This window comes from Apodemus sylvaticus, chromosome 19 (genome assembly GCF_947179515.1).
Source record: "Apodemus sylvaticus chromosome 19, mApoSyl1.1, whole genome shotgun sequence".
Classification (NCBI taxonomy): domain Eukaryota; kingdom Metazoa; phylum Chordata; class Mammalia; order Rodentia; family Muridae; genus Apodemus; species Apodemus sylvaticus.
Window position 1 is genome coordinate 58,384,769 of NC_067490.1, and position 72,089 is coordinate 58,456,857.

The 72,089-nt window shown below is 36.9% G+C and overlaps 4 protein-coding genes and 1 pseudogene across 4 annotated transcripts; 2 read left to right on the top strand and 3 right to left on the bottom strand.

Annotated features, from left to right (window-relative positions):
* Nucleotides 1–7,370: 7,370 nt before the first annotated feature.
* LOC127669120 (olfactory receptor 14J1-like) lies at nt 7,371–8,333 on the bottom strand. Its single transcript, XM_052162971.1, has one exon. It carries the CDS (start codon nt 8,331–8,333, stop codon nt 7,371–7,373), a length of 963 nt encoding a protein of 320 aa, XP_052018931.1.
* A 14,129-nt stretch (nt 8,334–22,462) lies between these two features.
* LOC127669727 (olfactory receptor 2B6-like) lies at nt 22,463–23,410 on the bottom strand. Its single transcript, XM_052163918.1, has one exon. It carries the CDS (start codon nt 23,408–23,410, stop codon nt 22,463–22,465), a length of 948 nt encoding a protein of 315 aa, XP_052019878.1.
* A 7,877-nt stretch (nt 23,411–31,287) lies between these two features.
* LOC127669282 (high mobility group protein B1-like) lies at nt 31,288–31,928 on the top strand (annotated as a pseudogene).
* Nucleotides 31,929–35,407: 3,479 nt separating this feature from the next.
* Nucleotides 35,408–36,376, bottom strand: LOC127669283 (olfactory receptor 2G3-like). Its single transcript, XM_052163121.1, has one exon. The coding sequence runs from the start codon at nt 36,374–36,376 to the stop codon at nt 35,408–35,410; it is 969 nt and encodes a 322-aa protein (XP_052019081.1).
* Nucleotides 36,377–69,874: 33,498 nt separating this feature from the next.
* Nucleotides 69,875–70,828, top strand: LOC127669802 (olfactory receptor 2G3-like). Its single transcript, XM_052164024.1, has one exon. The coding sequence runs from the start codon at nt 69,875–69,877 to the stop codon at nt 70,826–70,828; it is 954 nt and encodes a 317-aa protein (XP_052019984.1).
* The last annotated feature ends 1,261 nt before the right edge of the window (nt 70,829–72,089 follow it).

Consider the following 72,089-nt stretch of genomic DNA (forward strand, 5'->3'; position numbering starts at 1 on the left):
AAGTCGGAAAAACTAAACACTGTAAAGTTGCCTCAAACATTTTCTATATTTCTCATTTCTGCTCTGTTGTAACTGGTAAAATATTAACAGAATTATTGTTCATTATTTTTGTTTTCATTTTGTCAAACTGTACAAGGAGTTGACAAGAGACTGAGAATCTAAACAGTTAATTACATTCAGCACTGAGTTTTATAAGACAGAAATTCTGGTAATTTTCAGTAAAATTAAAATTTTTATTTGCTCTACACATTTAGTTTCATTTTTGTTAAGCTAAATATTTTAAGATCCACTTTACAGGAAGAACTTAAATCTCAGATGATTTTTATAACAGTAATGAGATGCAAAATTTAAACAGTGGCCTTTTAGATTGACATCAATTTTTTTTCACCCAAAAATATAACTATCAAGAAGAGTCATGAATGACTTTGGGGAAAACACAGTTTTTATAGAACATGTAACACTGAAAGGTTGATCTCTACTGCTTCCCTCAGATAGCATTTTAAAAATAGTTTTCCTGATTCCTGAGTTATATAAGCACATTACATATCAACCTTTCTTATTTATGGTTCTCTTGCATAATATTTTAAAACTTTTACACGGATCACATATGTGTTTTTTATTAATTTACTCATTTTCAGTAAGGTGTGCTTCCTTTCTTCCTTGATTGAATTATAACTTTGCTATTTCAACCTTCATTTAAATTCTGCAGTTTAATGTACTGCAAGGATTTATAGAATAACTTCCCTGCATTCATCCTTTTATATTGGAAAACTCGTCTTAGGATTTCTTGGTGTGTAGGCATCTATCTAAACTGATTACCACCTGTGATTAAATTACTTTTCTACAACCATAGAGTTTTAAAATGCATTGTTGAAGACAGGTTTGTTTTTTTACTGTTTTTTCTTTGAGGGGTGGAGCTAACATAAAAACCAACTGAATGACAGTGTGCGTCATTGTCTCTATCACTTTGTCACTTGGCATTTGGATCCATTGAAATGGTGCAGGGGATTTGGTGAGACTAGAATTTTATTGCCAGCTCAGTGGTTCCTAAAGTAGCAGATCTGAGAATCTACTGGGAAGAAAGATTCAACCTAGAGAGCAGAGCCTCAACACTTAGCAATTTTGGTTTATAAGGTCACGTGACACCCAAAAGGCTGTATACTTACCACCCTCCTTAGTGTTGCTGCTGGTAAGAGCATCACATAGAAATCCTCTTTTGGTTAAAGTGTCATCTTATTTCCGGGCACTGGGAACTGCTTTTGAACATTTGCTTCTTACCTAATAAATAAACCATGGAAATTCATATATTTTGGTGTAAAACAGTTTGAATTTAAACATATATTACAGCCAGGTGGTGGTGGCGCATGCCTGTAATCCTAGCACTCTGGGAGGCAGAGGCAGGAGGATTTCTGAGTTCGAGGCCAGCCTAGTCTACAGAATGAGTTCCAGGACAGCCAGGGCTATACAGAGAAACCCTGTCTCGACAAAACCAAATCCAAAAAACAAAACAACAACAACAGACACACCATGAAGACAAATGGATGGAGCTGGAGAACATCATACTAAGTGAGGTAACCCAGTCTCAAAAGATCAATTATAGTATGCACTCACTGATAAGTGGATATTAGCCTAGAAACTTGGATTACCCAAGTCATAATCCACATATCAAATGATGTCCAAGAAGAACGGAGGAGCCTGAATCTTTATTCAGGCTTGTAACTTTATGTACGCAGTATTATGTTCCTTTTATCTTTCTTTTGACAACTTTGTGGGTTTCTTTCTGTTTTGTTTTGCTTTGCTTTTTATTTGTTTGTTTAATCTCTCTCCTGTCAATACTTTCTCTGGCTCAGCTCAGACTCCCCTGGTTCAGTTGTCACCATCTGTCTTCTCTTCTCAGTCTGCTAGCCCAACTCATGTACAACTGCTTCTATTTTCACTCTGCTCAATCACTTTTCTTCTCTACCCTACTCAGTCTTCTTTCTTCCTGCATCAACTGTTTTCTCTGACACTATTCTTCTGACTCCTGAACCATCCTCCTGCTTACTCCTCAGTTCTACTACTCTCTCTCTTTCTCACAGTCTCTGTTGTCTTTTTATATCCTCCCGTCCCAGAAGTCCAATAGCCAAAGATTTGGTTGGAAGCAGTGGAGAAATTATTTTAAGGTAATGTTTTCTGAACTAATGTTACTTTCTCTTACATGCCTATATTACTATCCGGCATTGCTCTGCGGTGTATGTGTTGCAGTAGGACACTGCAATGTTGCACACTTTATATTTTTGGGGTTAAGAGTACAGTCTGGACTGGAAAAAAAAAGATTAAAGGAAAAAATTTTAAAAATGGAAAATAGACACTGTAAAGCATAGGATCATTTAAAGGGGTAGGTGCATAAAATATTTCATACTACAGAGGCTATCAATATAAACTTGTTAATAGTTAATTATAGTAAAAAACAAGTTTTATGAAAGTGAGTAAATGACTTTCAGTATAAAAACAAATACTGCTGTATACTCATTAACCCTTATCTCTCTTCTTTGTATTAACAGAGTACATGTTCCAATCCACCTTTCAACATGGTTGGGCATTCACCTTATTTACATCTAGTCGAATGTAGGTAGATGTGAAACATCTATTTCCAGGCAGGACTCATAGAGACCTTACGTAATTTTTGTTTAAAAACCAAACACAAACATGCAACTGTTGTTTAATCAAAAGATTGTATCCATATATATTTGGGCCTTGAAAATGAAAGTCAGTAGTGCACAAATATTCAGTTCTGCTTGTTTTTAACATCCTCAATCTGAAAACAATCTAAATATTATTTAATGGGTGAAATGTTAAGTATATTTAGTGCATCTGTATTACAGCATACCACTCAAGAACAGAAAGGGAAGTTTTATGTATATGGATGAGAACAGTGATAAGTGTCAAAAAGTCAACATCAGAAGTTCACATGATGTATGATTCTATGTATTTTTGTACAACTCCTGAAATAACAATGTTTTGAAGATAGGGAAAATACCTTTGATTGTTAAGGACTGGAATGTGTTAGGGAAGGAAGGTGAATGTAACTATGTAAAGGGTAAGACCATAGACATCCGTGTGGTGATAAAATAGTTATGTCTCAACTGAAGTAGCAGCTATATTGCTTCATATGTGTAAGAAAAGACTATAAATCTATGATTTGATATTACATTGGAGTAATGTAAGATAGATAAAGGAGGCATGGTACAGATCTGTTCTAATTTGCAACTTCTGAGACTCTAGAATAATTATAAAAATTAAATAAAACAAGATTCTACTGAGCATTCTCATTTTCATTCCATGTTGTTCCATGATCAGAGAGGACTCTGTAAGCACAATAATGGAAAGAATCTACCATTCACTTGTGGTATACTGTATAATTTTAGACATCACTGTAGATGAACTCTGAAAAAAGATAATAGATATTCCTTTCTCCTGAGAGCTGTGCTGGTTAAATTTTGTCAGTTTAAGACAAGCTATGATCATCTGTAAAGAGGAAAACGCAATTGAGAAAATGCTTCAATTTTGTTGGCCTGTAAGCAAATCTGTGGATGCATGTTCTTGATTAATGGTTGATGTGGAATTGCACATTCCTCTGTGGGTGGAGCCACTCCTGGACAAGTGTTTTTGGGTTGTATAAGAAAGCAAGCTGAAAGGGGGCGGGGATATTGGGAAAGATTTTACCATTGGCAATGTAAATTAAGATGATATTCAATGAAAGAAAGAAAGAGAGAGAGTGTGTGTGAGAGAGAGAGAGACAGACAGAAAGAAAGAAAGAAAGAAAGAAAGAAAGAAAGAAAGAAAGAAAGAAAGAAAGAAAGAAAGAAAGAAAGAAAGAAAGCTGAAAAACTCCTGGAAAACAAGCCAGTAAGCATCGCTTCTTCATGACTCAGTTTCTGCTTCCAGGTTCCTGCCTTAAGCTCCTTCACTAATTTCCCTCAATTATGGATTGTGGACTTTAAGATGAAATAAAGCATTTCCTCCCCAGGCTGCTTTGTGTTTCTGGGATTTATAGTGACAACAGAAAGCATATGTGTCAAGTTGAGATATTAAACTATGAAGTCAGGCCTTATGTGGGATGTTTCTATATGCAGTAGATAGTAGTTAACATATAAACTCACAATTTGTCAAAGTACAAAGACTGAGCCATCCATATTGTTATATCATTGAACTCTGTGACTCAGGGACCATCACTGAAGACGGTATGGAAAGACTGTAAGAGCCTTGGAGAAACAGAAAAATAGTGTCTTCAGAACCATTGTCCTAATAAATTCAAAGGGGCTATAATTGACTCCACAATACCTACATAAGCTTAAGCTAGTCACTACGGAGGTAGAAACGATTCATGAGCTTCCACATCTCTTACAGTCTACTGCAAATAGAAAACTTAATTGGGCTTAAGTAAAACTGAGCCTGCCAACATACAATCATGTACTGGGTAGAGGCTCACAGGTCCCCTATTCCTCCTTGTTCAACTATTTCAGACTGATGAATTCTAGGGAATGTATGGCCATTGCCTTCAGTTGTGAACCAAATGGTGAACTCACCACTATTCTATGGGTAGTTCCAAATCTCTGGCCACACATTCTGGTCAAAACCAGAAAGCTACAAAGGAAAAAGTAACATTATGTGGAAATGTAGGAAAGGGATCTGTAGAGAAGAGGGGAGAAAGAAGAATAGCAAGTGTAAGAGTCAGATGAGAGAGCATGGGCGGGGGGAACAATACACCAAATACATGTAAAATATTTCATCGTACACATTTAATCAAAACAAAAACATGACCTTAGAATGCTGTATTAACATTCATAAAAACTTTATTTAGAATGATCCCATATTGTGGTCAATGTAGTTGTTTACCAGCCAACAACATAATGAACAAGATATTCCCCTAGTAAAAGACATAACAAATCATACTACTGCAAAGTAAGTGTCCTATGTCTATGTAATGGAACACAATTCAGATAGAAAGAAGTGAACTATGTAGTTCAGCCTCAGAATAGCACACTCAGCAACATTTCCTGCTGAAGAGTGAATGGTATAAATCCAGAAAGGGAAACAACTGTGTAATGATAAAAGTCGTTTGGTGGTCCCTGGGGTTAGAAGGCTGGGACAGAAAAGATTGCCAGATACATGTGAATACCAGTTTGGTTCTGTGAGTGTCTTGATTGAAGCTGCTTATTTAAATGGTTGACTTTAATGCTCAGTATGTGTACACTTGACATGAATGCCATTTATTTATTTTTTAATATTTTTAATTTTTTTGTTTTTTTGCTATTTATTTTAATGTATACAAATCTCATTACAATTAAGATGGCAAAATGTAAATTAAAGAAATCTATACTGCATTCAATACAGAAAGTTGCTAGGGATTGTTTATCCAGTGTACCAATCTGAGAAAATGTTTATCTAAAGCCAGAATGCCAGTGAAGATACAATCAGAACTAATTACTGACTGGTTGGTTGGGGGTTGGGAGAAGATAGCATTCAAGTACATAAACAATTAAGTGGCCAGAGGAATCATTAACTGTGGTGAGAAAAAAAAACTGATACAAAAATAAATGTGAGTTGAAAATGAGAAAAGATTGAAATGTGGAAGTTATTAATGCCCGATTATGGCTGATTCTCTGGAAGTTAGTCAGTCAATTAGTATTACATATTTTCCTTCCATGAAATGACAAATAGTTTCTTATTAGAGTTCAGTGGGCTTACCCTTCAACAACAGTACAATCTAATGATATGCAAAGATGACAAGAATCAAAGAGGCACACACAGATAAACCTACAATGTTATTGATCGTTATTTTGTGTCATTGTTTTCTTTCTTGTTGGAACTTTTAAAATTATTTCCGTGAGAAAATAAAACACTTAAATTTTAAAAATTTATCAATGGTAATATAATTCATAGATGATATCCTGTATTCAAGGATTATAGTGGGTAAAACAGTACTCAGGAAGATGCAGCCAAGAATTGAATTCATGTAGGAGAGAGGATGAGGCATAAAAGCCAAGGAATTACTTACATACATGGATAAATGCATTTGTAGGTCCAGATGATAATTAAATCATGTTTAAAATGATGTTAAATATTCAAAATAAAAAGTAAAGTAAATATTGCATATAGTCAATAGAACAATCTAAAAATCTATTGTTCCACCACTACTCATTCCCCGTATCATTAAATTGTGTACTTTGATTCTTTTGAACACTCAAGATAAAGGGTCCTTTATATTTTAACTTTGTAAATAATGAATCTTTGGGAAAAAAGCAGGTCATTAACCCAAGTGAGCAACACAATTAGCTTATCAACACTTCAGCTAATGCACTCACAGATTTGTGCTCCACACACAGCACTCATCACAGATGTGCTTTTGACAGTAGGGATCTTGCTGGAGTCTCTTTTTGTATCAGATAGGGTAAGATATAACTTGAGCATTTTCAGTAATGGAAAAGAGGATCCTTGGGATCTACTTCATTAGTGAGGTATAATCACGTGTCCCTATTTTTATAATCATATGCACACATACAAATTATTCTTGGGAACAAAGCATTTATGTTGTGAGACATATAGATAAATGTACACTATAAGAACATTAACATGAGTTATAATTTTACCTATTTTTGTTTGAAAAAATATTCTTGTTGCATTATTAGTAAAAATGGAAAATATAGTAAAACTATAAATTGGTTCACTTGGATTAGGAAAGGAATATATAGGAAACGTGAATTTTGGTAGGGACTGAATAAGTTATGGACATAATTACTGTACTTTTTATGAGCAAGAAAAGCTTGTAGCTATGTAAGAATAGCAGGTAACTTGGTAGCCTAGAGGGAATTATGTACAGCAATAAGGGATCTAGTATCACACAGACAAAATCAGTTTACCTAATGGCAGTTTAAAATGTATTTATTAAAATTAACTTTAAATTGGTATTGGGTCTTGTCAAAACTAACTCCTTTTTCACTCTTAATTCCTGTACATCCTTAAGAAATGATCTGAAATAATATTGGAATTAGAGGAACAAGGGAGCCCATGCATATCCTTACTGGTCAATTATATTTCATTTGATAAAACACTTTGAGAGCCAGGCAGTGGTGGCACACGCCTGTAATCCCAGCACTCTGGGAGGCAGAGGCAGGCGGATTTCTGAGTTCGAGGCCAGCCTGGTCTACAGAGTGAGTTCCAGGACAGCCAGGGCTACACAGAGAAACCCTGTCTCGAAAAACCAAAAGAAAACTCTCTTGAGAAGGACATAGCTAATAGAAACACTGAAACATAGTCTTAGAAGAAATCTAATTCATTACTCCTCTAATCTAGGACATAGTAGCAATATCTCTTAGTTTGTTGTCTCTTTAGAGATTGAATAGAGCTTTTGCATATACCATTCTCCGAGAAAATTCTTCTCTTGACAACACTTTCTTCAGAGCTGCTTTCATGGACTCATTTCTCAAGCTGTAGATGAGTGGATTGAGTGTTGGAGGTATCACAGTGTAGAATATGGAGAATATGAGGTCCATTGCTGACAGGGAATCTGAAGGAAGTCTTAGAAATTCAAAGCCTGCAGCTGAGAGGAAGAACATGACTACAAACAAATGTGGAAGACAGGTGGAGAACACCTTAGTCCGACTATCAGCTGATGGAATTCTCATCACAGTTGAGAAGATTTGAATGTAGGAGAATACTATGGCAATCAAACAGACAAAGGCTGTGGATGTTGTAAATGCAGCCACTGCAATCTCATTAATGAATTCATAAGAACAGGCTAGTTTTAGCATTTGGGGAATGTCACAGAAGAACTGGTGAATAATTCTCTTCCCACAAAGAGGAATTGAGAAATTAACACCTGTGTGTATGAGCCCAGATATTCCTCCAGCCATCCATACAGCTATCACTGCACACTTGCAAGCATGGGGATCCATAATTGTCTCATACTGCAGTGGCTGACAGATGGCAACATACCGGTCATAAGACATCACCGTGAGAATACCGACTTCTGATGAAGCCAGAGCTATGAAGAAGAAAACCTGAAACACACACTGACCAAAAGAAATGAAACCATTGTCCATGAGTGAGTTTGCAATGGACTGAGGAACAGTAACAGAGATGAAGCAGAGGTCCAAAAGAGAGAGGTGCTTCAAGAAGTAGTACATGGGAGAATGAAGACGTTGGTCCAAGGTGATGATGGTGATAATGAGGAGATTGCCCATGATGGCCAACAGGTATGTGATCAAAAAGAGCACTGCATGTAAAATCTGAAGGTTACGCTCATCAGAGAACCCCATGAGGAGGAATCCAGTCTTGAAGCTCACATTCATTATGGTCACTCTTGAGACTCAAAGTTTAATTCTATTTAAGAAAAGCTAAAAGAAAACTAGTGATAGCAAGAAGAACTTGTTATCCCTGGGATTAGTTAACATTCAGTTCTAACAAATATTTAGCAATTTTCTGGAACTAGAAACCTTAAGTGTAATCAACAAGTCATAAGAATTTTCTGGGATAGAGCCTGACTTGTCACTATTAGAATAACTGAATGACTAAAATTGTTTACTTCAATAAAGCCAGTGGGAATGAGGTCATATAGTAACATCATCCTTTATACATGGTACCTTAACATCAAGCTAATATATTGCAGCCTCCTCTGATGACTATAGAAAATTCAGTTACTGGTACACTCTATAAATGATTAGGAACAACAATGACAAGAAACCTATTAGTCACTTCAGTGAGAACATGAAGGCAACTTTGTACTAAGTTCTTCATTTTCCTATCTGCACAAGAATAAAGTTCTTTCTGCCTTTTCCAAGCCTGTGTGTGCTCTTTGGCCATTTGTATTCAATCTCAGTGACTGCTTTGTTACAGTGTGATTTCCTCCCTCTCTCTCTCTCTCTCTCTCTCTCTCTCTCTCTCTCTCTCTCTCTCTCTCTCTCTCTCTTTCTCTCTTCCTATTCCTCCCTCTCTCTTTCTCTCTCTCTGTACATCTCTGTATTATATATATATATATCACATCTCATCCATTTTAGACAAAAGCCCATGTTCCATTCTCAGCATTCTCTTATAGTCTATTTTCTCTTGCTTCTTTGCTCCTGTTTCAGATCCTCATATTCATGGTTAGCTATCTCCCACTGGGTCAACTCCACCTCTGTCTGTCACATCTCTTTCATCTTCACATTCAAGCACCTGTTTCTTTAGTTATTACCTCTTGTTATGTTGTTGTAAATGACTCTTTCATCTTTGGCAGTTTCATTCTTTAACTTTATGCAGTTCCAATCATGCTTCCATTTTGTGCTGGGCAGAGCTGTGAAGGAAATCGCCATGACTTTCTTAATTTCATACTTTATTTTCTGACAATTTCATTATTACAAGTGATACCCAAAATTCTTGGCATGCCAAACATTATCTTCCTCAAGATGTCTCCTGACTGACCTACTCTTTACTCATTATTACTTATCAAATCCTTTCCCCGTGTCTAATAATGATGATTTCTTAGATTATTCACAAAGAATCAGTCATATTGCAAGTCTATGCTGTTTTGTTTTTCCTGGATCATGCTTTGATACTTGAAATTTCAATTTCAAAATTAATTTTGATGTTTGGAATTTGAAATTCTTCCTCTAAGACCCCATCTACTTTGTCTGAAAAAATATTTGATAATTTTAAGACAGTCATGTTATTTCCCTGGTTTTAAATTCTTCTGAGCACAATAGGCAGGCCAAGCAGTGTTTACTCAAGGTAGCCCAGATCATGCACACTAAGGTGGCTATAATTCATGTGATTTTCATAAATTCACTTTCTGCATGTATTTTCCAGGCTATTCAAACTATTCTTTGAGGAAGGAGATTTTAGTAAGTTTTATTAGAAGTCATACCCCTGATACCTGACATGGATGCTTGCTCATGCTGCTTAAATCTCAGGTGCATCTTATAGAATTTGAAGAAGTTTCACTCACCGATGTTGATCTTAGTTGGTAGGAACAAATATCATTGAATCCCTGAGACAGAACATCTTTGTTCAAGAATCAAGCTGTGGGATTTTCTTCCAAGGAGAAAACTAAGGAGCTTTCACACAAAAGTGATGTGAAGCAAAAGATGCTTTAACCTCTCATTAGGTTCAAGGTACCTGAAGCTGCCCAGGCACCAAGGGACATGCTGTTCCTCTAAGCTGGCTCTCAGATAAACACTGTGAGTTCAGAGTGTGGAATTTTGAGGAATTCTTCCTCAGGGACTCACCCAGTGGAGACTATTTAATTATTGTCTTGATATAACTGAATGTTATAATCCAAGTACTACAGGTAAGGGAAATAAATAGGTTTTTAAATCTGATTTCTAAAGTTTGTTTATAGATTTATATGTGAAAAGAACCTTTTTCCCTTTATTTTTTATTTCAATTTAATTTGTCATTGATAAACTCATGCACATTTGCATAAGCTTCATATAAATAGGTAAATATTTAGTAGATGTTTATATATGTGAATTCTCAATTACAAGAATTCTTAGCATTAAACTATGTTAGCATTACATGAGCTCTAAGCTTCCTCCAAACACTGTGTCTTTTCTAAAATCATTGTAAAGGTGATTCATTTCAAGTCTCCATTTTAACAATTAATGGGTTTTTCATGTGACATATCTCTCACAGGTTCATGTGTCAGAATGCTTGGGGCCTTATAGGTGGCATTGTTCAGAAAGTTGTTGGAATTTTAGGGAGATTGTGTTTCTTTGAGTTATGTTGCACATTTGGAATAGGCATTGAGGTTTTCTAACCTGGGTTCCACTTCTTCTGTGCTCTCTGCTTCTTCCCTATTGATGCAACATGACCTCATGCTCATGCTACCATGTCTTCCCCAGTGATGGAAGTACCTTCTCAAACTTTAAGCCAACATAAATTCTTGATTCCAAAAGTTTCTTCTTACCAGTCATTTGATCCCATCTTTGAAATAGCTAATAGAGAAAGTGGTAAGCTCTTCAAATGTATGTGGTCCTATATGCAAAGTAGGAACTATGAGGGTTAGATAATCAAAAACCTTACAGTTACAGTTCAACTCACTGGGCATTCATTTGGGTTCAATACATCTTCAGTGGTTGTTTTTGCAAGACTGTCTTTTACTTATTTGTGTATTATTTAGTTATACTTACCAACCCATCATGAAGTTCTTTCTCTTTTAAAATTTGCTTTTCATTTTCCAATCCTATATTTTATTTTTCTATTTTTTCTTTATTCTTAAGAATTCACATGATGGGCAGTGGTGGTGCATGCCTTTAATCCCAGCACTTGGGAAGCAGAGACAGGCAGATTTCTAAGGCCAGCCTGGTCTACAGAGTGAGTTCCAGGAAAGCCAAGGCTACACAGAGAAACCCTGTCTCAAAAAACAAAACAAAACAAAACAAACAAACAAACAAACAAACAAACAAAAACTCCCCCCCCTCCAAAAAAGAATTTACACATGTGGTCATTGAATGCTAAGTCTAGTATGTTGGTAAGATGATAATAAATACTTATATTCAAAATGTAAAACTATTATTTGCTCATAGCATCATTGGAAATTGTCCATTTATGTCTAATAAACATGGCAACAATGTTCTGATATGAAAAATAGAAAGAAAAAGGAAAGGTCATAACTGCTTCTAGGTATGGTGAAGAAGAAAATTTATTATAGACATGTGGGAGAGTATAGCCAGGGTCAAGGATATCTGAGAGAGTTCAGAGTAGACATGACCCTGAGCCATGTGAGGAGAAGGGAGAGGAAGAGAGAGGGGAAAGAGATGCCTCAAAGAGAATAGATGAAAAGATCCAGTAACCAAAATGGTTAGGAGGGCACTGTAACAGGGCCCTGAGGGATAGAGGGTGAACTGGCAGCCAGTATCTGATCTGATATGTTAACTAGGCATTTCAGCTGTTTGTGCTGGGTTTGAAACCTAACAATATAAATATTTTTAGCTTATGAAATATGGGTCTATACTTTTCTTTCTATTTGATGGCCACTGTCTATTTGCAAAAATTGCCAATATGTTTAGTCAATTTACTAATAACTTAAATTAATTTCAAAGATAAAGATTTTTTTATTGTTTTTACTGTTAAACTAATTTGATTTGCTTGCCTGATGTTACATATTCTTTAGTGGACTTAGCCTTGTGTTTAGATGCATTAAATTCTTTCTAGTGTGGGGATGTCATAGTCAGTCCTAACCTGATGTCACTATGCCATTGCCTGCTCTATCCAGTCAATCAGTGACACTTCCCCCACAGTGCTTACCCTGTGTAATACTTACACATAAATTCCATGGGGTCCCTAAGGAAATTTAAAATGCTATTAGGCATGCTTTAAGAGCCATTGACCTTTGCTCTGGAATGCCTAAGAGATTTTAGTGTCTTGCTTGTGAGATAATAAGATAATGCTGTTCCTGCTTTCTCTTTTGTAATCTTTGCTTATTGCTGTAAATAAAAAATAGTCTTTTTATTACTCTATAGTGAGAAAGAGAATGATCTGAGGGGTGTAAAACAATTTCTTGCCCAGCTATGAATTCCATTGATAATTGTAATGTAGTGCTGGAGAGATGGTTCAAAGGTTAAAAGCACTGACTGCTCTTCCGAAGGTCCTGAGTTCAAATCCCAGCAACGACATGGTGGCTCACAACCATCTGTAAAGAGATCTGATGCCCTCTTCTGGTATCTGAAGACAGCTACAGTATACTTAAATAAAATAATGAATAAATATTTAAAAACATTGTAATATAAACTTTTGATGCTCACCTTTATAAATTATTCTTTTAGCTTCTTACTGCATTGTATGTTTGGCTCTAAGACTGCTGTTCTTTTGCTAGCAGTAAGAATAAATTCATTCAATCTACATTAGAGTTAAGTCTAAGTCTTTGGTCTTTCCCATGGTTTCTAATGGTAAAACACTGGGAAGCATTCATGTAGAAATGTGAACCATATTTATATGGTTAAAAATTCAAAGTTGGGTTTTCTACATCCAATCCCTGAAATACTTCTGGCAAGTCTGTGATGTGGACAGAATCAAATAGATATTTTGTGTTGTAAATCAGTGCTCCACCAGCCTAAGTTTCAGCATCTCAGCACCAGAAGTTCCCTTTCTACCTCACCTGTGGGAACTTACACCATCACCTGTCAGTACCAGGTGTGGTATATTTCCACTATGACTATGAGTTGCATATTTTTCTATGTGACATGCATACCCTTTATAAAAGGTCCCTCTCAACATCTGGACTGTTTCTCTGTTTCCCTGTTTATCTGTCTCTGTTGGTATCTCTTTTTTCCCATGTCCCAACTCCAAGGTGACTGTCTGCTCCCTCTACCCCCAATAATCTTCTTGTGTTAGATCTGTTATATCACATAATCAATGTAGCATACCTTGGCCTGGTTCAGCCAAGCTCCAGGTGCTGCCTGATCCTAAAGTTACTACTAGAGACTTGGTAGGATATCCTGGTGCCTGTGTGCTCCCCTCTTGTGGGCCTGAGCTACACTAGGACCCTATCTTTTATCCCCAGTCTGCCTACAATGACACTCTATCCATGAATTGGTGACTGATCCATCTCAGAAAGTGTAAATGCTTCCCTGAGTCTCTGGTGGAATTGCCCACTTGGGACTCGTTGGTGAGTTTTCAGTGGTTTTCACCTTCTGGCTTCATTGGAAAGTCCTGGTACCAGTCATCCACATCTCCTTGGGCTTTTAGCCCTGGCCCTTGGACTGTGAAGTGACAACCTGCTGTCCAACTTGTGCCTTTTTTACCTGGTCTTCCCTAAATCCTTGAGCCACCTTGGACTTCAGGCTTTGGACTGCCCTCTCTACCTCACCTATGGGAACTGCTTCATCCACCTCCTTGTTCCACTTTGGGATTTTTCTTGGAGAACCTCTCAGGTCAGTGGGTTCTCCAAGGTGAGGGGATATGGGGGTGTGGTGGCATCTTCTCAGAGTTGGTCAGGTGGGTGGATGGGGGGAAGAACTCTGTGAGGTGGGACTGGGACGGGATGTAAATAAATAAAATAACTAATTTTAAAAAAGAAAAAATACCATAGACCTATCAGGACTACACCTAGTGCCAGACTTAAGAGCCTCTAAACTTATCTTCCCCTTTCAGTCAAATTTGGCTTCCATAAACCTTAAATAATGAATCCTAATGCTTCTAACCAAATGATCAGGGGAACATAAAAATTCCTCATTCCCTATTTCTTTTTTCTTCTCTCTGAGCCCTTTTTGTTTCTGTCTGATCTCCTTGTCCCCCACAGTGTGTTAAGGTGGGAGCAGGGGGAAAAAACAAAGTAGGCTAGCTGTGGTGTGCTCAGCTTGCACCTACTCCCCCCTGCAGAGCCTGCTGGAAATAATCTCTTAAGGTATGAAGATCATTTGTTTGTGAATTTGATTTCAAATTCTGGAGTCAGATTCTTAAGCTACAGCTTGTCCTCATGTGACCCCTGGTTTAGATCCAAAAACAGTATCCTAAGATTATGCTGTAAATTCTTATCTCAGGATTTGTAAATTATTGTAGATATATATCTATATCTATACATATATATCTATATCTATACATATATATATGTATATAAACATTTTAAATTATTAATTATATATAAATTATATTTATTTTAGCCATAAGCCTTTTAAATAATATATCTTAATATATGTATAGGTAGGAAAATATTTGTTTTTAAATAGCAACCATGTAGCTCTCTCCCATCTCTGCTAGTGATCTCATCAGGATGTAAGCAGCCACATGGGCTGGCAACTATCTTTACTAAGGTTAAAGAGTGCATGCTATGTGACCTCACCATCTTAAGATGACCACATGGCATAAAGCAACAATTGTAAAACGTCTTAGTCCTAATGAGCTTTCTATTTCTCATTGTATCTCCTTTTATATTAAGGAAGCAACAAGGCTCAAATACTTTGAATTGGTACAAGCTTAATTATGATGCTAGATAATTAAGGTTATATTTGCTACAACATATTATATATGCCATTCAATTGTTTTTCAGATATACTGTTTAAGATGATAAAATTTTGAGGTTCTAAAGGTCTATTCAGATTAATAAAAGTTAATTTAAGATGTAGGACTAATGACATGTCTTTGGTAACTGCTTAACACCAAGCTGCGAGAAAATTTAGAAAAGTAACAACATATGTTTGATAATCAAGATTTATAAGTTTCTGAGGTCTACTCATGTTCACAGTAATAATTGTCTAGCTTTCTTTGTTTTTTTAATCTTTAGCTATTTGGATAAATTAAGCCATACAAAAAATTCAATGGTATATAATTGTGCACTATAAAATGATCAAAGGAGTTGCCACTCTCTCTATGGACTGTGTCTATGATTAAAAGTTTTATTTTGATACTAGAAGAGCTTCAAATAAAAATTGTTATTTTTTAGCAGGGCATGGTGGTGCATGCCTGTAATCCCAGCACTTGGGAGGCAGAAGTAGGTGGATTTCTGAGTTCGAGGCCAGCCTGGACTACAAAGTAAGTTCCAGGACAGCCAGGGCTACACAGAGAAACCCTGTCTCGAAAAAGCCAAAAAAAAAAAAAAAATGTTATTTTTAAGTGTAAACATAATAGATATGGAATATAAAGTCCTAGTCTTATTGAGTCCTAGACTCACTAAATTATTGTAAACTGTTAAGCATAATTAAGAAATACAAGTTAATATTGTCAGTCATCTTACAAATGAACAAATTCTGTAATATGTTAAGAACTATACTTGTACTCGTGCTAATATAATTACTTACAGGAATAAGTTTTATTCAGTTTTCAAAGTTAAGTAACTAGAGCAAGTAATTACATCAGGTATACTTAATAGATAGATGTCCCTCAAACTCTTCAGAGATCTGCAGAAAATGACATTTATAATGTTCAATAAAAAAGTTTTTCATGAGGGAGAGATATGCTATTTCCTGGCAGTACTCCTGTTCTCCTCCAAAGAAGATAGGCACAGAAGAAAGTCCACCTGGAGTTTGTTTTTAATGTGTCAAGGCCAGCTATGGGTGAAAACCTGCCCTTCACCTGACTGCAGCCAGAATGCTCTCCAAACTGTGAACTGCCCTACCACTTTGCAGTTGCCCCAAGGTCCTACCCTACAGGAAAGTCTACCAGATTTCTGGGCCTGGCAGCCAAAGACTGATACTACCCTGGGACTTCTGTCCAAATGACCATGGAGAAACCTAGGGTTTCTATCCAGGTAGTCGGCCAAGTCTCTGTCATTTTAAAAATTTAATATATTTCTTTTGAATCTTTGTGAATTTCACATCATATACCCTTATTCCACCCATTCCCCAGTCCTTCCACATCTGTCCTCCACCCATGAAACCAGCCCCCAAAAAAGAAAATAAAAAAATATAATAAAAAAAACAACCAAATAAAAACCAAAAAATTCCATCTTTCTGTGGAAGCTGCAGTGTGTGTTGGTGTGTTACACAGTATACCCTTTTGCCCAAACACCTTTACTTGCAAATGTTCATTGACAATGAGTCATCAGTGGTCTGGTTTGGGGCCTCTGGCTTCTGCCAACCCATGAATACTAGACCCTCACCAAGAATCCTCTCGGATTTCCTGCTGTTGTTCTAAGTCATGGAGATTCTGCAGGAACAGTTCCTTCATACACTCCAGCAGCTCATAAATGATTTAGATGTTGGGATGGGCCATCTCAAAGCCCTGGATTTGGACCAGTTTAGTAGCTGAGTTGGTCATCATGTCAGCTTCCCCACACCCACATCACTAGGGCTAGCTTTCCCTAACTGATCATGTGAAGGGTGGGGGTCAGCTCTTTGTAGTACCATAGCCATTGAGGGATGAGGACAGCTCTCCCACACCCTTGCTACCCAGGACAGATCTTCAGTGCTTCCCAGGATGGGGGCTGTGGACAGCTATCTATACTGTCACAGCCAGTGAGGGATGAGATCTGCTCATATAACCTATAGACATCAATGTGGCTTCAGACAGCAGATCAGAATGTTTGCATGGCCTTTAGTGGCAACATGGGCCAAAGACATCACACAGATCCCTGGTAAAATGGAACCATAAACCCAGGCACCGCCCTTGGTGGCAGCATGGGCCCAGAAATCAAAATAACCTCTGGTAGCAGCATAATCCTCTCACGTCAAGATGTTCCTCGAGACCTTCAAGTCTACAGTTCTGTTTCACTTCATGGTATAAAAACTGCTCTGCTTCTCTTTCTTGTCCATCTCTCCACCAAATACTTATTCATTAAAGTGGCTCCCAACCCAGGTGGTGGGTAGTCCTCTGACTGTCTTCTGGATGCCTGCCCTCTGACCATTTTTAGTAGATTCAGGACCTGCCTCTTCATGTATACAATCAGGCCACAGGCCATATTCTCCTAGAGTTACTACTAGGCCTATATACAATATACCTTGTTACCAGACTGAGAAAAGAGATAACCTCACAAAACAGATTTCAATGTAATGCTTCACTATTCCTTTATTTAAAGGAACTCTTTTTACAATGATTGCTCTCAGTATTTAACCACATGTGCCCTGTGGTAAATATTTAAAAATGTATAAGGGTTATTTTAGATCTGAAAATACAAGGGCTTACATTGTGGGAACCTAAGAAAATGTTTTAGGGTCTAAGAGGGTGTTTTAATGTGTGTAAATGGAAATTTTGAAAGTTAGAGGACAGGAAAGCTGAAGTGATAAGAAAGTGATTTATGGTATATAAAAAGAATGCAAAATGCTTCAGATTTATTTTTCTCGCTAATAAACTGTTTTATTAAGACTACAAAAGTTCAGACTTTTAACATTATTCATTGGAGTTCTGATAAGCTATTAACCTAGCTCTGGTAAACTACTACTACTACTACTACTACTACTACTACTACTACTGCTACTACTACTACTACTACCACTACCACAACTACTATCATTGTTACAAGCTTAAGATTGTATTTGTTTATCTATTTATTTATTTATTTATTTATTTATTTGGTTGTCTTCTAAGTATAGATTTAGAAGTGCTTCTCCTTGTGCTAAAAACTCTCTTTCTAGAGATACCTTTCTGTATATACCTCCAGTCTTCTAGATAGAAGGGAATAGTCCCTCTTTCACAGTTTGTAGTCATACTGAAAATCAAGATCACAAGCTTTTGCCCTTTTGCTTCATGGGACGTTTTGTCCATCCTAAGCTCCCCTTAAAGAGAGTTCATGCTTTTTAACACAAGATTCTACCATGACACAAAAAATGTAATTTTACTATCTTTTCTACAATGCGGATTTCAGTATAAATTACAAACAATGCTCTTGGTAGCATGTCTACAACATCTCTACAGTATGAATTTCTGTACATATTACAAACAGTGGTGATGCTATCACCACTGATCTCTTTATAAACATAAAACTGATCTTTATTTCTAAAACTGATCTTTTTATAAGCATAAAAAATTCTTGTAATAGTAAGGGAATTTTCTTGAATCCACCTCTCATGAGTCAAATGGACTCCAGATAAGTATTTCTGTCAATCAACAGTCTGTTTCTGCCATCTGTTTATTCTTACGGATAGGATCCTTTCCCCTTTTTCTGGTCTTAGGACTCCCCTCCACATACTACCAGGACCATGGACCTGAGGGAAAAAAATCTGTAAACTCCTTAACTTTATCTTTTGCCCCTAATCTGTTCCAGCATCCTGCCAGGTCCAGATGTTTCCTCCAAATCTGCATTCCAGGCAGCTTTAAAGTGGTAAACCCAGATAGATGGTCCAGTCTCACAGATTGCTTTGACAAGGCCTGTACTTTTTTAAGATCCAGATCATCACACAGAGCCTAGACAATCAGGGAATTAGCCAGCATTCCTAGGACTTGCATCTCCAAAGATGCTTTCAACCTCAGACAGCAGGAAGCATTGTAAAGAGCACAGCAGCCTCATTCCTACCTCCCTTTCTATTTTCTCACCCTTTCTTAGCAAAGAAAAGGGAGGAATGTTGTAAATCAGGTACTCCATCAGCCTACCTTTCAGTGACTTAGCACCAGTAGCTTACATACCTGTTGTTGTAAGATGTGGCTCATTTTCACTGTCATTGTGAGCTCCATCTTTTCCTATGTAATAGACACATCTTTACAAGGTCCCTCTAGATGTCACGCCTCTCTCATTTTCTCTATCTCCCTTTTGTTCTGCTTGCCAGTGTTCACTTCTCTTTTATGTCCCCACTCCAGCTTCTGTTTCCCCTTCCTCAGTAAACTTCTCCTGTTAGATCTGTTACATGGTGTAGTCTATGCAGCATAACGTGGCACAGACCCACCAAGGTACTTTTTGCTGCGTCATCCTAACTCAGTGGGCTTGGAGAATTATAAGAATATCTCACAAACAGCAAAACATTTCTTTGGTGATTTTGTTTAGAAATTCATACTACTGTCATAACTAAATGATTATGTGTATTTCAATACAAAACAAAAGTTTTAATATTTAATGCTTGAGTTTTATCTAGACTTTAAGGAAAACCTAAGAAACTAAGGTGTAATTTTTTCATCTACTCTCAACATCACATGGTCTCTGAGAATTAACATTGCTTGAACAATGGACATTAATACTATGCACGTTTGTTAATACAGGTTAGCTTATATTTTATGTCATATTATTGTGAATCGCACCTAATAAAAGGCAATAGTTTGTGAGAAATACTGAGATAAAAAACTTTGTAAACTTGGGATTCCTTTTCAGATTATACTTAGCTAAGGAAATGGGCTCTCCTCTTGTATAACAATGGGTCATCAAGGTTTTACAAAAGCCTTTTCTAATGCTCCACATTCCTTTTCCTCATCAATTGGAAACGCAGGAAAAGGAGAAGCTACCTTGGTGTCAGTGATAGGAAATGCAGCATTTTGTTGTTTGTTTTAGAGGGAGATGGAAATATTGCCACAGCCCTTGTAGTGTAGCTCAATCATCCTTGTTTTATTTACTGAGCACTAATGTCTACAGCATGATACTGAGAAGCAGAAGGCTATGTGTGTGCTCTGTGAGTTAACAAATGACAGAGTAAGTAAAAGATTCAAATAGGACTAATCTGCCCATCTAAAGAAAGTTTGGGTTAATCAGTGTTGCTGAAAGAAGCAACTGTAATATGTTTTTAAATAAGTTGTCTGGTAAACAAATAGAATTCATACACAAAAAGAAAAGTCTCATGGATTGTAGCATCTCAATTTACTGGAGTACTTTAATGGATATGATTTTTGCACATATTCTGTATTAGATGACATCTTCATGGTCTTAATTTCCAAATTTCCATAATTTTGGAAATATAAACCATTAATGTTGCTAATCACAAGCCCATTTAATTTAAATTTCAGATTCTATACCCTAGAATATTTGCTGCACAACTTAAAACAATAACAAAAACAAATAAACAAAAAACAGTAACCCCCCCCCCAAAAAAAAGGATTTTTCAGAACATTTTTAAAAATTTTGTCAAGACCTTAATCTTAAACTTAGAAATATTGACAGGGGACTGGAGAGATGGTTCAGTGGTTAAGAGAACTGACTGTTCTTTCAGAGGTCCTGAGTTCAATTCCCAGCAATCATGTGGTGTCTCACAACCATCTGTAATAGGATCTGATGTCCTCTTCTGCTCTGTCAGAAAGCAGCTAGAGTATACTCATATATTAAAAAAGTGACAGTTACATTTAAAAAAAAAGAAATAGTGACAGAAAACAAAGAAATAATATTCATTAGGTGAATGTTTAGACATTTACACCTTATACTTTATAGTATATGATTTGTGTAAAGAAAACCTATGGATGTATACTCACAGTATGAAAATGTCACATTATTCATAATGAGCATATATGTTCATGATTTTATAAATTATCACAGAGAAATTTGTGTAGATTAATGAAATGAGAAATAACTCATTTTTCACTTAGACACAGTAAGAGCCATATTCATCTTGTAAGTCCCACGTGCCCAAGGACCAGGTAACGTCTTAGAATGCTGGGTATTGTAGTTCTTGGAAAATAGCAAAGTCATATTGAAGTACAGTGAGTGTATGGTTTTGTCTTTAAAAGCCCCTTTGATGGGGCTGGAGAGATGGCTCAGTGGCTAAGAGCACTGACTGCTCTACCGAAGGTCCTGAGTTCTAGTTCAATTCCCGGCAACTACATGGTGGCTCACAACCATCTGTAATGGGATCAGATGCCAGATGCCCTCTTCTGGTGTGTCTGAAGACAGCTACAGTGTACTCAGGTTTTATACACACACACACACACACACACACAAAGACTTATTTAAAAAAAAAAAAAAAAAAAAAGCTCCTGTGACTTGTGTTCATTGCTACTTGCTTGGATTCCAGGGAGCAGATCTGACCAGAGTCTATCATGGTCAGTATTTAATTAAAGTTTGCTTCAAGATTGGCTCCAAATTATGGAACTTGTTTTTTTTCTTAATCTCAGTATTAACAACACATCTATGATTTCTTTTACAACTTCAATTTTAAGTATTAAATTCAATGTCCTTTTTGAAAAATTCAAAGCACTTTCAAATATTACCTATATGCGTTCACCCCATTTCTCTGTCCCCTTTTCTCTCCCCCTCATGCACATTGAATTAAGGAAAGTGTTGCTGCACACATTTGGTGAAAAGAATGACAAAAAAATTGTCTTATACACACAACTTATACTTGTTGAAGAAATCATGTTATGATTCAATATGAGTTTTACTCCTATTAAGGTAATAATGCTGGCATTTGATGAACTCAGTTCTCCCTTACAGCTTTACCCAATATGTATTTGTTAATCAGTCAAAAGCAAAAAGTAATAAAATATTTAATATATTCACCAAAGGTTGTAATTTAATATTGTTCTCACAATCATACATTGAAATAAAATGAACATGCCTTGAATGAGATAGCTTTTTTACGTGTATAAATTTCATGTGACTTAACTTTCTTCAGTTAGAACATTTTCAACATTTGTTATTCTAATTAGAGTTTCTTGTGCAAATCATCATACTGTTCTGCCTTTTCTTCCAGATTAGACAATTTTAAACCACATCCTGTTTATGGAGTAACAACCCCAAATTGTGTTGGGTGTGTTATGAATTATTAGACAAGCTTTATTTCAAAATATTTTATATTTAAATTTTTGATGTACAAATTTTCTTACAGATTTTTCTTATGTGCTTTAAAATGAGTGTCTTTACTGTGACTCAGAATAACAAATGTTATGGCCATCTGGTGTTGTATGAGTTCTTCAGTCACAGTGCTCAGTCCTGCCTGCAGTTCAAGCATCCCTTAAGGTTATTGCCACAATGAGAGATCTATTGCACTTGTATAGGTATATAAGTGCAATATATGTTTCACCAATAGTTGACTGTTTCCTTCTTGGCCCAGTCACTCTTAAGATCTCTGTGGCATTTGTTAGATGGTTCCCGCATGAATTCCAAGTCCAGAATTTTCTTTGAGAAGCAAATCTGTTTATTCTTGCTGCTTTGGCCTTTCTTTAGCTATTGCCTTGTCTTGACCCAAAACTCCTTTGTTAGTGCCCTCCTCAGGGCGGCCTTCACATCCTTGTTCCTCAAAGTATAGATGAATGGGTTCAGGGTAGGTGTGACAATGCCGTAGAACAGAGCCATGATCTTGCCCCTGTCATGAGAATAGCTTGAGGGAGGCTGAACATACATACTGATAGCTGTAAAGTAGAAGAGGAAGACCACTACCAAATGTGAAGCACAGGTATTAAAGGCCTTCCAGCGACTCTCAGCAGAACGGAGTTTCAGCACTGCCTGAGCAATGAACACATAGGTGCCCAGGATGAGACTGAGAGGCACCAAGAGCAGTAAAGCTCCAAGAACGTTAAGCTCAGCTTCATTCACAGTTGTGTCAATGCAAGCTAGCTTCAAAAGGGCTGGAACTTCACAGAAGAAATGGTCTATTACTCTCTGTCCACACCTTGGGGCTACCACAGTGAGGGTGGACTGCACAAGAGAGTTTGCAAATCCACTAATCCAGGTCCCTGTGGCCATATGGATGCACCGTTTCTGGTTCATGATGATAGGATAGTGAAGGGGCTTGCAAATGGCAGCAAAGCGGTCAAAGGCCATGATGGCCAGAAGGATGCATTCAGTTGAGCCCAAGGCCAAGAAAATATAAAGCTGGGCCACACAGCCACCATAGCTAATGGTCTTTTCAGGCCCTCTAAGATTGACCAACATCTGAGGGACAGTGCTTGTAGTATAGCAGAGGTCCAGAAGAGAAAGGTTAGAGACAAAAAAGTACATGGGGCTGTCAAGCTGGGGGTCTAGGCGAGAAACCAGGATAATGGAGATATTACCAAATAAGGCAAAGATGTAGGCCACCAGAAAAATTACAAAGAGAGGTGTCTCCAGCCACGGCCGGTCAGAAAATCCCAATAAGATGAAGTCATCTACAGAGCTCTGATTGTTGATCCACATATTACTATTAACAAGTAAAATTCTAGCTTTAACCTGTAAATACCTAATTTCAGAGATGGTCACCACTCAGCTAAGAGGAAACAATGGAAAATTAGAAGTAATTCAGAGATAAGATGCCCGTTTTCTCTCTGTATAATATTGCCTTGGCATGGTTGTAGTATTGAAAGAACAGCAGTATACCTGGGGAATGTGGCTTAATTAATGGCTGGTTAATTCAGGTTAGCTATTTTCTGGATTTTGTTATATTTTCTTTTAAAATGCATCCTCAGTAATACCATTGGCTCAACATGATGTGGGCGTTTAGTAGCGACAGCATAGAATAGATTAACACAAATTTGGGGAAGACAGAGTTCCTCCAAACCACTTGAACAATGTAGCAAAGGCAGAGTGCAGTGGGTCTGTGTCTGTGTTTTAGGGCAACACATCCATCTTTCTCACAATGAGAATAAGACCAAGAATCTCATGAGACCTGGAACATTTCATAAAACCTGGGTGATAAGAAGATGTCATGCCAGGACTTCTTTTGTTCTTTCCAAGTTCTCCGGCCCATCCTATGGTGAGATAAAAAGCATCATAAAACAAAGCAGAACGTTTAAGAACCTTCTTAAAATTTCAGGCCTAAGATATTTGTAGATTGTGAACATGCTGTTTAAAAATATCTCTATAAAAGACTTTTCATCTTAGAGAAACACCAGAGTTTCAAATGTTTAAATCCTTGTACAATTCTGTATCTACTTGTAATTGCTCAGTGTTATTAGCACACACAAATGTACACATTTCCCTTCAGCCTTCTTTATTCTGAAATATGACTCACTAGTTCTACTATGTCTACTACCTCAGCTGCCACATTGAAATTCCTTTATATTATCACTTATGAAAAGTAACCTCAATGGCCAATTATTCTAATTCTTGACTTAAATTTGTTTTTGTTGGGCTGGGAAACAACTCAGTTGACAAAAGGCTTGCAGCCCAAGCCATATAACCCAAGGCTCATCATTGGAGCCTACATAATTAAAAAAGCAATAAGGTCACAAGTGGGGATAGTGGGCCACATCTGTAATTCCAATACTCTTCCAATAAGATGGGAGACAGGAGGATTTGCCAGAAGTTCATATGTTCATCACAGAAACAGGAAAATAAGATACCTTGCTTTAAAACAAATTTGAAGAAAAGAAATGATTCCTGAAATCCTTTATTCTTCTCCTCTCATAAGCTTTCACCTGCGAATACCCACATTCATATACAAATATATATACACACAATATACACATGCTTAAATTCATTTTAGTTTTAATCCCAATATTTGTATAAGTTTGCCCTTTGTTAAAATCCCAGGCTTTCTGCTTACTAACTGTGATTTTGAGTGTCAGTTTCATGCTTCAATATTCTTCTTTAAAACAAGCATAGAAGCACTTATATAGGTAAGTATATTAAGCAATATAATGTAACTTGTAAACCTACCCCAGTTTCAGTTCTATGTCAATTAACTATGGATTCTCCTTTACATGGTAGAAGTTTAAAATAGTGTGTTTGCTTTATTTTGTACCTACATACACTGTATTATAGAAATTAACAGATATCTATTAGGATGTAGTAAAACTGATATGACTGATAAATCAGTTTCAGATTCATTGACTATTATTCTGACACCTTTTTTTCCCACCCTATTATTACAATGAGACAATGAAAATCTTAAAGGCTTTCTTTAGCCGGGCCTATTTTCTAAGTCTGTGCTATTGCTCTGGTGGTAGAATGAATGACAGTGATGAATGATAGGGAGAGAGTATTTCTACAGCCAGACCTCTATCTCTACCTATAAATCAAGTGTGATAGCATACCCCTGTAATCTCATCCTTTTGGAGGCAGAAGCAGAAGAATTGCAAGCTTGAAGCCTGCCTGCCCTCTCTATTGCATAATCAGGTCTAAAGAAATATCCCTATACATAGTAACATTTCCCTACAGGGTAGTAGGCATATTCACTACCTTTTTTTTTTTTTTTTTTTTTTGATTTGGTTTTTTCGAGACATGGTTTCTCTGTATAGCCCTGGCTGTCCTGGAACTCACTCTGTAGACCAGGCTGGCCTCAAACTCAGAAATCTGTCTGCCTCTGCCTCCCAGAGTGCTGGGTTTACAGGCATGTGCCATCACAGCCCAGCTCTTGTCTTTAATCTTAACGAGTTCCTTTGATATTTTATCTCATCTGTTTCCAGAAAAAACTTTTACTTTTTCATTCCATGCCTGAGGCATAATAAAAATATTATGTATGTATCCTTCTACCTCTAATTATAAAATTCCTGTCATTAACCAATAAATATATTTATTTTACTTGGTAAGAATCAGTGGGCTTTGAGTGTATTACTTCATAACTTTTAGGGATTCCATTAGTTAAAACAAATCAAAGTACTTGGATATAAACTCTGTATTGCTTTTACAACCATTGAAAATTGAAATTCATTTATTTTGTAATTAAAGACAAACAGCTGTACCATTTGTATATGATGTAAGTTGGAAGGTAAGCGATAGCAACAATATTAATAACTTACATAGTGAAATTGCTCCAGAAATTTCCAGATGCCTATGACCATCTATGGAAAATTAAGTTGATTACTGAGACTTCTACCTTATAGAGTTTGTTCACTTTCACCACACTAATTCAAGTCCTCACTTCAAATTTGGTCCATATAATTCCACTCTTTTTCCACTTCTCACTCAGGGACTGTGTTTTAGAAATAGTGTTTCAGAAACATCTTAATTTCTTGTATTATATTCCCAAGGAGATGGGACAGGCAGCATTTCCTGTAGAGCAGAAGATTATTTTAAGAATAGAGATTTATTTGGCATGAAGAAAAACCTTTATTTTTCTTTGTATTCATGACCCAAATTTTGCCTTGGGAACAAATGAAGTTTTCTCTTGGGTTGCAGATTCGGTCATGGATGGTACTCAGCATTCACATAACTTCTGTATGATTATAATCTCTAAAATGCCAACTGTAGAGTATTACCTTTGTCCAGTGTGGATGAGTGCTTTGTGAAGAAGTCTGCATTCACAATATCATTTCTGGGTTTCTGAAAATTTCATACTATTTTTCTAAACTGTAAAAGCCAAGATTCTTTCACTTTCACAGTGATTATTACATTATTTTCCCACCATTTCTCTCCAAATAAGTACAGGCTATTAATTCTGTTTATAAATGCTATTGAGTTTCTGAGATAAGCATGAGCTGTTTCCAATAATTTCAAATTATATAATTATAACTCATAATAACTGTGATTTTAAAATTGTATAATATATATAAAATACACATGTAATATATAATCCTATATATTATATATAATTATAAAAATATACATATATATTTTATAATTATATAATATACACATATATTTTATAAAATATATATATACATTATAAAATAAAAATATACATATATATTTTATAATTATATAAATATATAATTTATGTAATACATGATATATTATACATATTATATATTCTGCATAATATATGTATATTATAAACATAAAATGTTACTTATACTTATATAATATGTAATCATATATTATATAATATTTTATTTTTAGTAAAATATACTGTTTATTGTTTTGAAATATGTTGGAATCTAGGATCATAATTAATGTATTTTTTCAGAGATTTTAAGTAAAATACATACAACCACATTTTGTGGGAGAGATTTTCTCCTTGCCAATGTGAGATCCACATATATTTAATATAATAATAAAGCATTTAATATAAATATTTAATATATGACACATTATATGTAATATACGGCATATATAATATTACATAATTATATACTGTATAAAAATAAAATTTATTATAAGTGTAATAAATTAATAACAGTAGTCAACAGTATAGTTTTTATATATGGATTACAGTACATTTCTACAGTTTTAAGTACTTGATACACTCCTAAATATTAAATAGTTATAGGAATATGGAAGAAAAATGAATAATGATAAAAGACCAATTCTTAAATCATAAGGTAGAATTGAGAGAAGAAAATGGAGAAGAAGGAACAGAGAGTGGGAGGGAAAGAATCATATGAGGACTGTACTGCTGTTGCACTGACTCACAGAAGATGCTTAAGTCAGTATTTGTCAGGCAGAAGCACAGAAGGTAGAACAAAATTATAATGAGGGAGACAGTTAAGACTAACTAAGGTAATCCAGTTGATTTGCCTTGAAAGGACTATGGGGAAGGGGAGTGGTTGCCTTATTGATATATAAGATAATTACGGTGTTTAGGGAAACTTAATTTAGAAATAAAAATATGCTGTGGTTCCTGTGAAAGGAGGAATTAAATATGCAAGATGTATCTAATTGGTATCATAAAAAAAGTGTGAAAAGGAATGGAAGGTCCTGAGGTTGGAATCTGATGTTAGGTCTTAAGGCAGGTAGCTAACCATCTCAGATGTTTAAATTGTTCTATGTTCCTCACTTTCTACACTGGCTCAGATATATGCTAACAAGCTAAATTTACTTAGATATTGCTATGTTTTTAACTTCCTGACTTGGTTATTAGATGCCCTTATTTTTAATTGTCAAATTTAAACAGCTTTGAAGTTATTGATATGTTTGGGCTTTCAGTACTAGGTCGATTTGTACATATAATTCTCTATTTTAACACCCACAAACACGGAAATGCAGAAAAGTCGATCTGGAAAGTGCTGAAAAGTTTATCTACAGATATTAAATGAAGATACAAGGTACTGAATGTAAATAGCATTAGCAGTGATGTATATTTTCATAGCCTCCTAATAAAACTGTATGAGAAGGATCTGTGGATACTATAATGCACAAACACACACACACATAATGTATATATATAATATATATGTATTATGTGTATACATATATGTATATTATATATATATATATAATCTTCACATATATATTATACTTTTCATGTCCATACCTGATTGGTTCTTACAATAAGCCTCTAAATAAGTATTATCATTGGTTTTTCAATTGAAGAGAAGAAACAAGTATAAAGAGAATATATCCAGCCCTTGCTCAAGTTTGTGCATGTAAATTCAAAATCAAAGATCGAATAATGTTAGGTTTCAAATCCAGTTTTCAAAGTTTTTAAAATGAAAATGTGGATGACTAGAGAGAATTAACCTTTCAGTTTAAAATTATTGTTTTATATATTTTTCCATTCCATTCCTGAGAGCTACAGCAAAATTAAATAAATGATTGGTTTGACTCACCTTCCATTTCCAGATCCCTCCTGTGTTTTCCTGGTATTGGGTCTATAGAGTTTGTGCATAATGATCAGGAATGGAAAAAAAACTGACTTGTGTCTCAGATAGAGGGTGCGGACAAGTTTCTATCTGAATCTCTTCTTTCTGACCTATGAAAAGGCCAAATTTAAGTATCCAACTCCCATTTATGGCTGTTTTCTGGCCCCACAAACCAACAGGGAGGTTTCCCCCATTTCCTTAGTTGCATCCTGTTTTAAACCTCTGAGGTTCAGCATAATTATCACCATTGTTGCCAGCATGTCCAGAAGAAAAGAACCAGAGGGACCAGACAGAAAGAAAACCCCAGAAACAAACAAGAAAAAATTAAAACAAGGGCTGGAGAGATGGCTCAGTGGTTAAGAGCACTGACTGCTCTTCCAGAGGTCCTGAGTTCAATTCCCAGCAACCACATGGTGGCTCACAGACATCTGTAATGGGATCCGACACCCTCTTCTGGTGTGTGTATTCACATAAAATAAACAGAATAAATCTCTAAAAAAATTTAAAAAATTAAAACAAAACATAAACTTTAGAGTCAGTAAGAAGAAATCAAACCACTCAAATAAGACCTGGTCAAACAAGGGAATTTCTAGATTGGAACTATTGTGCTTACTGTTTTGAGAAAAGTAGTGCAAATTCATACAATTGTAAAATGTTTCTAAGTATTACTATTATAAAGTGATATTTGATTATTTATAGGTTTGTGAGGACCTGGAGACTGTTCTTCTTTTAAGCAAAGTTTTGAATTGTTGCCTCTTATAACCCACATAGGTCTCCTAGTCTGGCTCCTGCTCCATATTTTTACTCTCTACTTATGTACTGGACTTGATTTAGTTTTTTTTTTCCTCTCTCATTTTATGAACTGAAGTTCATGTGAAAATTCATTGTATCAAATGTGCATCTCACATCATAAAGGAGAAAAATCCCTTCCATAGAATGTGGTTGGAAGGGATATCATTTAAAAATCTCTGGAAAAATTCAGAATTAAGATCTCACATTTAACATATCTCAAAACAATAAAAATGTTAATATAGCAATGAAATAATGGAGAAAGATATCACTTAGTTCTGATATCACTAAAAACTCTGAGTCCCTAAAAGACATATGTTTTGGTAAAAGTTAATTTTCTGCAAAGATGAAGAGATGATTACCATGAAGGAAGGAGAACAAACAAAAAACAATAGATAATTACTAAGGCAAACAATCTTGTTTAACACTTAAATGAATAATAAAATATTTATTCTTATATCTAAAAATATAATTAAAGTCATAGTTGGATACAGTTTTTACTTAAATTGAAAAGAACAAAGATTTTCATTTTGTATCAAATTGGTTATATAATGTCATCTGTACAAATCTTGGAAAGCAGCTTTGGACTTTATGCCATCTGCAAATATCATAGGAATGTACATTACATCTGACACAGATTGCCATCGGTTCATGCAGAGGCATGAACATCTTCAATTCGTTATTTACATAAGCACAGAATAATGCATGTTAAATGCTCACTAATCTTGTGATTATTCCTTACATATCTACACTGTAATGCATTTATTAATTAAACATAATAAAACAAGCTTATGGATAGAAAATTAAAATGGTCTCCAAGGTATGTACATAGTCATACACAAATGCATGCACACACACACACACACACACACACACACACACACACACCACACACACACACACAATCCCACCTTAAGATAGAATGGCAAAGTAGGAAGCCTAAACAAACCAGTACTGAATAACCATATCAAATCAATGGTTAAGTGTGTTGTCAACAGCAGTCAAAGCCCATGAAAGTTTTTTCTTGTTCTGCCTACTAATGCCAGAGCCTGTGTCTTAGGTGCTACTCAAAAGTGAGATGATGTATTCACTAAATGAACCAGACTATGACACTTTCTGAACTCCTGTTGATGCTCAGGGAACCACGTGAGGCATGTGTCAACATCATTTTAGCTCTTTGTTGTAGATTTTTAAACAGTTTTTCAGGGCTTGGGTTCTCGGAGCAGAATGAGGAAACTCTCAAGTAAAAGCTGCATGCTTTATCTAGGAGAGTCTTGACTGACAGTATGTCAATCAGACCTAGCAGGGTGGGTATAGAAGTTCTACAGGCTTCAGACCCTGAGGCTTTGAAGGGCAAGTTTTACTTTCAAATGTTGTGACATCATAGAACCCTTATCTGGATGTGTGGACCTGGAGACTATCCATGTTTTAGATAAGGTTTTAAATTATGATTTTAGTTTCACAACACACTCTGCCTTCTAATATGGATTTTATCTTTTTCTCCTGTTTTTAAGATCACATGGTACTATTCATTGGAACATTTATATTCTTTTAAGAGAATGACAATTATCACTTCTGTTTTAATAGATCATATTTGATCAGATCTCATTTTTAGACACTCATGTGGATAACAATGAGGATGAATTGATAGAAATATTTAAAGGACGTTTGAATAGTTATAAAAGTGTGAGTTGGGCGTATGGCTTTGGCTCTCACAGCCATTGCAGTACTTAGAGCTCCATAGAGACAGAGCCAGGTCAAGGGAAAGCCAGACAGGTACTTTGAGACGACTCTGTACCTCACGGAGGAAAATCAACTAAAAACATGGGCAAAGGAGATCCTTAGAAGCCAAGAAGCAAAATGTCCTCATATGCATTCCTTGTGCAAACCTGCTGGAAGGAGCACCCAGATGCTTCTATAAACTTCTCAGAGTTCTTCAGGAAGTGCTCAGAGAGCTTGAAGGCCATGTCTGTTAAAGAAAAGGAGAAATTTGAAGATACGGCAAAGGATGACAAGGTTTGTTATGAAAGAGAAATGAAACCTGCATCTCCCTCAAAGGGGAGACCAAAAAGAAGTTCAAGGGCCCCAATGCACCCAAGAGGCCTCCTTTGGCCTTCTTCTTGTTCTGAGTACTGCTCCAAAATCAAAGGCAAACATCCTGGCTTATCCATTGGTGCTGTTGCAAAGAAACTAGGAGAGATGTGGAATAACACTGTAGCAGAGGACAAGCAGCCCTATGAGAAGGCGGTTGCCAAGCTGAAGGAGAATGAAAAGGATATTGTTGCCTACAGAGCTAAAGGAAGCCCTGATGCAGCGAAAAGGACAATGGTCAAGGCTGAAAAGAGCAAGAAAAAGAGGAAGAGGAAGATAAAGAGGAGGAGGAAGAAGAGGAAGAAGATGATGATGAATACGTTGGTTCTAACACATTTTTTCTCTTGTCTATAAAGCATTTAACCCCCTTATAGAGAAAGAAATGTAAGGCCGTGTAAGATTTGGTTTTAACTTTACAGTGTCTTTTTTTTTTTTTTGGATAGTTACCACACTGCTGAATGTGTCTTTAGATTGTCCTGTCCTGGTGGTATTTTCAATAGCCACTAACCTTGCCTGGTACAGTCTGGGGGTTGTAAATTGGCATAGAAATTTAAAGCAAGTTTTTGTTGGTGTCCAACATAAATTATATATGGGAATAATAGTTTGGTTTTTGGTTTATTTACTTATTTAATCATTTTCTTTTGGTTTTCTTTTTTTTTATCTTCAGTTGTTTCTGATTCAGCTTATACAAAGACAATTATTGTTCTGTTAATTGAATACCACTCTGTAATTGCAAAAAAAAAAAAAAAAAAATTGCCAGGCAGTGGTGGCACACGTCTTTAATCCCAGCACTTGGGAGGCAGAGGCAGGAGGATTTCTGAGTTCGAGGCCTGCCTGTTCTACACAGTGAGTTCCAGGACAGCCAGAGCTACACAGAGAAACCCTGTCTCGAAAAATAAAAAAAGAAAGAAAGAAAGAAAAAAACTGTGACTGTTTTGTTGACATTCTGGATGCTTCAATTATTTTTATTTAAAAAATTGTGAGTTGCTATGTGGGGTCAATTTTTGACCTTTATCATTAGAAGTCAAGGACTTGACATCCATTCTTCAGAAATATGCCCTCTATACTTCAGCATATTCAAAATATTCTTAACTAAAGCAAAAGTTTCTTTTGTTTGCATATATTTGCAGTTATATCATCTGCAAAGTAATAGCAGTCAATGGAAAATAAATCATTTACTACTAATTTCTTAAACACCCCAAGAATCAGTAATGTTAACTGTATATGTATTTAAGGTTTTTTTCTTGTTTATATTCCCTTCCATGGAGTATTATGTATTAATATGGGCAATACATTTATCATCTAATTGCTTATAGTGATGTACTTACAGTGGTTCTTGAAATATTGTTTGAATGATAAATGGCTGATATTTTGATTAACCATTTTTACCTTCATGTTTTTTTTCCTAAAACACAATTTTTAAATGGGGAAATGTTACAGGTTTATTTTATTTTATATTAACTTATTATTGATGAAGTTTTAATATGAGGGACTACACAAGGATGCCAGAAAATTGAAAACAGGTAACAAAAGATAGTAGGGAAATTTGTAACTCATTAATTTTTTTGTTTGTTTTTTTTTTTGTTTTGTTTTTTGGATTTGGTTTTTTCGAGACAGGGTTTCTCTGTATAGCCCTGGCTGTTCTGGAACTCACTTTGTAGACCAGGCTGGCTTCGAACTCAGAAATCTGCCTGCCTCTGCCTCCCAGAGTGCTGGGATTACAAGTGTGAGCCATCACCGCCCGGCTGTAACTCATTATTATTAAATTAATTATAACAAAAATCATAAAGTAAGTAACTATAAGGTGAAAGCTGGATTGTGCTAGTATATCTTTTCAATAATAGCTTTAAGTGCCACATGTTATAGCTGTACTAGGTGAACACCTTGTATCCTGGATGGAGGAGGTAAATTAGGTGATTAACCATAGGGGATAATCTATAATGTTTGGTGAGAATGTCTTTTAGAGTTTGAGTTCATGTCAGTGTGAGGAATATATCTTCCCCACACTCTGTAAAGCAAAATTCATAGAAATCAAACCTAAAGCTACAAATAAGTCACCACCATTAGACTGCAGCTGAGTAACCCTATCATAGTAAACTGTTTCCTAAAAGTACACATTTACATAAAACAACTATTTAAGAAGAATAAAGCCTAATTTATTTAATTATTACAAATGGATTGACTAAGGTATTGGTAATGACTAGTAACTGCTTGGATATTTTATCTCTGGAAAACATTTATATGTCCATTAAGGCCATATCCTCTTCTTGACAGTATGAGTTTTGTTAGGATGAGAAACAGTTTATTAATGATACATGTTACTTACTAACTTCTTGTTCAGTGTTTTCTAGCTATTCCAATACAGCATGAAGTTTAACTCTGTTAGTTTTTCCTATTCCAGGTGCTGCTATTTATTGCCACACAGAGAGCATCTGTCTTGGGAGGATGCCTTTGATTCCATTGCCATCATTTAAATCAAGTAATTAGGGTCTTAGTTAGGGTTGTCATTTCTGTGACGAGACACTAACAAGACAACTCTTATAAAGGCAAACATTTACTTAGGGTTGGCTTACAAATTTAGAGGTTTAGTTTATTATCATCATAGCAGGAAGCATGGCAACATCCCGGCAGTCACGGTGCCAGAAAAGGAGCTAAGAGTTTTGCACCTTGATCTGAAGGCAACCAGGAGAGGACTGTCTTCCAGGGAGCTAGAAAGAGGATCTTAAAACCCAACCCAACAGTGACAAACTTCCTCCAACAAAGCCACACCTACTGTAGCTTCCTAATAGTGCCACTCCCTTCACCAAGCATATTCAGACCACAACACTGAACAAGGAGGGGCATATGGGAGGGTTTAGAGTGGGAAAAGTTGTAATTATAATCTCCATAAAATAAAAAATAATTTAATAAAACTTAATGACATAAGAATAACATTTTTAAAGATTTGTTTATTTATTTATTATGTATACAGCATTCTGCTTGCATGTATGCCTTCAGGCCAGAAGACAGCACCAGATCCCATTATAGATGGCTATGGGCCACTAGGTAGTAGCTGGGAACTGAACTCAGGACTCCTGGAGGAGTAGCCAGTGCTCTTAAATTCTCAGCCATCTCTCTAGCCTCAAAAATCACATTTAAAAAGTATATGTTACAAAGTAATATGAAATAATGTTTACCTCATTTTGGTCACATTTTCAAGTAGGTTATTTTTTCATTCATATATGGATGCAAGTAAATACATAAATACAAATTGGGTAAGGACTATTACTTCATATAATCAAACTTGATAAACCTGAATATATCAATATTATAATCATAAAAATAGAAGTTTGAAAACATGCTATTTATGATTTAGTATGAAATAAGTTGGTTATCACAATGAACATTACTTTTAAATTAATACTCAATATGAAAATGAAGATTTTACTAAAATCTGCACAAGCTCAGAAAAGAAATGGTAGAGTTAAAATCCCAAGTATGTAGTTTAATTTCCCCCAATGTTTTCTGCAATATTAATGGTGGTGTTTGCTGTAAAAGTGGGAATAGTTGCTTTCTTGGATTATTAGAATATTCCTGGGGAGGGACATGATATGGAACATTATGATAATGTTTGTGAGTTCATATGCCAAGGAGAAAAAAAGTAGGGATGGGACAAATTGGAGAGTATGAGTAACAAAAGAGTCATGAACTTCTAGGGATGTAAGGAAATATTGCCTCACCTAAGTCCCAAAACATCCTGGGAAGAGACTGAGAAGACAGCAGGCTCAAGGCGAAGTGCATTACAACAATGGCAAACTATATAGTGAGCTTCAGAGGCCAAGATGACTGCAGTGCAAGATCATACACTAGAGGATCAGTTCAGGATCTTGTCACCACGTGCTCTACTTCGTTTGCATGCTCCAGAGGCTCTATTGAAGAGTCGTCCCAGAGCCCCTTTCACCTCCTTATTCCTCAGTGTGTAGATGAGGGGATTAAGGGTTGGGGTCATAACAGTGTAAAAGAGAGAGATGAACTTCCCGTGGGTGTGGGCATATGAACTGTTCGGCTGGATGTAGATGGCTGTGATACTCCCATAAAAGAGAGACACAACCATCAAGTGGGATCCACGTGTGCCCAGGGCTCTACGCCAAGCTTGGGATGACTTGATTCTTATAACTGCCTTGGCTATATGTCCAAAGGATGTCAGTATCAGTGCTAAGGGTAAGAGCAGCAAGACCAATGAGGCTACAAACAGTTGGACCTCATTGGCATGAATGTCCACACAGGCAAGCTTGATCATGGAGGGGACTTCACAGAAGAAATGGTGGAGCCACAGGTGGCCACAACGTGGGAGCCAAAGAGTGATTGTTCCTTGAATGAGAGCATTTCCAATTCCACTGAGCCACGAGATTCCTGCTAGAGCCCGGCAGAGCTGTGAATTCATCACAGCTACATAGTGGAGAGGTTTGCAGACAGCAGCATAACGATCAAAAGCCATTACTGCCAGGAGAATACACTCAGTAGAGCCCAGAGTCAGAGAGACATAAAGCTGCACTGCACAGCCCATAACTGTGATAGTCTTTGCTGGTCCTTTTAGGTTCCATAGCAGCTGGGGGACAATGCTGGTAGTGAAAGAGATGTCAACGAAGGATAGGTGAGTGAGGAAAAAGTACATAGGGGTTTTGAGTTTAGAATCTATTGAAGAGATCAGAATAATGATTGTATTTCCCACCAGAGTGAGAAGATAGGAAATTAAAACTACTATGAAGAGTCTTCTTTCCAGCTGAGGCTGATCTGAGAAACCCACCAGAATGAAGTCACTGTTGACAGTACTGTTAATCATCCCTATCACCTGGTGTAGACAAGAAGGAAAATATTAGATTAATAGAAAGTCATAAAATCATTGTCTATAAAATGATTAAAAATACTGACACTGAACAAACACATTGATTTATTATGTAGGGTCTTATGGAAATCGAAGTAGATTTTGTCACAGAAAGGATATGAATCTTTAGAGAAGTACAAAGACACTGTAGAATTAAAGTCTTTGCTTAAGTATTAACTGTGTGAAGCTGAGACAGAGTTTGTCACAGAAGAAAGTACATCAAAGGAGTAAATGTATCAGCCATTTATAGCTGATAACAATTCATTCAAATTAAATAAAATAGTTTAGTGTCTTTAATGCTTAGTTAATTATTTAAAAAATTACTTCCCTCAACTACAATCCTTAAATTAGGCAGTTTTTAAAAAAAGTTTTTAAAAAAATTAACAGGTTCTGGATATTATAAAGGCCACTTTTGATGTAAAAGATCAAACATATTTGTATTGATGAAACTGCATTAAAATGTATGTCAGGATTTTAAATTTTATGCATACATGTGTTCAGAAACATGTTTCTTGTAAGAATCATTAGCTTGTCTAGTCTACCAGCTACCAACTTGCGGCAAATAGGGATTCGATTGCATTTACACAGCTCTGTTCCATAGCTATATGGTGGTGGGTAGCGTTACTGGCTTTCTGGATTTATATATTGAATGAGAAGGTGGATGAATCTGAATTTAGGGTATATTTGCCAGTATAATTAGGGATCCTAGTTTGCATAAATCAAGACCCATACACATTGTTATTATATGTGCACATACATAATATATATATATACATATTGCATTAGCTTATAGTGACTGTAACATATATTGAGTATATTTGCCACTATAATTAGGGATCCTTATGCAAAAGGATGCTTCTATGTGTACCTAACAATCATTAATTGCTCAACAAGATTAAAGGAATAACTTTAAGAAACTTGCAATATTTACAAATACAAACATCTAAGGTGAACTCACTGCTTTCTTTTGTGCCTCAAACTGTGACCACTACACCGATGTGTAATTCAGTTGGTACTTGACATACAGCCACTCACACCTTAAAATTCTTCCTTACATTTCATATACTATAATTTTCTTATTATTAGGAAAATTAATTGTGGATTTAACATATGAGTTTTTCTTAACTATTAACAAATTTCATTTATTATGTAAATCTGTTACAGAAGTCAGTGAAAATAAAGTCAGCGAGGGCTGAGTAAGGGATCCAGCACCTAACAGCCAAAAACTATGTGAAGTATCTGAGTGATGACTGAAATTAGGAAGAGGGCTACACAGTGATAAAAAGATAAAAAGGAATTCCTGAGGAGCAAACCATTTTGTGTGTATGTACACACACATATATACTGATAATATGTATAAGTCTAGACACATACACATTGTTATTATATGTGCATATGCATAATATGTACCCACATTGCATTAGCTTAGAGTAACTGTAACATATATTGAATATATAGTTCCAATTCTAATATGTGCACATAGTTATATAACTATGCATTCATACAAACACAAATACATGGCTATCATTTTCTCACTTTGAAGTCATCAAAGAAATGAAATGATGGTAGACATACCAGTTCTGTCTGACTCCTGTTTGTGGGCATCTAACCCATCTTGATAAAATGAAACATTCTATATTACCTCTAAAACACTTAAAAACTTGGGCAACCTCCAAAGAATTTTATAAGACAAATTCATGACTGTGGACCACCTCTCTACTAGAATATGCTCATTGGGTTTCTAGAAGAGTTATTTTTCTCCCTGATATACTCCTGATCACATCTGAGGTCCTTGCTGTCTCTTTTCACCCAGGTGAGCGAACATCACTTGAAACCTGAATCTTGTTAAGAATCTCACACATGCATAGACGTAAATCAGGACATAAGTGGTAGAAAACTAGTGCAGAAGATAATTTCCTTCACTCTTTCATATGGAAAATAGCATTGAAACAATATTGAAATCTGAGAGAGAGAGCTCATAGTGTTATTACCTTGAATGACAATCAGTGTCTCAGCACTGTGTTGTGTGTAGGTGCTACTATTTGAGAATATAATTCTCTGAAGAGTAGCAAATCAGGAGAGATTGTGCAAGGATACAGGCCACTGTAATGGAAATATCACAGGGGCCCAGGTCTCCCATTATGGCAATTAATTTCATGCTGTATTGCATCCAAAGCTGAACCTTCCCAGAAGGCCATTTGGAAGGAGATTATGTGATCTCTGATATTTCAGTTATTTCAATATAAGAAAAAAAACAAAGCTAATAACTTTTACCTTCATAACCTACCTATATAGAATGTTTAAGGAATTTCAACAGTTTCCATGTTAAATTTCCATCAATAATTTGTTTAACATATCTATTTCTCCATCCTTTCTTCATATCTGTATTGGCCCAATTGAATATGTTTTACTGAGCCCTGTGTAACTATTACTGTGAATTTAACAAGGTGCAAGAAAAATTGTGTGTTGCAGTTTTTTGTCTCTACCACCATTAATTCAACAACATCTTTCTGAGAATCATTTATTGTGGCCCATGTTAACAGCAGAGTATAACCTCTATCCCACACTGGATTTTGTTGTTTTAATATGCCATAAAACATTTATTTACTATTGTGTTAATGACTATTTTTGTGTTTCTCAGTTATGTCTTTAATAAAAATATGCTTCTCTAGATATTTTTGCATGTATATTTGCGTAAATAAAAATGTAAGTATTTTGACAGGAGCTCTTAGAATGGATATTTTAGTCAGAAATTAGGCATGCTTTCAGAGTTGATGGATCCATTGTACTCCATATAGACACTCTGCAGGCAGATGCATATATGTCATACTCAGTATTCTCTGTCCTTTAATTTCAGGCATTTTGGTAGTATGCAAAGGGCATCGTGCTATATAATCTTCTTTCACATACACCTGATGACTACAGTAGTTGACTAGCTTACCTTTTTTTAATGGATCATGGAGAGAGCTTATACATAGTGCCTGTTCAAGTCTCTAGTATTTTTCTGAATTTTATTTTTTCTTTTTCCCCCATTTAAAAATGTATGTATGTATGTATGTATGTATGTATGTATTTATTTATTTATTTATTTATTTATTTATTTATTATGTGTAAGTACACTTTAGCTGTCTTCACACACCCCAGAGGAAGGCATCATATCTCATTACAGATGGTTGTTACTCACCATGTGGTTGCTGGGATTTGAACTCAGGACCTTCAGAAGAGCAGTCAGTATTCGTATCTGCTGAGCCATCTCTCCAGCCCCAAAATTAATTATTTTTATATACTCTGTATTTTATTCCCCACTCTGCCAAACCCATCCACCCTCCGACTGTTCCACATCCCATACCTCTTCCCCTCCCACTGTCTCCACATGGATGTCCCCATCCTCCAGCCTACCTGAGCTCTAAACTCCCCGAGGCCAGCAGTCTCTTGAGGGTTAGGTGCATCATCTCTGAATGGACACAGACCTGGCAGTCCTTTACTCTATGTGTGTTGGGGGCCTCATATCAGCTGGTGTATGCTGCCTGTTTGGTGGTCCACTGTTTACAAGATCCTGGGGTTCCAGATTAATTGAGGCTACTGGTCCTCCTATAGGGTCACCCTCCTCCTCCAACTTTTCCCTAATTCAACCACTGGGGTCAGCCAGCAGCTTCTGTCCATTAGTTGGGTGCAAATATCTGCATCTGTCTCTTTCAGCTGAGTGTTGGGTCTTCCAGAGTGCTATCATGCTAGGTCCCTTTTTGTGAGCACTTTATTTTTAACAAATTAAAATAGGTTTGAAAAAATAGAAGGAGAATGTAAAAGAGTGATACCTGGTGATGATGTTTTTCTTAATTTTTTAAGTGACAAAGACTTGCCAGGTATCCCTTAATGCAATGTAGGATAAAGTGCAATTAGTAGATATACAAACTAATATGGGAGGATGAAGTCAGATGAATTTATATGCCTTGTGTTTTTACTTTCAAACATATTTATGTTGGTTATTATTGTTGAAAGTAAATACTTAAGAAAGAGGAAAATATTTAACTGAAAGACAAGGATTAAATTGAGTTCTGCAATATGTGGTTCTGAGCTATAATACTGAATATTTTACAAGAAAAGTTCTTTTTCAGGTAGTTTGATCTTAGTGCCAGAAAAATGAAGTCTTGGGTTCACAATTATTTTGTGCAATACTGAAAGTTCAGGTAAAAATATTTGTCAGTTTTTTTTCTCAAATACATTTATGAAATTTACTGATATCAGCTTATAAATTGCATAATAGGATTCTTAGAATAACCTATGACTTTTTATAAATTAGTAATTTATTTTTTGTTCTTGGTTCAAAAGAAAAGTCAGTATTCTCAATTCTGGGTATTTCTCAAGTCATAATTCAAAGGAATAAAGGAAAACTCAAGTTATTTTAATGTTATCTAAATTCAACTTACAAATTTATTAATTTTTATTTAAGCATTGTTTTTGTGGATATTAATAAAAATATCTAACAAATATCAGAGGTATACTGCTCCTTCCAGAGTATGTCAAACAAACAAACAAACAAGCAAACAAGAACCTGTAATCACAGGTATGGGGTATCCCCAACCCTTGAAATGTCTGTTAATAGGCTTCCCAAAACAATGTAGGCTATTGAAATTTCATTGAGTTGCCTACCAGTGAACCAATGAAGTTGCCTATCATTTTTCTCAGTGATGGGGTCCCTGGATAGAGAACTCTGCATATGAATTGTGTGTATGCAAGCAGCACTAATCAGACTTGGTTATATGGATTTTTTAAAGAGCATTCTAGGACTGGAAAGATGGCTCAGTGGTTAAGAGTACTTGTTGCACTTGCAGAAGACCTGGATTTAATTCCCGGAATCCATATTGTGGCCCATGACTATCCACAACTCCATTTCTAGGGAATCTGATATTCTTGTCTGAAGGAACTGCAAAGCTCACCAATGAACCTGAAGTAAGGTCATTGAAGGAGGAACCTCACAAGCAGTTCTTGGGTGAGATTCTTGGGTGGTATCATTGTTACCACAAGTTCAACAATGCTATGTAAGCCAACCAACACATGTGTGTCATTAGCAAAGAATAGCTAGGCAGAGCAAACCAAACCAATGCCCAATGTTCATCTCCTACTGTCTATTGGGTCATATTAATACTCTATCACAGGTCCCTACATGTGTTTGGTATTTCAAAACATCCTTTCACCTGTGTCAATTTCAGGAAAACATTCTTTTCATGTGTTTGCTTTAGCAAGACATCCTTTTACCTGTGTGCCCCAGCAAAACATCATTTGACATAACTAACTTTCCAAAGAAACTAAAAATTTTCACTTCAATGCCTTTTGTCCACACTTCTTGCAAATATTCATTGCAATGACTCATTGGTCTGGTAGGAGTCTTGGGACTTCAGTTATTCTATCAATATTAGAATGTCACTGGGATGCCTCTTGGATATCCTATTGTTGCCCTGTGTCATGGAGGTCCTGTAGTTTGGATACATAGGACTGGCCCCTTCATAACCCCAGCTGTTCATCAATCGGATAGATTTTGGGGTGGGCTAATTCAAAGTCCTAGATCTGTGTTTGAGAGGTATCTGAGCTTGTTAGCTCACTGGCTCTCCTCCTCTCACACTCTTGGAGTCAGCTCACCAGCAGACCCTACAACCAGGGTCAGCTTTATCATGCTGTCCAGGCAAGGTGTAGGGCCTACTGTCTGAGTGCTGCAGCAGTTGAGTGACAAAGATAGCTCTCCTGGTCTCCTGACCCTGTTGTGGTCAGTTCTTTTATCCACTGTAGGTGACAAAGGTAAAGGGAGGGGGGGAATCTCTCCCAACTGTACTATGCTGTCCCTGTTAGGTGTAGGGCCTGTTTTCCTAAGTACTGCAGCAGGTGAGGGGCATGGACAGCCCTCTTGATTTAATGTACCTAGGGCCAGCTCTCCCATGATGTCCAGGTTGAGGGTTGGGTCATTTCTGCATAGCCCTCAGACATGAACACTGTCTCAGCCTAGACCAGGGAAATCCACCTGGTTTTTGGTGATAGATCCCTGATGTTGCTGAACCATAGAGCAAAATATAGACTGTGGTAGCAGCACAGGCCAGAAATCCACCATGGTCCTAGGTGGCATTACTAGCTACTCATATAAAACTATTCCTCACTACCCTTGAGACTCTAGTTCTTCCTCTTTATATTGTGCTCACATGCTTCTATTTTTTCTTTTCTATTTCTCTACTACTTGCTCCTTTTAGTGGAATCTGAGGTCTCTGAGTGTCTGTGGTCAACACAGCAGTGATCTCAGGATTGCTATGCTGTGCTTGTGCCCTGTGGCTCCAGGAAAGGGTCATCTGGGATATGATCTGCCCCTGCTCAGAACTGCAAGACACCAGACTAATGGTCATCTTAGACTAGCTATCTGCTCAGGCACTGTGACATTTGTCTGGTGATTGTCTCAGACTCTCTCTCTCTCTCTCTCTCTCTTTTCTTCTAGTAATGTTAGGCTACTAATCACTCAGATGTTTGTAGGTCTCTTCTTTCTGCTGTCTTTTGATGCACTATGACACAGCAGTCACACCTGCAATGATTCTACGGGGAGATCTTTAATTTCATATGTGTATTTATAGACATATATGTGCACAAAATAGTCTCTGTAATATTTACCTATAACTTAAAATAAACTTTAGGAAAATAAGAAAATAGTTTTGATACTTTTAATATTACATTTTGTAGGAGGGAGATGAATGATTGGATGTGATTATGTACATTGATACAGTGGTAGTTCATTATATGCAGTACAGTTGTACAGTGTAGAATGGAAGTGAAAATTATCTGTGAGATGTTAATATCCCTGATTATTTTAGGGATGTGTTTATAATAATATCTCACCTCCTGTGTGAATATGGCAGTGACTTCCATAATATGGGAAAAAGAATGTTGCATCTATGTAATTGAATCAAATGATGTTTAAGACTAATATTAATACTCTCAGAAAAACTCTGTACAAACTTGCTTTTGAGATTTCAACCAAATGAGCAATTAAATTGATTCAATAACTTCTTCTTATCTGGGCTCCAATACCTTTTTAGCCTTCTGATTTAGTCATGTTTTATTTTGGTATTTGTTCCTTCCCTTATGTAATTTCTCAGATGACAGGTTACTATCATTGCCAGAATTACCAACAACTAGGTTATGGTGCATTATCAGACCCTAGACTCCTCAAATACAGGATATAAGGTTCTCAAAGCATGTGATGACATTTCTCCATTATAAAATAAAATAGGGGGAGATGTTGGGAAGCTCTGTTATTAAGGTTTTATTCTACTATGACCAGACAGCTTCCCTGAGCTTGGCATAACTGGGGGAACTTCCTTTCCCAGTAGTGCTTCTTTTTCTCTGCCTGACTTTATCTGGGGAACCTGCCCCTCCTGCCCCCACATCCTCTCTGAGGAATTTCACATAGTCCTTGGTTAAATTAAGGCATGAACTCCCTTTCTCCTTATAAAATCTGCCCAGCAAGCAAACACCTGGAATGCCTCTTCATGAAAATGAGGCATTCCCAGTACCTTAACCCTCAATCAATGTAAATTCACCTGGAAACCCTTTTCTGATCTCTTAGGTTTTTATAGCCTTTGTTCACTCTGAATAAAATATATGTACAAGCTGTTTCACTGAATACCTACTAAAAGAGCTGTAACACTGAAATCCTTTGAGGAATCCCCTCAGCTCATTTGTAATCAGACCAAGATCCTGCTGGCCTATGGCTTCCTGGCTCCACTTCATTTAGGTGTGCACCTGGATACTCAGGGAGAGGAGGCAGAAAGCAGAAGTGTGTGTGTGTGTGTGTGTGTGTGTGTGTGTGTGTGTGTGTGTGTGCTTGTAGATAGTCATGTAGAAGTTAACTGTCCTCACACAGATTGGCTGGATTTGCTTTTCTTTTGGGAGGTTGGCAATTCCTTCTCATGTTCTAAGAAAAGTAAAAGGAAGTTTGTTTAAAAGCTGAGGAAATCCAGAGCTGGCTTCTCTTTTTAGTGAATATAGTATTTCAAAAAAACGTATAACACAGTCCTTTGTTATTAGTTGTATAAATTGATTACTTTCTTTGTTTAGCAGATCTTTGTCTATTGTTAATCAGACCACTCTAGTTTTTCAATTATTAATGGGTAGCCACCACTGGATGCATGATTTTTATGTATAAAAAGTCTCCCCTGATGAAGAAGCCATTACTTTCATGGCTTTAACATCCCTATAAAATCTCATCTCAGCATTTCCTTTCCTTTAGGCAGCAATTCCTCTAGGGGAATATCGCATTATCTTATTGCTTGCATTTTTACGAGTGTGCTGAAAATAAAGTTCACTGACAGCAGGAAGAAAGCTGTTGGTTCTTGTGGGTCCCTTTTTATGGCCATGTTTTTGTTCTTTTGTTGTTGTTGTTCTTGTTGTTTTGTTTTGTTTTTCAAGACAGGGTTTTTCTGTGTAGTCCTGGCTGTCCTGGAACTCTTTCCGTTGACCAGGCCGGCCTTGAATTCAGAAACCCACCTGTCTCTGCCTCCCAAATGCTGGAATTAAAAGCATGTGCCACAACTGCCTCGTGTTTTGTTCTTTGGAGCTGAAAGTTCTGTTTACATGCACCCAAATGCATGTAAGTACAGAAAAGTTCCTTGGTCTTTGTAGGACCCCCAAATGAGGGACCCCCCTCGAGTCCCGGATCGGTGCATACCCAAAGAAGCATGAGAGACCAACTTGCTGCAAACACACGAGGTAGTTTTAATGGCGGAGCTCCGGGTCGACATGTGTCTTGTACAAAAGACAGAGGGGCCAACCCCGAGACTCAAAAACTGGGGGTTTTTATAGGAAAGGTGAGGGGGTTTCGTGCGCTTTTACAAGATTGGGTAACTCATATAATTACATCAGTGGGTAGTACGTGTGGTCAGCACGTAGGTGATGGGGAAGGGCAGGAAGCTTATCTGTTACAACAGAGGGGGTGGCGGGGGGGGGGAAGAAAGAGCCCAGATGGTCCCTGACTCTGAGGAGGTAGCTCTCTTAATGTCTTAACAGCCTTGAGGGTGGGCTCTGCATTCCAGGGCTTGTTCGGGCTTGCCTCTGTTTCTGGGCCAAGAGTAAAGTTCCTTTATTTAAGTAAAAATATCCCTTTCAGTCTTCTACATGGTAGTGACACCCTCACCTCTGATCTATTTGAGAAACAAAGGATTTAGATGAACAATGCAAAGGTCTGTGATCAGAGATCCAAGTTAGGGAGAAACAAGACAATCTTTCACAATGTTTCAGGCTTTGGGGATCAGAAGACATTATATAACTGCCTTTTCTTGTCATAGTAGGAACAGTCAAAATTATTAAATAAAAGTAGGCAGAAAAATTTAATAGCATTTTGATACCAACTAATTTAAATTCTTTTATTTAATCTCTGGAATGTTATATATTTTCTTTCAGGAGAAATTAAAACTGATGTGATTTTATTTGTTTACATTCATAAAGCATGGCCATTGTTCTAGTAATGGACATAGGACACAGCTGTCAAGGGATGAACTACTTTTCTTGCCAAAGAAATCTTCAACTTCACGGATACAGTTTTTGTCTGTCCTGTATGTGATAATACTCTAGGAAGTGGGGTTTCTCTTTGTACTTTGTTTCAAGTGTTAAGATCTACCAGAAAGTTTCCATTAAGTATATTATTTGGACATGTTTATCCTTATCCTTTTCATTAGGGGATTCTGGGTTATATATGCTTAGGCATTTTCTTCTGATTAGTCTCACTCTCAGCAGGGGCTGCAAATAAGATGAGTCTTTAGGAATAAAGGAATAAAAGAAAGAAGACATAGGCAAGGTAACAGATAACACCCTGATGTATCCCCTTGTGAGTCTGAAATAGCTGTTGTCATCAACCTGTATATCTAAACTTTAACTTTACAACAAACTACACTCACGCAGGTTTAAGCAGTCATAATTTTCAGTGTATAAAGGTTTGCAATAAACAGAGCTTTAAAATAATAAAATTGTGTGATGTCACTCATTTTACACATTCCTTTATGATATTACTTAATAGAATATAGAATATATAAATGGTTTTTCTTCATCTCTTCTAACAATATATTTAGTAATTTTTGCCTCTTTAAAATTTATATGTTCATATCTACCATTATTACTTATAAAATGCTTCTTATACTGTAATTGACATTAAATACTTATATAATGTTATTTCCTAAATGCTTATTTTACAATGCATTTAGCAAAACAGATATTGAGGTGGATGGATGGAGGGAACTGTGTGGAAGGGGTGATTGGGAAGGGAGTGGGTTCTGGGGGAGTAGGTGTAGGGAAAGCACAGGAGAGAAAGTAGAAATCTGATGTGGGGGTGAGTGCATTTCTAGGAAGTGCTAGAGACCTGGGACAGGGATGGGGGGGTGAAGAGGGGAACCACCCTGGGTATCCCCAGGATGTTTATGCTGGTGACTGACTCTAGCTAAAAATTATAGCAGTGGGGGATATGGATCCTCAATTGGTCACTTCCTGTAGCCAGGAATGACTTCCAGTGAAGGGATAAGGGCAGCAACCCACACACAAAACCTTCAACTCAAAATGTGCCCTGCATACAAGATGTGCAGAGATAAAAATGGAACAGAGACAGAATGGCCAACCAATGATTGACCCAGATTGAGATCCATCCAATGGGCAAACACCAATCCCTGATACTATTAAAGATACTCTATAATGCTTGCAGACAGGATCCTAGCATAACTGACCTCTGAGAGGCTCCAACCAAGAGCTAACAGAAACAAAAATAGAGATCCACAACCAAATATTAGTGGAGCTTGGGGAGTCTTTTGGAAGAGAGAGGGGAAGAATTGAGGACCGGAAGAGGATAGGCACTCCACAGGAAGAGGAATAGAGTCAACTAACCTGGTCTCTTTGGGACTCCCAGAGACTAAAGGACCAACCAAAGTGCGAACATGAACTGGACCTAAGCTCTCAGCACATAGGTAGCAGATGTATAGCTTGGTCTTTATGCGGGTCCCCCAACAACTGGAGTGGTAGCTTTCCCTGGAACTGTGGCCTGACTGTGGATTCTGTTCCCTAAATGGGTTGCTTTGTCTGGACTCAGTGAGAGAGGATCCACCAAATCCTGCAGTTAATGAAGTGCCAGGAAGAAGAGGGGGTTGTGATACACAGAGGGGAGGTCCCTCTTCTCAAATGAGAAGGGGAGGAAGAAGTAGGGGAGGATATTTGGAAGGGAGTACTAGGAGGAGTGGGGGCATTGATATTGAGATGTAAAGTGAATAAACAAACAAACAAATAAATTTTTAAAAGATACAGATATCCCACATACAGATAATAGGTTTTGGGATATCCCCCACTCCAGTTGCTCAGGACCCACATGAAGACAAAGCTACACATCTGCTCCATAGGTTCTGAGAGGCCTAGGCCCAACCTGTGTATATTCCTTGGTTTATGGTTCAGTCTCTAAGAGCCAGAAGGGTCCAGGTTAGTTGACTCTGTGGTCTTCCTGTGGAGTTCCCTCAGAGGCCACATTCCTTTCCTTCTGTTCTTCCCTAAGAATCCCAAAGCGCCATTCATGTTTTGGCTATGGGTGTCTTTATCTGTTTGAGTCAGCTGCAGATTGGAGCCTCTCAGAGGAAAGCCATGCTAGACTCATGTCTATAAGCATAACAGAATGTCATTAATAGTGTCAGGAATTGGTGCTGACACTATTGTCCATGAGATGGGTCTCAAGTTGGGCTGGCTGTAGGTTGGAAGTTCCTTCAGTCTCTGCTCCATCTCCTGTTCCTGCATTTCTTGTAGATAGGATACATTTTGGATTGAAAGTTGGTGTTCCTATCATTTCATTAGGGTTCCTGCCTGGCTACAGGAGATGGCCTCTTCATGTTTGCTATCATCAATGCTGTGAGTCACAGCTAAGGAAACCTCCATTGATTTTTGGGCATTCCCCTTATCCCAGGTCTCTGTCTCTTCCTGGATATGTCCTCTACCTCTCCACCATTGTCTAGCTGGGCTCAGTAGCAGAGGATGTGCTTAGCATCACAGAGACTTGATATGCAAGGTGAGTGGATATCCATGGGGCCCCAACCTGCTCAGAGAAGACTGGGGATGTGGGAAGGATTGTGGGAGGGGTGAGCTGGAGGGGGGCAGTATGTAGGACGTAAAGTGAATAAAATAAATAAATAAATAAAAAATAAGTCTACATGAACATAAGAAGCAGTTGTGTGTGTGTTTAAAATTAAATTGTCACAGAGAAAAAAGAGGTCTATGCAGAAGACAGGTCAGCTTAAGTACTATATTTATAAAAATGGCTTTTCCTGGAGATGAAGAAATGCCTCAGTGATTAAGATAACTGTCTGTTCTGCCAGAGAACCAGGGACCAATTCCCAGCTCCCATGTGATAGCTCACAACTATTTGTAACTTCAGTCTCAGAGGATCTGACACACTCTTCTGCCTCCTGGGCACTAGGTATTCATTTAGTATACAGATATACATGCAAGGAAAACGCTCATACATGTTAAAGAAAAAGTATAAAAACAGAATGTTCTTGGTTGACATAATTTGATTTATATTAATATTTACAGTGACAATCATATTCAAATAAACATTCTATAATGCAAATACATGAAAAGTGATATGATCACCTGGATCACTTAAAATCTTTCTCAAAATATAACAGAGAAATTAATAAACAATAGTATACTCACATATAGCTGAAAAATAATACTTTCCACATACTTGTTAAACTTTTGTAAGTATGGTAGCGTGTGTTTAGTTTGCTGTTTTCTGCATGTGTCCTTTTGCAGGTATTATCCCATAACTCACGCAGAATACACTACAGGAGCTCAGGCTCTGTATCTTTGGCTCTCTTCAGTTGAATCCAGGCAGGTTCCTATTTGGTTTTCTTCTTGACCGATCATTTTTTCTCTATCTATGTTACAAGAATAGTTTTGCTCTTACAGTGCTTTATATTTTTCATATGCACATGAGTTCTCTTGGCAAGAATTGTGCCTTAACTTTCTTGTTCATAGCATGAAATGGTATGTTGGGTAAGAAGGGGTTCTTCTAGTTTTGACAGGCAGGGAGCCAGAGATATTTCATTTTTGAAGATCATTTTTGAAGCTATTTCCTGATGTTTACACTATTAGTATTGTAGATTTTCAAATTCATGGCCAAATGAATATATATAGAGGGTATTAGGCATCTATTCAGGGACTAAGCATGCCTTATAATTACTTGAAAATGCCATTTCACTATGTTGTTTTTGCCTTTTTGAAAGAAGAAATCAGGAGAAGGGGATGGGAGATGGAAAAAGGGACTCTGTGAAGGGGACAGGGAGGGGGACAACATTTGAGATGTAAATAAATTAATAAAGTAAATAAATACATGATAAAAAAATCAGAAATCAATCTGTACAGGAAACTCATATTTAACTCATAGGAAGCAGTACCAATGTTTCATATCTTACCCCTATTCCTGAATTTTATATTCTATATTCTAACTACTAATTCTCAAAATTAGGACATAGGAAAAAGTAAAATATTACAAGTTTCATGATATGTTGTCCTAATGATGACAGAAATATTTCTAGTACTGTACATCTTCTATTCCACTGTCCAATCCAGAAATCCAGTTGACATTTATTTATTATATATCTTAAATTATTCTAGTCTGTGATAGTTCATTACTATTTTTATCTTTGGTGACCTCACCTTTGTAGAGAAATAATTACTTATTTTGCTAGAATGTCTCTGAATTTGGATTTCTCTCTTTTAGGTTGAGGTCATATATATTTAGCGCAAATACCAAAAAGTATTTCTTGCTTTGTTTATCTCAGTTCAACATTAGGGAGATGCATGGTATCTTAATCACCCGGTTAAGGAGCAATGATATTATTTTAAACTATTTTTTCTTCTGTAATTCAAAATATTGTAAAGATTTTTCCTTTTGTATTTCCTTTTAAAATAATAGAAGCCGTAGAAGAAATACTGAGAGACTATGAAAATATTCTGTGCCTCTTCAAAACATTAGGCACTATTTTCAACATCTCAGTGAATTTTCCCTAACACTTTGGCTGTAATGGTCCTTACTGCATGTAAGTAGGCACAGAACAATGAGTCTGAGGAGTAGATAAATATTGTCTTTCTGTTTGGATAAATCAATACTGCAGTTTTAGTGTAATGGTAATTTTTTTTTTATTTCTTTCAAACTTTCTGCACATTTAATTGGAATTTTATTTTTGTTCCATTATATACATAAAGACTCAAGATTTTATTTTGTATATTATTATAACTTCTACCATTAATTGTTTTAGTGCTCTAATTGCTTCAACTTTGGCCATGAAAGCTCTTCCATGTTGGCTCCTGTATCTTTTCAGCATGCTGTATGTGCTTCATGATTTAGATGGTTTGTTGTCTTATCTTTGAAATGATCCTGCTACTTCTCCATGGAACTCTGGTTTCTTTTCTTATGGAATGACATCCAGCATCCAATTATCTGACACTAGCTAACCTTTTACATTAGTCTTCCATCACTTGTAAACACACTTCAATTCCTGTATATGTGTGGGAAGCCATAATGGACCCTCACTAACAGCGCGGAGGGCTGGCAGGGCAGAGATCCTGAGTAAAACAAAGAAGAGCCTCTCCCCATGAACTGCCAGTCGAAGGGCAGTCCTGAGATAACCTCAGGATGCTCCAGACTATGCAAACATCAGATGTCTCCACCAGAGGACCCTTATCTCTTCCTGCTGATACTGCCAAGAATGCCCCTCCCTCCTTTGTTCTTGCCTCGAGGCGAGCCCTTCCTCTGAAAGCTTAAAACCTGTGTGCCCTGGAAAATTAAACAAGACCTTGACAATTGAACCCCCCTTTGTCTGGTCTCCTTTCCCTCTTCCCCCTTTGACCCTCAGGTAGCACCCCTTTGGAACCCTGAATAACTGGACCTGCTGGATGGGTCATAGTGGTGCCCAAACAGGGACCCAAAGTACGGTCAACTACTGTACGATGGAGGAGAAACCCCCGGGAAAAGGAGGACCCCACAGACCGCATTGCTCATGCGTCACTGGAGGGGCAGGTAAGTGGTCAAAAATTTGTCGTCCAATTGTCATGGGGAAACAATTATCAAAAGAAGCTTCTTTTATAGGAGAAATCAAGCAATCACTCAGGGAGAGAGGAATAAGAGTTAAGAAAAAAGATTTAATTAAGTTCTTTTGTTTTATTGATAAAAAATGCCCTTGGTTAGTTCTAAGTGGACCTGACATTCACCCGCTAATGTGGAATAGGGTTGGTAAAGAAATCATTTGGAATGTAAACAAGAATATAGAAAATAAAAATATTTAAAAAAAAAGAAATTAATAAGATTTAAAACAGGTGAACCAGTGTCTGATGCATTTTTTAGTTACTGGGGCCTTATATGGGACATAATAATAAATGCTGAGAATAGAGGGGAGAGCACCCATCTGCAAGCTTCAAGACCGCCGTCACGCAAAAGCAAAAGCGGTGAGGGTGAGCCACGCTCTCTATGTCCCTCTGTGATTGTAGATATGCCTGGAGATATGGAGGACCCTCCTCCAAAGATTATATGACCCCTAGAGGACCCCAAAATTCCTAGAAGTATATACCCTTCTCTTAAGGAGATTTCAAAAAGCCAAAATGAAACCAAAAACAAGTGCCGCCCGCACCGCTCCTCAGACTCAAAATTATACCCAGCCTCCGAGGCTGAGTTAGAAGAGGAGAGGTATGGTGACGGACCACGAGAATCTCGAGTCTTTTTCACACAAAGACATGGATTCACTTGGCCCCCACCATACCTACCTTGGATGCCATCAGCCGCTCCTGGGCCTCTGTCGATTTCAGTGGTTGAAGGATTAACCCAAACAAAAGCTGCGCTTCAGGCACAAATCACCGGGCTCAGACAGGTCTTACATTTGCAACAAGAATTAGGAGACCTTTCTTTAGAAATTAAGAACCTACAAGAAACTATGAGAAAGGGACCATCCCCTGCTGATATGCCATTAAGTTAAGAGACCCCCGGCCCCGGGAGAAAGCCAACTTGGAGGAGAAAAGCTGCAGAGAGCAAGTAGCCCTCTTAAAGGAGCTACGAGGGACAAATGGTCACTCTAACTTCAAGATTTATTTCAAAGACAAATGCCTAGAAAAAGCCAGAGCCAAAACAAGCCCCTTCCTTTAAAATTTTAGAAGAATTAAAGTCCACAGTCACAGCCTATGGGTGGACTTTCACTTTGGCACTTAGAATCTTCTGCTGAGGGCTGGCTGACACCCGAGGAATTTATCCAGCTGGCCCAAGCTGAGCTTGCTCTGAGGGAAATTTTTTTCTTTGGAAGTCAGAGACTGCTGCTGAGGCAGCCGGACAAAAAACCGCTTACCGCAGCATGTAAGACCTGGACTGCAAAGAAATTCCTGGACTCTCCTCCCCTCCCACCTCTCTCTACAGGTATGTGTGTTCACCTAGGCACCCCCCACTTCCCCCTTGTTAAATCTTAAACAAGAGAAAAAACGCAGGTTTCAGAAAAACAGTTTTTCCATGTGTAGGGCACGATATCAAAAAAAAAAAAAAAAAAAGATTGGAAGCTATTTCAAAATCTCCTGATGAGAACAGGAAAATGAGAGATGGTCCTGTTTTCTCTCTGAAATCTACTGGAGATCTCCTTAGTTCAGGTTAAGATATTTGGATCTCTTTGGGACATCAAGTTCCCTCGCTGTCTGTTGTTTGTCCTTGGTGCACCAAAACTTGTTTATATGTGTGTCAATTTGTGTTGTCCATTGTTTTGTTTAGCTGAATGATTGGTTGTTTTTATGTTTTATGTTAAAAAGAAAAAAAATTATTTGCTGGTAGTCCTGTCAGTCCTAGTTTACACAGAGGAGGCTAATTCAAGGTGCTTCACATTCTTAAGTAGAAGTCAAACACAGCTAGAAAAACAACAACAACAACAACAACAACAACAAAACCCTGCGCACAGCAGCCGGTTCTGGTGGTGCAGGCCGGTAGGATATGCTAAAGAGGCAGTGGCAGAGTACTCAACTTTTTTTCTCTTAAAGGGCCAATACCCTTCAGTTTGGGAAAACTTTGGTTTAATTTATGAAATTTGTGTAATTGCTTTATTCTTGTTTTTAATTGGTCTTAATAGTATAAGGTTTTACATATCTTGACTATAGAGTTATAAATTAATTGGTTATGATTTAAAAGGTATAGTGTTATTAAGAAAAGGTTAGTTTAAAATTGGTGATTCAGCCGGGCGGTGGTGGCTCACACCTGTAATCCCAGCATTCTGGGAGGCAGAGGCAGGCAGATTTCTGAGTTTGAGGCCAGCCTGGTCTACAGACTGAGTTCCAGGATAGCCAGGACTACACAGAGAAACCCTGTCTCAGGAAAAAACAAATCCCCCCCCCCCAAAAAAAAACAAACCCTGGTGATTCAGTGTCGGAGGCATCTTATCTAGCTACACGTGGCATGATGCAACCCAGGAAATACAGGCCTCTAAGATGCTTTTAAATTGGCATTGTGTTTTGTGTGAATCTTGGCCTGGAGATTGGACTTATAAGAAATACGATTTAAAATAATGTCTCTTCAATAAGTTACACTGTCATACATTCAACAAGATGATGGACAAACTTTACAATATGGAAATAATGTGTTTGCCATTAATTTTAAGGAGAAAAGATTGTTTAAAACTGGATTTTGCTTTCCACAAATTGTAGTTATGCTTTGATATTACAGGTCCTTTTTGTTATTTGACCTTCATACAATGGGGTCTGGTTATAGGCTACTCCTTGTAGGACCGGTGGGTGTAGGTCTGGCCTTAGAGATAACAAACTCAGATCAGGAGATTTACATTTGAGTTAATACAAAGCTCAGAGCTGCCTCAAAGCCGCTCAAAGCTGCAGAGGCTTGAGAGATGCAGTTTTGTCTTGTAGGACTCACTTAGAGAGTTTCTGGCCAAAAAACATTTTTTTTAAAAGATTCATACAGATGTGGTTCAAAATAAAGTTCAAACTTAGATCTGTAAAAGATTTTCATTAGAAAGTTATTCCTCAAGAAATGGCTTGCTCTTAACAATGGGCTTTTAAAATTTTTAAGAAAATGATTTTTCAAAAGGTGTTAAGATAAACTTTTTGTCTAAGACACTTTAAGTTTGCCATTTAAGCTTCTGATGTTTTCAAGATAGATGCAAAATAAATACTGAGAGACATAACTTGGAGAAAGCTACCGTAAGTATTTGTCAACAGTTTATGATATATGTTCACTTCCATTCCTAACAAAGAGACCATTAATATAAAAATCTCTCCAAATAAGGTTTTGACATCCTCCAATAAAGATTTGGTGTAATAATAAAATGTTACAAAAGAAAATCATAAAAATATTTTTAAAAAAGAATGTTTTAAGAGCATGATGAAATGTTTGTTCCTTATTTTAAACAACAAAGTGATTATAATTAATTGTTAATGTATTACATGACAAGCCTTTTTTGACAAAATTAATAATTGTTATCTAAAAGATAAATTGTTAAAAATTTGCCTCTATACATGTTTTTATATTGTTATAGATTCATACATGCATCCTATAAAAATGCTGTAGCTATTCGTTTTAAAATGTTAAAAATCAAACTTTTGATTTATATGTTAATAATATATATATATAGAGAGAGAGAGAGAGAGAGCATGGCTTACAGTTGCTTAAAATTGTTTCTTTTTAATGCTACTAATTCTTAACTTTTACAATTATTTATACAAATACAATTCAAAAAATTAATCAAAAAATATACATACGACTATTGACAGCTTTTCAAGCTTTCTAGTTATATTAACATAAGAAACAAAATATAAAATAAAATTAGTCATTACATATTTTTATACTAAATGTTCCAAATCAGATTAAGACAAATATTATAACTGATTATTATAGTCAGTCATTTGAGATGTCTTATTAACAATTTTATATTAGTCATATTACTGAGATTCCTCATAATTCGCAAAGATAAGATATTATAGAACAAGCTCATAGAACTTTACAACAATATTTTTATAATAAAAGAGGGGAGAATCACATCTCTATATACTACAAAAAATTTAAAATTTTAATGCTAGGGATCTCTCTGGGTGTAGAGAGCAGGGCATGTTTGTGTTTTTTCTGCAGGATGCCGAAGGAACATGCTAGCTGCCAGAGTATGCTGATGCTGAGACAAAGAATGATGCTGATTATAATCATTGAAAATGGCCTCAATCCTCAACACCTTTGGATGTTTCTTACTACTGCTGACAACATAGACAACTATGGACTCAACATCCCTCTTTGCATGGCAATTGTACTTAGCTGAAAGTTAAACAAATTATAAAACAGATCAAGGGGAGATATTGACTACTGCTGATTGCCCCCCTTCAGGGTGTCAAAAGGCCATATATTTAAACTTTACAGATTTCAAGTGTAGACCAGATAGAATGTGGCCTGCCATTTATTTTCTTTAAGACATCCACAGGCATGGACTCCTTGTTACTTCTCAACAGAATCGACAACAATATCATTTACTTAGTGCTGCCATTGATAAGGACCTGGCCAAACTCAGATGGTTTAGCCAATTTAAAAGATTCTGTTGCCTCCTTATCAGAAGTAGTATTACAAAATAGGAGAGGTCTTGATCTGCTCTTCCTACAACAGGGAGGACTTTGCGCAGCCTTAAGGGAAGAATGCTGTGTTTATGTGGACAAGACAGGATTGGTAGATGACAGTCTGAGGAGAGTACGAGAAAGTTTAGAGAAACGCAAAAGAGAACAAGAACAGCAGGAGTCTTGGTATGAAAATTGGTTCTCCACATCCCCGTGGCTTTCTACCCTACTGCCTTCTATTCTAGGACCCTTCATAGGGTTATTACTGTTAATCTCCTTTGGTCCCTGGGCTTTTCAATGATTAACCCGCTTCATTAAATCACAAATAGATTCCACCCTACTCAAGAATTATGTCTCCGTACAGCATCATCGGCTAGACACAGGGGAAAAGATGGATCCCTGGAGACGAGATGGCTCGGCAGAAACAACTGCAGTACCCGACACGGAGAGGCGCAATTTCTTTCTTTCTTTTTTTTTTTTTTAAATATTTTTATTTTCTATATTCTTTGTTTACATTCCAAATGATTTCCCCTTTCCCGGATCCCCCTCCCCATATGTCTCATAAACCTTATACTCTCCATCCATTCTCAAATAACCTCCCTCCTTTTTTTCCTCTGTCCTTACATTCCCCTCTAATGCTAGATCAATCCTTTCCAGGATCAGGACCTTCTCCATACTTCTTCATGGGAGTCATTTGTTATGCTATTTGTGCCTTGGGTATTCAGGGCTTCTGGGCTAATTAATAGCCACTTCTCAGAGATTGCATTCCATGTGTATTCTTTTGTGATTGGGTTACCTCACTTAGGATGATATTTTCCAGATCAAACCATTTGCCTAAAAATTTTGTGAATTCATTGTTTCTAATTGCTGAGTAGTATTCCATTGTGTAAATATACCACATTTCCTGTATCCATTCCTCCTTTGAGGGACATCTGGGTTCTTTCCAGCTTCTGGCTATTATAAATAAGGCTGCTATGAACATAATGGAGCATGTGTCTTCATTGCATGCCAGGGAATCCTTTGGGTATATGCCCAGGAGAGGTATAGCAGGGTCCTCCAGAAGTGTCATGTCCAGTTTTCTGAGGAACCGCCAGACTGATTTCCAAAGTGGTTGTACCATCTTACAGCCCCACCAACAGTGGAGGAGTATTCCTCTTTCTCCACATCCTCGCCAACACCTGCTTTCTCCTGAGTTTTTGACCTTAGCCATTCTGACTGGTGTAAGGTGAAATCTCAGGGTTGTTTTGATTTGCATTTCCCTAATGACTAATGATGTTGAGCACTTCTTAAGGTGCCTCTCAGCCATCTGAATTTCTTCAGGTGAAATTCTTTGTTTAGATCTGTACCCCATTTTTAATAGGGTTATTTGGTTCCCTGGGGTCAAACTTCTTGAGTTCTTTGTATATATTGGATATTAGCCCTCTATCAGATGTAGGGTTGGTGAATATCCTTTCCCAATTTGATATGGGAAAAGGCCGTTTTGTCCTTTTAACAGTGTCCTTTGCCTTACAGAAGCTTTGTAATTTTATGAGGTCCCATTTGTCAGTTCTTGATCTTAGAGCATAAGCTATTGGTGATCTGTTCAGGAACTTTTCCCCCGTGCCCATGTCCTCTGGGGTCTTCCTCAGTTTCTTTTCTATTAGTTTCAGTGTGTCTGGTTGTACATGGAGGTCCTTGATCCAATTGGAGTGAAGTTTAGTACATGGAGATAAGAATGGATCAATTCGCATTCTGCATGCTGACCTCCAATTGAACCAGCACCATTTGTTGAAAAGGCTATCATTTTTCCACTGGATGTTTTTTGCTCCTTTGTCAAAGATCAAGTGACCATAGGTGTGTCGGTTCATTTCTGGATCTTCAATTCTATTCCATTGGTCCACTTGTCTGTCACTGTGCCAATACCATGCAGTTTTTAACATTATTGCTCTGTAGTATTGCTTGAAGTCAGGGATACTGATCCCCAGAATTTCTTTTGTTGTTGAGAATAGTTTTAGCTATCCTGGGTTATTTGTTATACCAGATGAATTTGAGAATTGCTTTTTCTAACTCTGTGAATAACTGAGTTGGGATTTTGATGGGGATTGCATTGAATCTGTACATTGCTTTTGGCAAGATGGCCATTTTAACTATATTAATCCTGCCAATCCACGAGCATGGCAGATTTTTCCATTTTCTTAGGTCTTCTTCGATTTCCTTCTTCAGAGACCTGACGTTCTTGTCATATAGATCTTTCACTTGTTTGGTTAGAGTCACACCAAGATACTTTATATTGTTTGTGGCTATTGTGAAGGGTGTCATTTCCCTAACTTCTTTCTCAGTCTGCTTATCCTTTGAGTATAGGAAGGCAACTGATTTGCTTGAGCTGATTTTATAACCAGCCACTTTGGTGAAGTTGTTTATCAGCTGTAGGTGCTCTCTGGTGGAGGTTTTCGGGTCACTTAAGTAGACTATCATGTCATCTGCAAATAGTGATAATTTGACTTCTTCCTTTCCAATTTGTATCCCCTTGACCTCCTTGTGTTGTCTAATTGCTCTAGCTAGAACTTCAAGTACTATATTGAAAAGATATGGAGAGAGAGGATAGCCTTGTCTAGTCCCTGATTTTAGTGGGATTGCTCAAGTTTCTCTCTGTTTAGTTTGATGTTGGCTACCGGTTTGCTGTATGTTGCTTTAACGATGTTTAGGTATGGGCCTTGAATTCCTGTTCTTTCCAAGACTTTCAGCATGAAAGGATGCTGAATTTTTCAAACGGTTTTAATGCATCTAATGAGATGATCATATGGTTTTTTCTTTGAGTTTGTTTATGTAGTGGATAGCATTGATGGATTTCCTTATATTGAACCATCCCTGCATCCCTGGGATGAAGCCTAATTGATCATGTTGGATGATCGTTTTGATGTGTTCTTGGATTCGGTTCCCAAGAATTTTATTAACTATTTTTTCATCAATATTCATAAGAGAAATTGGCCTGAAGTTCTCTTTCGTTGTTGGATCTTTGTGTGGTTTTGGTATCAGGGTAATTGTGGCTTCATGGAACAAGTTGAGCAGAGTTCCTTCTGTTTCTATTTTGTGGAATAGTTTGAAGAGTATTGGTGTTAAGTCTTCTATGAAAGTCTGATAGAATTCTGCACTGAAGCCATCTGGTCCCGTGCTTTTTTTGGTTGGGAGACTTTCTACTACCCTTTTTATTTCTTCAGGTGTTATGGGACTGTTTAGTTGATCTATTTGATCCTGATTTCGTTTTGGTGTCAGATATCTGTCTAGGAAACTGTCCATTTCCTCCAGATTCTCCAATTATGTTGAGTATAGGCTTTTGTAGTAGGATCTAATTTTTTGAATTTCCTCAGTTTCTGTTGTTATATCTCCCTTTTCATTTCTAAGTTTGTTAATCTGGATACTGTCTCTGTGCCCTTTGGTTAGTCTGGGTAAGGGTTTAATCTATCTTGTTGATTTTCTCAAAGAACCAGCTCCTGGTTTTGTTGATTCTTTGTATGGTTCTCTTTGTTTCTACTTGATTGATTTCAGCCCTGAGATTGATGATTTCCTGCCTTCTACTCCTCCTGGGTGAAATAGCTTCTTTTTGTTCCAGGGCTTTCAGGTATGTTGTTAAGCTGTTAGTGTATGTTCAGTTTCCACGTGTATGTGGGTTTTCTGTTGTTTTTGTTGCTATTGAAGACCACTTTTACTCCATAGTGATCTGATAGGAGGCATGGGATTAGTTCAATCGTCTTATATTTGTTGAGGTTTGTCTTGTGACAATAGAGTAGAGCAAGTGATCACACGGGTGAGATTGTTAAAGTTAAAGTGTTAATTTAAACTACAATGCATGGTAACAGCATTTGTTCACACTATGTTTCTCCATTTGGTCACTTATAAAGAGGTCTGAGAAAAAAAAACTGTGTTCCCCATGAGGTGCTGCAGTGAGAATTAAGTTAATTTTCCAAATCACTTATGTTGACCAGGTGCTGAAGGCTTATCAGCTACATAGGACATGAACATGTGTGTATGTCTACCCATAAGCACTTTAGGTTTACCTTTGTGTACACTCTAATTTGGGAAGTTTCATACCATAATCCATAATCTTTGTTCCTATTCATTAATTGATCACAAGATTATTTTCCTACTGAGAATAGTAGAAAACAAACAAACAAACAAAAAACATACATAATTTTCTAACCTAGGGGGATATCGTTGTATATAATAGCTTATTGGATTTGTTAGATTAGACATACACCCATTTAGGAAGACGTTCTAAAGATACAAGGCTAGGAAACACAGGACTAACTTAAGTTCTGACAACTATGACCTCTCAATGGACTCTATTCTTGTAAAAATTTGCTAAAACGCTGACAATTTTGTTGTGATGCATTTTATACTTATATAGTCCACTGTATTATCTTATGAGAAAACAAAACAAAACCCCAAATAAATAATGCCTCCCCAAAAGCCAACACAGAAATGGCTATTTTTTAATCTGAAATATTTTTTTAACCACCTTGTCTTTCATTAGTAACTTCTGTATTTGTGTAGGTAGCTCTTTAGTTTGAGCGTGTGGTGTTGCCTCTCTCAGTTAAATTTCCAGAAACTCAGGTTGAAGCCCAGAATGTTATATTTTCATTTCAATTTGTGTAATAAGAATGATTTGCTCAGAAAGAGTATCAAGATTCTTGAGAAACAAGTGTCAGAACACTGTGGTGTATAAATTCCTTCTGCCTCTCATTTCTTATATTTTCTTGACCTAATTTTGGGTTCACTATTTTTTTTTTTGTAAACATGTCATGTCCTCCCCATCTTTCTAGTTGAGCACTTTGAACTGTTTTCTTACCAATAGTCAGCTCTATCTTATACATAAACCTTCAGTGTTATAAGTCAAGTGTGCGGTAATCACTGCTAAGATTATGAAGGTTCATACCACCAGCTGTGTTTTTGTGACAACTGTATATATGCAAGAGATGATCCATGACATGAGAGGACCTTGAAATCTTACTGCCTTGCCTTTGCATGATACCTCACATAGCCTAGATCTCACTCTACACATCTCTCTGTTTTGTGAATGGGGTAGAAAAAACCCACAGTTTTCCCCTGGTGTCAAAACAAATGTTCATTGGTGGGCTCAGTGCCTTACCTTTTAAGGCTGCCATACACTGTTAGAAATGTTTCTGAAACACTGCAGTGTCAGTATATAGAAACGCTCTGGAAGTATTCATCTTTACTATTATATGGTGACTACTTCTAAAATTCTATAACGTCACACACAACTTGTTTACATTGCTCAGGAAAAAATTATTAGAAGGCTCACCCCTGATTTCCTAGTTTCCTTATATCACTCACCTAGTAATACTTATGCATCTGAGTGACACTTTAGCTTGATACATTAGAGACCGAAGGATCACTTGACTAGATTACAATGTACTGCATAACCTGAGAATGTCAGTAGTAAGTGAATTCTGATTTACTATGAAAAAAGCGATTAACACAACACAGCTGTTTACTGAGAGGGATGATGGAGTCTGCATAAACTTTAACAGTCTTCAAAGAATTAATTAATTAGAATAACAAGAATGTAAAAATGTTTTGAGTATCTGATATCCTTTTATATACTTCAATTCACTTTTCTCAGGCCTATTCTTGATAAATTAACTGTGGTGCGTACCTTAAATCACAGTATGTGAAAAGATGATTGGTAGTTTCTATTCCTGGGTTTCTGTTCATACTCTCCTTACAACATAAATGAAACACACACCGTTCTCATCTTCTTCTCTATATTGCATTGAAAATGTTTTGTTATAGTCAGATAACATGCTTGGTGTTAAGATTGTGTGTCTCAGGAGATAGCACTATGTCCTTTAAGGCAATGTCCAATCTCTCTCTCTCTCTCTCTCTCTCTCTCTCTCTCTCTCACACACACACACACACACACACACACACACACACACACACTTACTTCACTATTCCCATTTGTGGGAAGCCATTAGAGATCCTCTCTTCGGCTGACAGGGCAAAGGTCCTGAGTAAAACAAAGGAGAGCCTCTCCAGTAATTGCAGTGGAAGGAAGTCCTTAGATAACTGCGGCAGGCTCCAGCCTGTGCAAACACCTGTTGTCTCCACCTGAGGACCCTTATCTCTTCCTGCTGAAACTGCTAAGATTGCCCTTCCTTCCTTTGTCCTTGCCTTGAGGCACATCCCTCCTGAAAGCCTTAAAACCTGTGTACCTCAGAACATTAAACGAGGCTTTGACATAACCCAGACTGACATGTCTTTCTTGATGCTTGGCCTCCTTCTCTCCCCCCACCCCTTTTGACCCTCAGGTAGCACCTCTTTGGGACCCTGGAATAACTGACCACTGGACGGTTTACACCCATTATGTGTATTTTCCCCTTTCCTGGAAAACAATGAGCTATATACATATTATACTAAAATTCTTGTGTCTTCTGAGTCCTTTTTCTCTTACTCTCCCCAGGAGACTCACAATCTCTTCTCACTGGTGAGTTTCAGAAAGCTTCTCATTGCCCTCCTAAGAGTCCTTATGGACAGGACAATAGCTCTGTGTAGAGGAGCAGAATTCTGCAACAGCCCTTTCTCCTCAGAAATAGTTCTATTACAGAACATCTGAATCATTCCATCCACAAGGGTGTATCACCATAAGCTAATCATTTTACTACTGAATCAAAATGCCACACTGATGAAAAGGATCCAACATATGGTCTCCTGGAGAATCATTAATACAAACCACAGCACTTGTTCATGCCTAGGCACTCTGAGTTTCAAGTCAAGGTGATGAATATTATATTCTTTTTTTATTTGATATATTTTTATTTACATTTCAAATGATTTCCGCTTTTCTGGCCCCCCACTCCCCGAAAGTCCCATAAGCCCTCTTCCCTCCCACTTTTCTCCCATCCACCCCTTCCCACTTCCCTGTTCTGGTTTTGTCCTATACTGCTACACTGAGTCTTTCCAGAACCAGGGGCCACTCCTCCATTCTTCTTGTACATCATCTGATGTATGGATTATGTTTTGGGTATTCCAATTTTCTAGGCTAATATCTGCTTATTAGTGAGTTTGAATATTATATTCTTATCTTGTTAGTGATAGCTGAGTAAAGTTTTCATTTATATTAGGTGCATATACTCCCTTTTTCTTTTTCTTCCCCTGCCCGTGCCTTGACCTATATAAACTAGCCCTGCCATTTAAGTTCATAAGCTGTCCGCTGATACAGTCTTCTGGCATTTTTATACCAACCATACCCAGCACCACCAGAGACCCTGATCCCCAGGTCCTCTGACCACCCTGAGATCACTGATGCACAACAGCAATCCTGGGTAAGGAGCCACAACACATTCATTTGTTCAAGGATTATATTTCATGAGCACTGATTTAGTATACTTAACTATTTTAGGGAAATTTATACTTTGTGTTTCTACATTAAACAGTTTTGATATTGTTTGTTTTAGGACATTATGCATATTATGACATAAGGAAAATGTTACCATAAAAGAATAAAATTAATTTATTTTATTATATCATGTAATAGTATAATCAAACTAGAAATTAGTAGAAGGAGAGTACAGAAACTACAAAACCACTTGGAATCCAACAAGAAACTTTTGAAAGAGTAGTCAAACATTGAAAGGATCAGGAAGTAATTTGAAAGTTCCTAGAATTAAATTCAAATGAACACATAACTTTCACAAGTTTTAACAAACATAGAAATTCACTCCTGAGAGAAAATTTTGAGATGGACCTTGCATAGGAAGAATTGATTTTGAATCAATCATGAGACTTCTGTTAGGCAGACAGGGAAGTGCTCCCCACCATGGCCTTAACTGAGAATATCTAAGAGTGAGTAGTATCTGAAATTCATCAAGTCTTGTGATGAAAAGGTCTAACTTAAATTGTTTGAGGCAGCCAAGGCTGAGAGAGTCCCTCCTGGAGCTCATATTCTACTTCAACAGTAAGCAGATGTAAGTTTTCTGTGGCTTCCTCAAGGCCATCAGTGTTTGAAGCATCCTGTTTTGACGTGATAGCTATCCAGTTGGTTGCATGGCATAAAGTCTTTGTCTTAGTTAAGTTCCTGTGCTAAAATCAAACACTAGGACCATCAGCAACTTAAAGAAGAGGAGGTTTGTTTAATCTTACAACTTTTAGTCAGTATATAATCCAAGCAAGTCAGGGAAGGAACTTAGAAAAAGAATCCACAAGTAAAATCGATGCAGGGTCCATGGAGAACTACTGCTTACTGGCTTAATCATGGTTTGCTCAATCTGTACCTAGGACCACCAGTAAAGAGGTAATTCCATCCATAAAGTAAAGAGTCTTCCCACATCAATTAATCAAGAAAATAAACAACAAATTTGCCCATAATCTGGTAGACTCATTTTCTCCATAGAGGAAACCTCTTCCCAAATAACTATAGCTTATGTCAAGTTGACATAAAACAAGCTAGGATAGGTTTTCACTCAGCGAAGCCAAGGGCATCAGGAGTTTATCTAAAAGCTTTCATTCAATAAGTCAAAAATTCCCAGTACCTAATAGCTTATTTAAAAGCATTTTTTTGTGGGCTGGAGAGATGGCATAGTGGTTAACTAACAGCTCTTCCAGAGGTCCTGAGTTCAATTCTCAGAAACAAACAGCATGGTGGCTCACAACCATCTGTAATGGGATCTGGTGCCCGATTCTGATGTGTATGAGGGATAGCAACAGTGTACTCATACATAAAATGAATGAATGAATAAATAAATCTTTAAATAAAAAAAGCATTTTTGCATTAAAGACTTACTACTAACTTGGAGCCTATATAAAACTAATCTAATGATGTTTCAACCCTGATCTCGAGGCATAAAGAGAGGTACATCTCTTAAATATCTCAACATGACAGTTTTTTATTGTGAAATTGTCATTACCTATATATTTTCAGTTTGTTTTTAAAGATGACCCTGAATGAAATTAGCTTTCTTTTTCAGATCTTCTGAAAGTTATCACTGAGAGAATTATCTGTGTTCATGTCTGTGTTCTTCATGAAACTCACGCTGTTTGTGTGTTTATTAGCTGTGGTTTATGGCTGATGTCAAGAAGTTTTTGCTCTCTCTATTCCTAAATTGCATGTTTCTGTAATGAAGTCTCCCTGCATTTGCTTTAATATAAGTTATTAAGACATATTACTCAAGAAAAGACTTTTAGGAAAATGAATTGGAAGAAAGTAGTCCCAAACAACTTAGCCTGTGTGTTTTGCTTTATGAATATGAAAGAAGTATCAATGAACTTTGAGAACTTTTATATGTGAGGCCTCTTCAACTAATTGACTACAGTGTCTTTTATAATATTTGAAGAATGTAGATCACATTGTCAGAATACCTACTCTTATTTCTCTCCAATAGACTCCACATATGAAAATCTATCCCTGTGACAACAGTTGTTACATACATTTACCTATATTCAGGTTAGAGGATCTTGAAATTATGTTCTGATTATATAGAGACTACAAAATATGTCAATGAAGGCAATTCCAGGAGAATCATTAGATCTTTAGTCTTGCTCAAAGTGAGAAATTTATTCTCATTTTCACAATTCTTGTCCAGAATGTGACTTGACAGCCTGGAATTTTCTCATATTAAAGACCTACCTGTGCAGCAGCAGTGATTACAATGCAGCTTCCCAGTAGATTTTGCTCTTGGTCACTCATGCCTGGTGATAATTGTTCCATTGGGAATTCAGGGATCTCCAGGTCCCAGTTTGGGCTGATATCATTTCCAACCACAGTGACACACTTCAGTATCCCCTGGCTCTGGGCAAAACACTCACATCTGTTATTTGGCCTTGAATACTAAGATTCATTTTCATAATCTATTATTTCTGGAACTCATTATTTTTTCAGCCTAGGGAAATAATTGAAAGGATGAGCAGACAAAAATTTCAGAAGTGAAGAAATAATAGCCATACATTTTTCTTTTTCTCATTTCTCTGTATTATAACCTCTCTAGCTAAGAAAACAATATTATATTTATCAACTATCAAGTCTTCATTATTTATATGATTCAGTTAATATTCACATGTCTTATATCATGCTAAACATTTAAAGTGTTTTGAATGATATAGTAAAATAAATTTCCGTATAAAATTGGATTTAAAATAATTCATATTTTATAGTTACCTTAAAATTGAAGAACAAATATTCAAAGCTAAGAAAAAAAAGCAAAGTTGGATAATCAAAAAGAGACCACTTTTATATTTGGAAGGATTTCCCTATGACTTAGCTTTCTTAAATTCTTTCCAATTTTTCAGTTTTCTGAAGAACTAAAAACGTGAAGTTCTTTCTGATATAGCAATAGTGTTGGATATACGTGTGGTACTGTGGAGACAGCCTGTGCTTCTCTTCATTAATGGACAGGTATGGAAAATATTTATGTTCCCTTGACTTTGAATCATTTTGGCTTTGAAAAATATAGAGAATTAAAAACATGATTTTCATATTAAATACTTATCCCTTCGATATGACTGAATTAAAATGTTCATGTCTTAAACCTTCTTAACAATGTTGAGTTAAATAAATACATTTGAACAGGATGACTGTAACTGAGGAAAAACTTGAAAATACAATATATAGTAGTATTTGCCCTAACATGTCTGGGAAATTATATTTTCCAGCATTATACTATTAAAATATGGTTTCACACAGTTCCTAAGTATATTCAAGTACCTTGACTAAACAATATGGAGAGCACAATGTTAGGGAATGAACACATTTTTTTCCATAAATATGTATGAATGGCATAGAAAATCCAGGGATGGATTTCATATTTGGATTCTGTTTTAAAGAAATTATAGTAGTAATTTTGATAGTGTTACCCACATTCTTCAATTTTTATAAATTGAATTGAAAATTTCAATTTGTAAGTTTAGTTTCTTCAGTAAATGTGAATATATTACCATATATATGTTGGCTTTAAATTAGATGGTTTAAGAAACATTAGTTTACCATGCTGCATATTTAAAAGATACTTTAAACATTTGCTAGTTGAGAGAGGAAAGTAGGGAGAATAATAATTTTGTAATATAGTAAAGATATCAACTTATTAGAGTACATTCATGCCTATTCTGTTGTTTAAAAATAGTCATTCATTTTAGATAATAAGAAATAGATTTTAAAAGATTATACTCACTAAGCATTTTCCTTTTCTTTTAGGACATGTGGCCTGCTCTGTGAAATGGGCTCATGTGCAAATTTACATGGTTACAAACAAAGCAACTGAGGTTTCAGGAGGTATGCTCAGTGTCTGACAGTGCTGCTTGGAAGATGTTCATCTGGAAATAGGACTGACATGTGGATAGAAGTTGGCAGGTATAACTGAAACAGTGTTAGGAAGAGACACAGGATGAGTAAAGAAGTTAAAACTGGATTTGATAAAAAGTAATAGAAGTGGGATATCATTCTGAAAACAGAAAGGAAGACAAAAATTGTTAAGAACCTTGAATTAAATGATAGTGTGTGAAGCTGGTATTTTTTAGAAATAACTTTACATTGATCAATGTCCTATTTTAATATTAATTTTTTTTTTTGGCCATAAGAAGTCAAGTAGTGCTGGGCGGTGGTGGCGCACGCCTGTAATCCCAGCACTATGGGAGACAGAGGCAGGGGGATTTTTGTGTTCCAGGCCAGCCTGGTCTACAGAGTGAGTTCCAAGACAACCTGGACTATACAGAGAAACCCTGTCTCGACAAAACCAAATCCAAAAAAAAAAAAAAAAAAAAAAAAAACAGAAAAAAAAAAAAAGAAGTCAAGTAGTAAAGAGTTATAGCCAAAAAATAAATGATAACCTATAAGGCTTCCTATCTAGGATAGTCATAAAAAGTCTTGATAAAAAATAAAATAAAATAAGAAATTAAGGGTTTTGCTTGAGATGCAACATATACTTCTATGAAAGTGGCACCATGCAACACAGTTCCACGTGCAATGAATATGCAAAAATATAATCTAAACAAAGTAAGAATTCCATTACATTTATATTTTCTATTGTTTGTATATTATGAAGTTACAATAATAAAGAAAATAGCTTAAAAAGTACATGTTCAAAGGGAGAGCAATTGAGATGAAAAGTTGAGTCATAGATACTGTATCATAAAATACACAAGCCTGAAATAAATTTACAAGTCTCTAAAATTATTCAAACTAGCAAGAGTAGTCTACATTAACTGTTAAAACATTCCAGACTGCCTTATAAGAAAAAATATAAGAACAATTCTGATAGAAAAACAATCCATGCATGATATCCAGCAGTTAAGTCATTATGGTTGTGAACTTTGTTCTTAGAATGGTGTTTTTTTTTTAATTTATTGAATATCATCTTCATTTACATTGCCAATGGTAAAACCTTTCCCGTTTCCCCCCTCCCCAAAGACCCCCAACCCCTCTTCCCACCCCCTGCCTCCATGTATATGCCCCTGCACCCGACCCACTCCCCCACTACCCTCCCTTGATTTCCCTTTGTTGGGCATCTATTGCGTCTTCACCTGACCAAGGACCACTCCTCCTACTGATGCCTGACAAGGCATTCCTCTGCCACATTTTTGGCTGGAGCCATGTGTACCCCTTTGTTGATGTTTTAGTCCCTGGGAGTCCTGGGGTGTCTAGGTGGCTGAACTCGTTCTCCCCATGGAGCTGTAAAACCCTTCTGCTCCTCTGGACCACCCTCCAGCTCCTCCATTGGTGACCCCACACCCAGACAAAGTGTTGACTGCTAGCTTCTGCCTCTGTATTTGTAAGGCTCTGGCAGGGCCACACCAGAGACAACCATGGCATGCTCTTTTTGGAGCATGGTGTTTTTAAATATACATTAAAAGTAAAGAAATCGAATAGCTTACAAATACTCATTTAAAGTAGAGAAGGATAGTGTCATGTCTTTTATTTATTTATTTTCTTCCAAATGCATCTTTGTTACTTTTCCTAGGGACACAATTGAATACCTACCAAGACCTTGTTTATATCTTTGCAATCTCTCTTTTTACCTTTTGCTGATAGTCTTAGAAGTTAAGGAAGAAAAAAGGCAAGTTTCCTGAAAGAACAATTGAGACAACTTAGAAGAACTGGGCAATCATTGATTGTTGAGTGTTTTCTAAATGATCTGTTTTATAGCTCTGAGCCTTTCTGGAACATTTTTTTCTTTATTTTTTTAGATTGTAATATAATTACATCATTTCCCCATTCCCTTTCCTTCCTCCATATCCTACAATATACTTCTCTTGCTCTCTTTCCAAACCATGGCCTTTCTTCATTAATTGTTACATATATACATACATTTAAGAATGTGTGTGTGTGTGTGTGTGTGTGTGTATGTGTGTGTGTGTGTGTGTGGTGTATCCTGTTAAGTCTGTATAATGTTACTCCTATGTGTTTTTAGGACTGACCATTTGGAATTGCTTAACCAATTGGTGTTCACTTCCCTGGGTAAGACAATTTCTCTCACTCTCATTCTTTTGTCGTTTGTAGTTCTATGTGTAGCTCTGTACCTTTAATAGTTCTCAGTGTACTCTGTATTCTTTGACTTTCCTCCTGGAAATCTCTCTCTCTCTCTCTCTCTCTCTCTCTCTCTCTCTCTCTCTCTCTCTCTCTCTCTCTCTCCCCCTCCCCCTCCCCCTCCCCCTCCCTCTCCCTCTCCCTCTCCCACTCCCTCTCCCTCTCCCTCTTTTCTGCCCCACTCCTGCTTCTCTCCTCTATAGAATATATCCCATCTTGCACTTTTAGAGGCCATGTCTCTCATGAGGTTTTCTGATCCCATTTACATTCCTCTTTATCTAACATGTATTTCTGCACTTGTTACCCTCCTTTTTGTGAGTAGAGTGATGACAATTAACAAGAGCTCGGGTGGTGATTTCATCCTGGTGGGCTTCTCTGATCAGCCACAACTTGAGAAGATTCTCTTCGTGGTAGTGCTGATCTCCTACCTCCTGACACTGGTAGGCAACACTGTGATCATCCTCGTTTCCTGTTTGGATTCTGCGCTCCAAACGCCCATGTACTATTTCCTTACCAACCTCTCTTTCGTTGATATCTGCTTTTCAACCAGCATTGTTCCTCAGCTGCTGTGGAACCTCCATGGCCCAGCCAAGACAATTACTGCCACAGGCTGCGCTATTCAGCTTTATGTGTCTCTGGCTCTGGGGTCCACTGAATGTGTCCTCCTCGCAGTTATGGCATTTGATCGCTATGCTGCTGTTTGCCGACCACTTCACTATGCTACAGTTATGCACCCACGGCTCTGCCAGTCTCTTGCAGGTGTGGCATGGCTGAGTGGAGTGGGCAACACACTGATTCAGGGCACCATCACCCTCCGCCTGCCTCGCTGTGGGAACCACAGGATTTATCACTTCATCTGTGAAGTTCCTGCCATGATCAAGTTGGCCTGTGTAGACATTCATGCCAATGAAGTGCAGCTATTCATGGCTTCCTTGGTGTTACTCCTCCTTCCCCTGACACTCATCTTGGTGTCATATGGATACATTGCCCAAGCATTGATGAGGTTAAGGGCAGCTCTAACCTGGGGTAAAGCTCTTGGAACCTGTGGATCCCATCTCCTGGTAGTAGTACTATTTTATGGCACAAGCACTGCTGTCTATATTCATCCTAACAGTTCCTATGCACAGAATCAGGGGAAGTTTATCACTCTTTTGTATACTGTGGTTTTGCCTACTCTAAACCCCCTCATTTACACTTTGAGAAACAAAGATGTAAAGGGAGCATTGAAGAGGCTGGTAAGCAAAGATTTCAGCACTGGAAAGAAAATTCTTTCAAGGTAGACATATAGTTCTCTCTGTCCTCACAATGATGATGGTACTCATCCAGATCAATTATCCAGGGTCTCCATGAGACACATGCTCCAGATCTAAACTCACAGGCCTCTCTGGAATGCTACAGCAAGAAAACCACTCCCCTAATTATCACAGTTAGAGATGTCCCATATAGACCTGATGATCAGATTATTTAATAAACTGAACACATTTGCTGTTGTCAAAGACTCCTGCAATTCTTTCCTTTTAAGTGGTCACTCTTTTATTAGGAATCCTGGTTCTTATTAGATGAAGTATGTCTACTGGTTTATTTCTTTTGTATAAAGATAAGTGTGTTCACAGCTAGCTAGAAGTCTTTGTTATTCTTTACTGGTATGTTTCTGTGAAACCAGCGAAATATGGCATCCTATATCCTTGGACCAATGTCCTCTGGAAATGCTCTAGTCAAAAATACATGCCTGGGTTCTCCCTCACTGGTCTGCTCCAGTGGGTCTCATAATGGAGTTTTATTGATTTTTACACCTGGTGCTTTTGCTAAGTATGCCTTTCACTAAAATTTCAAGTTTCTTTAAGTATTTTATTGGATGATAATTTCTGAGCTTTGATTTCTGTATTCAGAATATTAGGTAATTTTTATCATATGATCTTAGAAATCCAATTAATTCCAGGCAAAACCAGACATGATATTTGAGCCTAATCCATTTGTAGTGTTTATGTGTGTGTGTGTGTGTGTGTGGACAGTCATGTATAACCTAACCATCTTTATACAGACTGGCTGGATTGCTTTTCATTTTGGGAGGTTGGCAATTCCTTTTTATGTTCTAAGAAGAGTAAAAGGACGTTTGTTTAAAAGCTGAAGAAATCCAGAGCTGGCTTCTCTTTATAATGAACATAATATTTTTTTAAACACATAACACAGTGCTTTGTTATTAGTTGTATAAAATTGATTACTTTCTTTGTTTAGCAGATCTTTGTCTATTGTTAAAGTTTAACAAAAAACGTTAAAATCTGTAGAATTTAGAACTTTTGCTAGGCAAAATAACTTGCATATTGAGAACTCTGAATTGGACCTTTCTGGAGAGAAATATTTATGAAACAAACCTGTGACTCACAGAAAAAAAAATTCAAATACCCTCAATGTTATTATTCCATGTACCTTCCATAATTAATTATACAATGAAAACAATATGAAGAGTCATATATACCTGTTCCTATTTACAGTTATGAGTCATATCTGTAAATATCTGTATCCTGTACTTGCTTCTAAATT

Coding starts and splice junctions, on each gene's coding strand:
- LOC127669802 (XM_052164024.1), top strand. CDS start 69,875: ATGACAATTAACAAGAGCTCGGGTGGTGATTTCATCCTGGTGGGCTTC.
- LOC127669727 (XM_052163918.1), bottom strand. CDS start 23,410: ATGTGGATCAACAATCAGAGCTCTGTAGATGACTTCATCTTATTGGGA.
- LOC127669120 (XM_052162971.1), bottom strand. CDS start 8,333: ATGAATGTGAGCTTCAAGACTGGATTCCTCCTCATGGGGTTCTCTGAT.
- LOC127669283 (XM_052163121.1), bottom strand. CDS start 36,376: ATGATTAACAGTACTGTCAACAGTGACTTCATTCTGGTGGGTTTCTCA.